Source organism: Dipteris shenzhenensis, chromosome 33 (genome assembly GCF_047967505.1).
Source record: "Dipteris shenzhenensis isolate YYH24624 ecotype China chromosome 33, Dip_SZ_1.0, whole genome shotgun sequence".
In the NCBI taxonomy this organism is placed as follows: domain Eukaryota; kingdom Viridiplantae; phylum Streptophyta; class Polypodiopsida; order Gleicheniales; family Dipteridaceae; genus Dipteris; species Dipteris shenzhenensis.
In genome coordinates, this window is record NC_141628.1 from 1801004 (window position 1) to 1873092 (window position 72089).

At 43.8% G+C, this 72089-nt stretch overlaps 1 protein-coding gene across 8 annotated transcripts; it reads right to left on the reverse strand.

Annotated features, from left to right (window-relative positions):
* Positions 1 to 2256: 2256 nt before the first annotated feature.
* Positions 2257 to 59451, reverse strand: LOC147879531 (ETHYLENE INSENSITIVE 3-like 3 protein). Of its 8 annotated transcripts, XM_087371501.1 has the most exons (6): positions 59062 to 59451; positions 5921 to 6101; positions 5381 to 5470; positions 5116 to 5286; positions 4725 to 4780; positions 2257 to 4617 (listed from the first exon to the last, which is right to left on the reverse strand). In XM_087371501.1, the coding sequence occupies exon 6, from the start codon at positions 4490 to 4492 to the stop codon at positions 2567 to 2569; it is 1926 nt and encodes a 641-aa protein (XP_087227627.1). In that variant the 5' UTR covers positions 4493 to 4617; positions 4725 to 4780; positions 5116 to 5286; positions 5381 to 5470; positions 5921 to 6101; positions 59062 to 59451; the 3' UTR covers positions 2257 to 2566. The 8 variants fall into 8 exon arrangements, with proteins under 8 accessions (XP_087227627.1, XP_087227629.1, XP_087227625.1 ...); XM_087371503.1 differs by lacking the exon at positions 5381 to 5470; XM_087371499.1 differs by having other exon boundaries at positions 5116 to 5470.
* Positions 59452 to 72089: the final 12638 nt, after the last annotated feature.

The window sequence follows — 72089 nt, forward strand, 5'->3', positions numbered from 1 at the left end:
GATATGTACAAAATAAAAATCAAAAATTACGAAATTTCGGGCATACAAGCATATGCACATATGGGAGCTTAGCAGGCCCTTGTCATTGGTGTGCTCTGCGAAGCGAGAGGAGCGAAGAAGAAAAGGAAAGCGGTGCAGGAGAGGAAAAAGGGCTATTTTGGGTGGAGGACAGCGGGGTGAAAGCTGTGGGATGAGGCAGAAGGAAAGGGGGTACCGAGAAGGGAGAGCCGAGGAGGTTGGAGGGCAGGGGGCGGAAGCTGGGGAAGAGGCAAAAGGGAAGGGGTGGCGGAGCAGTCCAACGAGCAGCGAGTAATTTTTTCCCAATTTGACGAGTTTTCCCGTGGAAACCATCTAATCCTTGGGCTTGGGTCTCCACCTCTTCAATGATCTCCAATATTCCACGTGCACCCAGGTGGCTCCGAACCTTGATCTTCAAAACAGAGAATTGGAAAATCCAAATTTACACGCCTCACCAAATTTCAGACCGGTATGCAGGATACCCTGTCACACTAAGCAAATGACTTTGAAGAGAATTCCAATCACAAATAAACCCTGACCTCTTGGGACACTTCACTCATCAAAAGTTGCCATCCTCTTTAAAATTGTCTAGGTCAAACCTTTGATGCTGGGGGCTCTCCAAGGTGTAGCCTCCTTTGGCTATGATCTCACTCCCTTGGGCTCTGATACAATCTTAGAGATAGTGTGGCTAGTCGTACCAAAGTCTAACCTCGTAGTGGAAACTTTTCCCAGGTCAACCGAGACCAAGAAACACTCCAGTATATCTTCCAGGCCCAATCTAAGCCACCCCTCTAAATTCCCTGCTGCAGCACACATGGCTACTGATCAAGCCCAAAACTTAGCAGGTATATATGCTGCCCAGATGGCAGCCATACCTCTAACCATGTTGCAGTCCCCTTTGTCATGATTATGTGCCCATGTGGCACTACGTTCTCGTGCCCACATGACACTCCCCTCACCCATACATTCGATATAGGTGACAAGCCCCTGTGATCTCCTCATATGGGGGCTACATGACACTCCCCTCACCCATACATTCGATATAGGTGACAAGCCCCTCTGATATCCTCATATGGGGGCTTACATAGGGAGTACTCTCCCTTCTACTCCAACAACAAAATATTGCATTTCTGCCACCAAGCTGGATGTCCCTGTAATGGCCCAGGGTTCCCGTTTGCATTTTTAAAATTGTATACTAAATCTTGACGTGTGGTGGTTACACAAGTTAAGACACAACACATCAGACGCGCTTCAGACACGGATGTAAGTGTGTTAAAAATAGGATACTTAAGACGCATCTTTTTATAATTACAAATATTTAATTAAAGATAATATAGAAGTTCACAAATATTCAGATTTTATTACTGGCACAGCCATAGCCACAAGCCGCCAGATATTAGTAATACATCGAATTAAAATTTAACACACGTCACATACTTTTAACTTGAGAGTCTAAGCAACTAGTGCACTAAATGTATACCTTTGTAAGACTAAAATATATCCAATCGTACAAATTCATATTTTTGTTGTTTTAAAGACCAAAATTCTACAACGAAAATATATGAGAAAACGAAAGAGAAGCAAAACGAAATCTTGAATGTATAGTGCACTATCGATTCAAGATTAGAATTAAGGGTTGTAGAGATTAAAGACCCTATTGCAAGTCACAACTCCCAATCGCAATTCCAAAATCTAAATAACAAGAGGGCTAGCCAGCAAGGCAGGTGGCCTCTTCCAAAATGAACATGAAATACTGATAGTCCAAAAAATCTATGATAGACAAATCATCATACGTATCATCACTGAAACATTAAGATGATAATTGAAATGAAAGTCTCAGGGCACATGTCAAGAGTGAGCCGTTTGTTGATTCACTCCTGACACCACCCCAACTCAAAACAAACCACAACTCAACTTTCCCATAATGGGAAACTTGCTAAGGAGAGGCATACATTTGGCGTCTCCCCTATTTTTATCTGGTAAGCCGATTCCGAATTGCACATAAATTCTGCAAGAAGAAAACCGTGAGGCAGAGAAGTTTTAAAGGCCAAAGTAACAACCAATAGTCAGTTAGCAGGCTACACCAAACTCCACACTGGTAATCACAGGTTACATGGAATGTCGTTCTCCCCATCATGCATTTCACCTAGTTGATCAATCCTAGAGATGATACAACAATATCCAGAAAAATATCATATTAAACCAGAAATTCGAATGTGTACAATATGAGCCAATGAGGAGAACCTAATTGTACATCGTTAACACAAAATCTAACATCCAGCCCTCGAATTACGTTTTAGTTGCTTTTAGAGCCTTGGTTACAGTCACTTGAGTGACGTGAAAAGTAACAGAGTTTCACAGACTAGCTATGAGAACCAAAAGTTCAGAGTTACACAAGTATGGTAGTGTACAAAAAAGATGGAACCAAGTACAGAACTACACAAGATAGATGATAGAATGTAGAGAACCGTTAATCTTTATGGCACACTAGGCATAAAACAAGCAGCATGCCACCGCTAGTCACATGGAACTACTATTAACACCTATACTATGCTCCGAAGTACTGAATAAAGTCCTCATCTGCAAAGTCTGGCATACCTCCTAGAGGACTTGAGCTATCCATGCACAAATCAAAGGGAGAGTTGAAGCTATACTCAGTTGGAAGGCCATCTGAATGAGGTTCAAAATGATGCTCAACAATCTTACTACAATCACTACTGAAGCCCTCTCTTTGCCAGACAACTGCATCCACTGTCTCTGCAGTCAGGCCAGTGGCAGCTTGATCTATTAGACCTTGCGCGAAAACAGAATGGCCATCTGGTACAGGCTCTGACACATCTCTGCCAGAGTTCTGTACACTGCGGGTGCCAGAACTTTGACCATCTGTCACACTCAAAGTTCCAACACCCAAGGTGTCAGCTTGCATGTGATTCCCATAGAAACTGGCAAACAGCTCATGCATGGGCTGGTTTCCTCCAACAGTAGTCTGCCCAGAGGTAGGAGTAGAAACACCAGTAGAACCCCTGTGAGAAGTGACTAATGGGTGGCCCCCAACCAATGACTGGAAGTACCCCTTGTCATTCCCAGCACTATACGAAGGTGGTTCAACTACCCCACCATAAGAAGAGACAAATGTACTTTGATCCATCCTTGGAGTTGCAGCTTCTTGTGATCTCAGTCTTAGAGGACAATTCGTCTGATGCATATTTCTATCATCGGATTCTATAGAGCTTTTTCCACCCTTGTGACATTGGCATTGCTCACCTGCCTTTAGTCTTTGCTGTGATATAGAAATATCTTCTACTGCCTTTCTCTTCCTCCAAACCCCAGAAACTTCTCCATCTTGAATCACATTTTCTTTTCTAGCCTTCAAAGCATCTAACTCTCTTTCCGAATGGCTCAGATTGTGAGAAGCATCTCCATTGACCGTTTCCATCTCATCATATTGAGAATCTTCGTCCCTTGGAGAATTGGCATTCGAAGGATCATCGAATACATCAACATCATATTCACTGGCACTGCTTGCAGTAAAGACCCCTGCATTTGCAGTTCCTGGAGTTCCAGCATTTGCTTCTAGATCTAGCTGACTCTGTTGCTGCGCCGCAATTTCTTCTTGATTTAATACTGCCAGCCAGGTTGCACTCTCTTTTGCTGTCATCTTATCTTGTAAACACTTTGACTGTCTCACTAGCTTTCGTATCTTTGCAATGTCCGGAGACATGTGCTTGATCACGGCTGTCAGGACACCAACCTTCCAGGCCTTTTTCAAATCATGAGGCTTTTTGTAAGGAGGAGGGCCCTGCCCCTTTGGTAACCCAACTTGCGGCCACCAGTCCTCATCCCCAGAAGGCCACCAGGGAGGGTGCATTCCCTTTTCTAAGGGATATCGCCTCTGTGGAGGGTCACAATGCTGCATCAAAGCAGACAGAAGGGATCCAAGTGTTGTATCCTGGAGCTCCTGAAGCGTATGAGGCGTTGGAGCCGCCACTGTACTTGCTGGCATTTTTCCTGGAGCCACATGTTCTGCCTGATATTTGGCAATAGCAGCTGGTCCATTCCTGTCAAATCTGACCTTCTCTTTCCACCATGCCCTGATATTATCAGAGGCCCCACTAACGGGCTTCCCTTTCTCAGGGATGATACCATAAACAAAGCCTTGTGCTTGACATACCTCCATCATCTTCAACATGTATTTTAAGATACCATCCTGAGCCCGTGACATCTTCTTCCGTCGTGCCTGCTCTTGTGACTGCTTTTGTTTGGGCTTCTCTATCTGATCCTTGACCTTCTGGCGTTCCTTGAGACGTCTCAACCGAATCCGGTCCTTCCACATCCGCTTCTCAAGCTCATCTGCATCTATCTCTTCGTCACTGACCTGATCTTCAGTCATCCCATCACCATCATTTTCACCCATTATGTCGCCAGCATCCAGATCCAGATGATGAGAGAAATCAGTATCCATCATGTGATCCATTGCCAAAAATGGATGTCAATTTGGTGAGGATGATTCTGGAATCTGCTTGCAAACTCTTCTTCCTTTATTGAGCCAAGTTTATAGAAGATATTAAACTACCATAATATCATTGACAGAGGGCCAACCTGCAACAGGAAAATTTTAAAGATTAGACATATAGACCTGATATTCTCATAACTTCACCAAAGAATCCTTCAGTTTGGAATTACAGGAAACTTTCCAAAGGCCTTACTTGGAAAAAGGAAGCATCTACAATTCAACCCAGCCCCATCTTAAAATAGCATACTGCTGAAGTCCCAGAAGAAGCATCAATAAGTACATTTAAAGCATTCCAGTTAGCAGATCGAAAGAACAAAACAAAGCACTACACTTTAACCTTGAACACACAATATTGAACAAAGTACTGACACCACGACTCCTTACTAAAACTGCACCCGGCCAAACACCACAAGCTAGAACAAAGGGTTGAAATGCTCATTTGATTTTGGAGCATCCCAGAACTATCCACGTATTGACTAAATCAGTTCATTTAGGTTTCATTATTTATCCAAATAGTGAAGTACAACATCTTCCCTTACAAATTTTCAGGAACGTATCAAACAATGTCCACTAGAGCATCTTACCTGTGATAGCAGCTTCCCAAACCATCCTCAAGGATACTTGCTTAACAGAACACGCTTCTCTCTTTTCACATTTCACTTGCGCCACTGGTCAACTCATCTCTTCAGTTGTTTAATAATGGGTTGAGGAGTATGCATTCGATAATACATGGATCCTGGGGAAAATGTTGAGTTCTAAAGCACCAAAAATAGATTATTTAGAAGGCTGCCAAAGAGAATAAATCACAACCATGTGTCACACTTCCGCTTCACAAACGCATGCTCTGACCTGTAATCTGTTTCTCCACCTGTGTGTCTCTCTGATTCAGAATTCACTCATGGGTCTTCAAGACATAATCTCCTCCCAGCCTATGGTGATCTGCTCACACTCACATAGGCATCAAGGAAAAATTGGTACCCACTCTAAGGAGCCTATTTTGATAATCTCCTATCTCCATGTGATGCATCGCCCCCACGATCCCCCAGAAGATTCATTGCTTAACGTGCTTCTTACCATGTGTCTACCACAAGTGTACTAACCTTATTAGCCCTCTTGAGTTCCACATTAAATTCTAGTCACTTCTTTGCCCCCACATGACTATCAAATCACCCCAAACAAAATATGCACGGAGGTCGATTAAACCTTCTAATCGTCTCGGAACCCATCACCAAAGACTTTGTCTTACAAATCCTAACCGTACTTATTCCCACACACATAACAACCCCCCATTTTATATTTATATACATTACAATGGTCTCTCTAAGACTTTGATGTCACCGATCCATCCAAGGTCCTATTACATTCTAACTAGAATGTACCATTCCTTACCTCATGCATCAGCATCCTCGATGATTAAATCTAGGAATGCTCTCGGTATCTGGTAAACGGATCCCCTGTAGCCTCATATAGGGGAAGTACATCAGCACCGTAGGTATCTTCCAATTTCAACCACTCATTTCTCTCCAGCCAAGACTCTTGCTAGCTTGCATGTTGTGTTCTCCTCTAGTACCTGTAATATGACAATTCCACCAATTAAGGAATCAGTCAGCTGCAAAGCATATCTTCAATAGTTCATGACTCAAGATGGTCCCCACTACTCATTCCCAACTTCGTCCTAAGTGTATCAAATATAGCAGTCCAAAAATGACTACTAAACCTCATCTCCCTATCTAATCTTATCAATTTTCGTCATTAGTGTATAGGATAAGGTAGTTTTATTGGAGATGCTCTAGTGTTTTAGCCCTCCATGTCATTTTAGATGTCGTAGTCTATACCCCATTCTTAGCATTGTCAAATTCTTTGTACTTCTAGGTAGTTTGATAGCAAATAAGAGATGACCCTGTATTTCATGGCTCTTTGCATCTCACAAATGACACTAATTTCTTCTTGGTTTGTTGTACTACCATCAAGGCATGTTCACCCTAACAGTCACCATGCCTTAATTCACAGTCGTGGAAGAGAGACCAATCCTCCTCCCAACCTTTTGGCTCAAAATTTTTGTATCATGAATTTGGTAATACGTAGGACTATGCAACATGTAAGTGAGCACATATAATCAGACATACGTCATGCATCAAATAGGAGGCTTCATGTTTTAGTAGGGCAATGGCACTAGTGGCTACCCAAACATCGATGGCATGCTATCTCATGGTCTGCGGGCATATTGTGCTATATCTGATGACATTAGGAATAAGATGTCATTTTATCATTATGTGAGCCTTATGAGGATTGATTCTCAGAGTGTTGGAGGGGATCAATCCAAAAAAAACAAACCCGCTACTTGCAAGGCTATGGCTTATGTGGATGAAAATAGGACTTTTAGAAAATTCAGACATCTTAGTAAGATGGTCAACCACCACAAGGATACAACCATATCCTCCTTATGTCTATTCAGATTAACTATAAAATCCACCCATTCTACCTACTTGATACAAAAGACATCATGTGACAACAAATGCTCTTTCATTTGTTTGATGATATTTCTAATGGCTACAAAAGACCAGGTGACGTCACCCATTCTACCTTCCTTGATACAAAAAACATCATGTGACATACTTATGAATATGTTTTTTCATCTTTGGCCAAAAGAAATCACGTTCTACAAGCTCATATGTCTTCTCGACACCTAGATGTCCCACACAGGGGGAGTGAAACTATCATGGCACTGATGGATGATATTCTACTAGAGATCATTCTCATTAGGTACTACTACCTTGCCATTTTTTAAGCATACCATCATCTATGGTATATCTTGCATATGTATAGCCTCCCCTAGATGCCAAGTCACTATAACCCAATTTTTATTACAACAGCCTTGGCCAAACACTCTAGACATACGAGTCCACTTTTTGAGTTTCTTTAATCTCAGTCATTAGTGCACAATTGTCCAGGATCAGCATCCTTGCAACAGCCGCCGTCAAGTACACACACTCGCGCGCAATACGTCACTGCCATAGCCTGCAGGCCAGCCTCTTGCTCTGATACCATGTTGAAAAGCCACCAGTTGCTGCCACATGGCAGCAACGGAAGTGCCGAGTATGCCTGCAGCCACACATACCCTCTCCAAGTCCAAAAAGAGCTGGCAGGACATTGTAGAGGGGTTTCACCACCATATTATATTCATCTGTCCAAAAACCACCTAATGCTATTTCAAATCTCTCCTTTTCTTAATGTATGTATGTATGGATGGATGGATGGATGTTATGCTCTAGCCGAGATAGCATGACCTCGGATAGATCAGTGGGCATTTTCTCTTAGATGACCAACTTTTGTAATAGTTAATGTGCGTAATTAAATGGTCAAGAGAAGTAACTGCCAAGGTCCTAGGTGAGGGCGTAATGGCATTGACTAGGTAGTTCTAATAGGGCTAGGGCCTAGGTGCATCTAAATGTGCAAATTGCCAAGGGGCAATTGTTTTTAAAGGAACTCCAAGAGAGGGGTGAAAAAGGATGCATCTAAGTAAGGGCCTAAAATGAAGACATGTGGCCAGGAACTATCTAGGGAATTGTGGGTCTCAGGGATAAGGATGAAGGAATTAACGATGGGAATAACGAATAATCACGCATCAGGTCCCTGAGAGTTGGCTGGGAGGAAAATAAAGAAAGCCATCGCCCGTGATAAGAAGCAAGGAAGAGTGAAGTAGAAGTAGCGTAAGTCTAGAGTTTTTCGCATGAGCAGCGATGAGAAGAAGATGTAGCGTTACATTTGGTATCAGAGCAAAGAGTTCGACGGACAGTAGACGACTGGCGTGGGTAAGGTGCTGATCACCGTGAGGCGTTGTGCGGTGGCTTGGAAGAAGAGTCGGTTTCACGATCGATGAAGCAAGTGATCTGCGCCAGGACAGGGTCAGATGTGACGCAGTGTTGGCGACGGGGTTTTTGGGCTTGAAATCGGGATAGTGAGCAGAATTGTGACGTGCCTGATTCAAATTGATGCCCGTAACCCATTGAATCGGTCTGTTCCGCTCCTCAAGTGTGGGCTGGTTGCAAGGCTTCAGCCTTGGTGACTATACCGGTCCATAATTGGCGTTGTGGCCTAGCCTTCGTAAGGCGGTTGGCTGGTCGTGAAAACATGTGCGTAGAGAAACGACGACGAGTAGCAAAGACACAGCAACGCAAAGAAGCACCGAAATGCACAACCACCCCATCACCGGATATACACCACAACCGCAAAGCGACTAGACGAGAAGCGGGAGAGGTGCAACTCCACTACGACCAATTGAGAAGCAAACGCAGCAATGGACGAATGGGAGCAGCAACGGAAGTTTGCAGCAGGAAAGACGTTCCAATCGCGCACCAACGAACAAATGGACCGACGAGCTCAGCACCAATAAACGAATGATACGTAGCATATTCAATGCACCAAAATCGAAGGGCAACCAAATAACGCCATCACTGGTAGTGCAGTTGCATTTCAAACCGGCACGCTGCAGATTCGCAGCCATGCACAAAAGCTCTTTTCAAAGGGAGCGAGTCCCGGGAGATCTTAGCTGAGAGCAGGATAGCGGAGCAGGAGGCGGACTTGAATCCAGGAAGCATCTTGTCTTTCGAAAAATTCTGAGTAGCAGTTAATTCGTTCTTACAGCAGGGACTGTTGTTTATCTTTTTTGTGTATAAGAAAAAGGGGGAAATCCATCATATTTATTATAAAAAAAAAACCCATCTTCCACTGTGAACTTATGGAAGCAGAAGGGCAGGATTCAAGGGTGAATCCTAGTGACTCTAGAGTACAATCTACCCAACAGATGTCACATCAGGCAGCACCTACATTGATTGGTAGGATTTCAATATTAGAGCATAACAATGGATGGATGGATGGATGGATAGGCACAGACAATTATTGCAGTATTCTCAAGAGTAGAAACAGTAAATATATATTGTTCCAAAGATGGGCCAAAACCATGTACAAAGGTGTGCACAGTGTTCCACCATCTCATCGAGGAGCAAGATGCTTCCTAGATGTGGACTCGTCACCACAATATTGCTCTCATGCCTCCTCATGGCACCTTCAAAACACTATCAGCCTGTGCACACTCCTAGAGCTTAACTGGGCTCATAGTGATGCCCTGTATAAATTTTGGGACCTGTTGTAGGTGTTTCTAGACCTCCCTGCTGTGTAGGCAGCACAATCTGAGGCACCAAAATCCCAAAACCTGAATGAATGACCTGCCCCCTGGGCTTCTTTATATAGGGCTGGAATGCCCGCTTTGGTTGTCCTTGCATGGTCTTCCCTACTCCAGGTTCCTGCTGCATCTATCACAGTCTTCGGTAAAGCCTTCTAACAGCATCCTTTGCTGTCCATGCTGCCCACATCACAGCTTGCATGCTACCCATGTGGCAGCCCTGCATGCCATCCCAGATCTGCCCCCGTGGCAGTCACTTTCTTTGCCCATGTGGCATTTGTTGGAAAGATCACCTCCCCATATGAGGAGAGCATGGGGGGGGTGAACCTACAGATTGAGAGATTGACACATGAGCAGCAGCATGGCTACCATATGGGCAAGAATCAAAGAGAGAGATGGCGCAACTGGAGACACCTGCATGACGGGCCAAGTGGAGAGGGTAGTGGGGAGGATCAAAGCCTGCAAACAGGCCCTCAATATGGCGACACATGGCGGGTGACATCAGCGAAGGTACGGCTGCAGTACGGCAGCATGACGGAGCTGTTGGAGCAGGTTTTGAAGGCTGGGAACAGGCCTGAGCAAGGGCAGGACCAGCAGGACAGAAGGGGCAGAGGTGGAGGCTATGGTGAGCCAGCCACCTGGCCATAGATATGCCCAAGAAGAAAACCGACCAGCATTCGGCCATTAGAGGCTGCTGGGTTGGTAGGTTTTCCCAGCCCCTTGGGGGCCTATAAAAGGAGGGCCTCCAGCCCTCATTCATCATCACTTGGAGCAGCCTTTGAGGAGCAGAAAGAAGCAGCACCAGCAGCAGCAGTTGGGCCTCATCTTGGAGGTGAACCTGGCTGGAGACCTGTAGACTTAGCTCACTTAGAGGGCTGCCCACCTAGGCTGGTTTGCAGACAGCAAGGTGGAAGAGATCTGGACGGAAAGTCTACTTACGCTCGAGGTGGAGCACGTGGGCTCGAGTCTAGAGATAGCAGGCAGATAGGAGGACGACCTTGTGGTAAGATCAGAGGACCACACCTTGGTAGGACTCTGGATCAATCTCATTTGTATTGTGTCCATAGCTTTGGACGAAAATATATTATTTTAGTGGTTTCTCTATCTGGCTGGTTCATTGTCTCTATTTGGCTGGTGGTTTCTCTATCTGGCTGGTTCAGTGTACCCTCTGTTGGTCATTTCTAACATGGTATCAAAGCCCAAGTAGGAGGCTCACAGGTGTGGGAGCCTTAAGGCAAGGACCTTGCTGAAGGACGACCCTGATTCAAAAGCTCTTTGGAATCGACTTCCACGCCTAGAGGACAGTGCCCTTGCGAGAAAGAGGGTCACTCAAGTTCAGTCAGGTGCGTTCAGAGTTCTGGTCTACTGAAGGTTGAGTTTGTTCGACTTTGCTGTGTGGTTTAGCATCAAAGATGTCGACCTCTTCAGCCCCTGCTCTCCCTTCCTCCTCCCCCAGATTTCTTTCTTTCACTATCCCTAACTTTGGAGAGTCTGGGAAACTGGATGGGTCAATTTACTCGATCTGGAAGGTGAAGATCCGGAGCCATTTAGTGGCTCGGAAGCTGTGGAAATTGACAATGGGAGTGGAGGCGAAGCCGGAGGATATGGTGGACAGACAGGGGAAGATACTCATGGTAGTAGACGAAGAGGAGCTCGAAGCTTGGAAAGACAGAGATGCCCATGCCCTGGCATTGATCATAGGGACTACGGCGGACTCCGTGCTGCCTCACATCCAGATGGCCGAGACATCAGTAGAGGCGTGGATCACTCTGAAGGATCTGTACGAGATAGACAACACATCCCAGATCTTGCTTCTTCAGTATTAGCTCTACAATCTTGATATGGATGAGGAAGATTCGGTACATGACCACTTGACGAAGGTCAAGGTGGCAAGGAATCAACTGGCATCAGTTACTTAGAAGGTGGAGTTGTGCCCTTTGGCCTTGATGGTACTAAGCAGGCTACCTCGGAGTTTCAAAAGCTTTGTTAAGACTGTGACAAAAGGACAGAGAACAAAACTTCTGACTTTTTGAAGATGCTAAACGAAGAGAGAGAGTGTGTGTGCAGTACAGGACGAGTCGAAGAAGAAGTCACATCAACTTAGATAGATAAGGTTCCTAAACACAAGTACAAAGTACTTGTATCTAGGCCTAGGACTAAGTGTCCTAGGTGTCACATAGGACTAAGTGTCCTACGTGGCATAGTAAGCACTAACACAATAAGTGCCTACACTTATGCCTACAAGGCACATACCATGGCCTATAGGGCATCACTAGAACCACCAATACAAACCCCCCTCCATGGGATGGGCTGAAGTACTCTGGAAACGTCTCAGAATACTTTGTAGTTTCTGGTCATGGTGGCACATGTTCATCCAAAAGGATATAGCCACCTATGAATGTACAAGGAATGTCAGATCATGTAACAAAGGGAACCAAGTGTAAATCCTGTCGGAAGACTTTGAACTTGGGACGAGGAAGTGCCTTTGTAAACATATCTGCGATGTTGTCCTCTGTGGGAAGATAGGACAACTCTATGTCGCCTGCTGACAACCGCTCCCGAACATAATGATAGTGAACTTCAATATGCTTGGTACGCGCATGAAACACTGGGTTACGCGCAATGGCCAAAGCACTCTGGCTGTCAGTGTAGACAATAGTGAAGAATGTCTGGCAAATACCAAGATCTGTAAGTAACTGTCGAAGCCAAACACACTCTACTGTAGCGGTGAAAGCTGCCCTGTACTCAGCCTCACAACTAGACATCGCAACTGTCGGTTGCTTCTTGCTGAGCCAAGAAATACATGAATTGCCAAGCAAAAAACAATTGCCAGTATGTGACACTCTGGTGTCGGAACATCCTGCCCAGTCACTATCCGTGTAAGCATGCATGGTAAGTGAACCCTGATCACCATAGAAGAGGGCTAAATCCTGAGTGCCTCTGAGATATCTGAAGACTCTCTTCACTGCCTGCCAATGCTATGAACTGGGCATGTGCATGAATCTGCTGAGCTGAGATACTGCATACTGCAAGTCAGCTCTGGTGTGACATAAATAAATAAGGCATCCAACAACCTGCTGATAAAGAGTGATATCACATGGTGAGCTCCCATCATGAGCTGAGAATTTGAAGCCAGGGTCCACTGGAGTAGAGATTGGCTTGCAATCCTCAAACTGAAAACGATCAAGGAGCTGTCCAATATACTTGGACTGAGACATCATGATACCCCCCTCAACATGAGCAAACTGAATGCCCAAGCTGTCCCATGTCTGACATGTCAAAAATCTGCTGCAAGTCAGCCTTGAAAGCTGCAATTTGCTGAGTATCTGGGCCCGTGAGAAGCATATCATCCACATATAAAATCAGCACTAAAAAATCAGATCCACTCCCGTTAGCTCTACTTTGCTCTTCTTGCAAAAGCAAAGTAACAAGCTGATCAAAAGAATAGTGGTCTGGATTACCCATGGCCACTAATCGAAGGGTTGTAGCAAACCCTTGATATGTATCTGGTAGTCCATTCAATGTAGTACTGACAAGCTGTGAATTGGGCACCACTTCATCAATGTTGGCAAGCTGTTCCATGAGGTCCTTGACCTTTGTCAAATATGCATCCATTGACTCACCTTCATTCATATTCACTTCCTGTAATTGCCTTCTCAAATATGCAACACGAGCTTCATTGCGAATCTGATATAGAGAAGCCAATTTATCCCAAGCATCCTTTGCTGTCCTGCAAGAACGGATGTGTGGAATAATGATTCTCTTGCATGACAAAGCAATGCATGAATGTGCATTTGCATCTCTTGCATCCCATCTAGACTGTTCTTGAGTTGGAAGAGCAACAGCAGGAGTGCTAGAGGAAGAGGCATAAGGAGAAGTACCACCTGCAGAAGGTGCAGCAGTAGAAACAACCACTGAAGGATTGGCTGGCCTCAGATCAGCCCCAGAAACAATTTTCCACAAATGCTTTGCAACGAGAATATGTTTCATGAGATAAGACCACATCGGATAGTTGGTGCCATCCAACTTATCATCTTCACGAAGAACTCCAAATAAATCTTGATTGTTCCCAGCCATAGCAACTGTGATTAAAAGAAACCAAAAGCCTCAAGGCTATCACTGCAATAAGCTGGCTGTCCCAAAAATGACAGCAAATATCTGCAAATTTCTGACCCAAATCAAAGGGCAAATGCAAATCTGACCCAAATGTGACTGTGACAGGCAATGTTCACTGCAAAAACAGCAAATTTGGCAAAAGCCCCAAATTTATTGAGGGCAAATAAGCCAAAAAGAGGGCAAATTCAGAAAAGCCCCAAATCTTGCTGAAATTTCGCAAATGTGACCCAATGTATGCAAATCTGACTCAATGTCCTGCAAGTGTAACTGAATGTCCTGCAATCTGATTTAATGTACTGCAATCTGATGCAAAAACAGCAAATTTGGCAAAAGCCCCAAATTTATTTAGGGCAAATAGGCCAAAAAGAGGGCAAATGTGTGAAAGCCCCAAATTTTGTAATGTCCTGCAAAAGCCCCAAATTGCAAATGTAGATACCACTGAAAGTAAATTCGCACTTCGAAATTGTACAAAACACTCGGAGCAGGTACAAGCTGTACGGTCAGCTGTTCTCAAAGTACACGTGTACGGAATGCAGGTACAAGTCGTACGACGGCTGATCTGCAGGTGAACGTACGGAGCAGATGAACCTGTACAAAGCAGGTACGGTCCGAGTACACTTGTACGGAGAAGAGCGTACGGCTGTCGCAGATACTTATTCCGTACGGCGATGCGCAGGTATACGGCGACGGGCAGTACGGTGTACGGCGGCGGGCAGTACGGTGACGCGCAGTTATACGACGACGTGCGGTACGGTACGACGATGCACAGTACGTAGCAGAACCGTACGGTTGTACGATGCGAATACCACTGAAGGTACGGTTGTACGGCCGTACGTTGTACGACGATGCAACGTGCAAGTACAACGCAGGTACCACTAAAGGTACGACGGAGCAAATAGCGATGAAGAGCCTCGAACCAGATCTGGGAGAGTGTCGACCAGCAGGGCAGAAAACTCTCCAATGAGCAATGGAGTACTCGGGGCTGAGGAGAGCTGGAAGGCTAGAGCAATACCTGCTCTGATACCACTGAAGATGCTAAACGAAGAGAGAGAGAGAGTGTGTGTGCAGTACAGGACGAGTCGAAGAAGAAGTCACGTCAACTTAGATAAGGTTCCTAAACACAAGTACAAAGTACTTGTATCTAGGCCTAGGACTAAGTGTCCTAGGTGTCACATAGGACTAAGTGTCCTACGTGGCATAGTAAGCACTAACACAATAAGTGCCTACACTTATGCCTACAAGGCACATACCATGGCCTATAGGGCATCACTAGAACCACCAAAAGATGGCCTATACTTTTGAGGAATTGAATCCATTGCTACTACAAGAAGAAGCTAGGGAGAAGCTCTACAACGATAAAGATGACAAGGCATTGTTGGCGAAGGACTACGCTAGCAAAGGAAAGGGCAAGCCTAACGGTGGCAAGTCCAAGAAAGACCAGTGAGGACACTTCCAAGAGGAATCAGAGGAAGAAGTGCTTCTGCTATGACACACCAGGCTATTTTGCGAAGGACTGCAAAAAGAAGAAGGCGGATCAGAAATACAAAAGGAAGGAGTCCGCCGACTCAGATCCAGAGGGTGATACAAAGGCCAACGCAAATGTGGTAATCAAAGAGTTGTTCCTGGTGACATCTCCGTGTGTTACTGAGGTCAGATACGCCAACCTAGAAACCACAGTGATAATGTCTGACATTGAGATGTGGGTCGACGAGGAGTCAGAGACTTTTGTGAAGGTGAAGGACAGCATGGAGTGCTTGGTATCTTCGAGGTGCGTGGCTGTTGATACTGACACGAGGATGGATTCCATGGAGTGCCCTAGGGTCTCATGTTCAGATGGACGATGTAGTTCAGAAGGGGATAGTACAGGATTACACAGGCTATTGGTATGTGCCTCGATGAGGTGCATGGTTTGCTTTCAGAGCAAGCACACATGCAGTACGACGATCTGGTATGTACTTGATGTTCTTCATTTGAACCTTTACACCATGATGTGGAGAGACTCTGCTCTTCATTTGTCTCAGGTAATTCAAGATTGGAAGGAAGTGGCCTTCTTCGAAGGCAGAAGGGGAAGTATGGGTGCTTCTTCAAATCTCGGACACAGATTGATGGAAGGTGATGGACAAGGTGTACTGAAGCCAAAAGAGTACCTGCTTGAGAGCTCAGCGAGAGTTCGTGGTCCAGGTTATCTGGAGATACACATTTGTTACGGACCTTGCCAAAGGAAGGACAGGTTGAGTCAGACTCTCAAAGCATAGTGCCTGGAAGACTCCAAGTTGTTCACTCATTATGAGGAGGAAAACTGGAAGATCGTGGCGATTGGATTGCTCGAGTTCGAAGGCAAGAACGTGACTGAAGGTGGTGCCAGGAGGTGCTACCAGAGATGGACCTGTGTACTAGGATGGTGTGCGGAAGCGGAACCAGACCTGGTGGAGCAGGTGCCACTAGATGAAAAGCCAGGAAAAGATTTCGACATCGAAGTGTTCCAGAGGACTATGACCATGGAGTTACTGGAGCATCGTCATCGACGTGTTGGCATTGGGCCGAGATGTGTCGGTGAGAGGGGGTGTTGGAAAGGTCACCTCCCCATCTATAAGCCCCCATATCAAGAGAGCATGGGGGGGGTGAACCTAGGGTTTGAGAGACTGACACATGAGCAGCAGCATGGCTGCCATGTGGGCAAGAATCAAAGAAAGAGATGGCGCAACTAGAGGCGCCTGCATGACCGACCAAGTGGAGAGGGTAGTGGGCAGGATTATAGCCTGCAAACAGGCCCTGAATATGGCAACACATGGCGACTGACATCAGCGAAGGTACGGCAGCATGACGGAGCTGTCTTGGAGCAGGTTCTGAGGGCTGGAAACAGGCCTGAGCAAGGAAGGACCAGCAGGACAGAAGGGGCAGAGGTGGAGGCTATGGTGGGCCAGCCACCTGGCCATAGATATGCCCAAGGGTAGGGCCCAATGGAGGCTGCCCTTGGGGCCAGGCAGCAGCCCAAAAGAGCCCAGCAACAGCCCTTATATAGGGCGGTAAAGTCAGCCCAGGAGGGGCCAGAAAAGTCAGCCAGGGGGAGGAAGAAAACCGACCAGCAGTCGGCCATTAGAGGCTGCTGGGTCGGTAGGTTTTACCAGCCCCTTGGGGGCCTATAAAAGGAGGGCCTCCAGCCCTCATTCATCATCACTTGGAGCAGCTTTTGAGGAGCAGAAAGCAGTAGCACCAGCAGTAGCAGTTGGGCCTCATCCTGGAGGTGAACCTGGCTGGAGACCTGCAGAATTAGCTCACTCAGAGGGCTGCCCACCTAGGCTGGTTTGCAGACAGCAAGGTGGAAGAGATCTGGATGGAAAGTCTACTTACGCTCGAGGTGGAGCACGCAGGCTCGAGTCTAGAGATAACCGGAAGTAGGAGAAGGACCTTGTGGTAAGATCAGAGGACCACACCTTGGTGGGACTCTGGATCTAGCTCTTTTGTATTTAGCTTTGGACAGAAATATATTATTTTGGTGGTTTCTCTATCTAGCTGGTTCATTGTCTATTGATGACTCTGCACACCTATGCTATGCACATAAGTTTAAGAAATTTGTGATTCCACACCCCACACCACACTGTGTGAGCTCCTGGGCAATTCTATCAGTCTTCCGCTGTGCATACCCTCTGCTGGTCATTTCTAGCAGCATTTCTCCTAGGCTCCTATCTACCTCCCATATGTCCTTATTCGAGGGCTCACAAGTGGGAAAGTGACCCTGATCCAGCTTCTCCACGTAGTCTTGGATGCACAGCTCCAACTATGTGACCCTTTGGTCCCACACCTCCGTTGGACTCCCATCTGCCATCCAAACTGTATAGGTAGGCGTAGTCAGATAGGCTGGCTTTCAACGTCAATCTTTTTACCAGTTTGGGATTGATAACATTGTGGACATTGAGTCGAACAATACGACGATGTTGTGGTTGGCACTTGCCCCTTCATCTTTATTAATTCCACTTCAGTAAAATCTGAATATCCTGTTGCTATAAGTTTCGATAGGATATTATCAATCAAAAACACAAACCTTCTTTCTTTCGTGTGCTCAAGAGTCAAAGAAGATTTCGACCAAGCCTAGCTGCCATAGGGGATACTTTCCTTTTCACCCCTATGGTGGTACTTGGGTGAATCACTATCAATTATCCTAGCTTGCTTGGCTTGATTACTAGTTTGCTATACTGTACCTTTCCTGACAATCTTTCTCTAGAAAGTCGGTTTCTCTAGGAGCTCATACCAAGCTCCAAAACATGCAAAACCAAATAATTCAATGCAATCACTATTGTGTCATCATAATTCATTGCAATTGCTATTGCATCTTGCCCCTTGCATCCTCATAATTTAGTGCAATCGCTATTGCATCATCGAGCGTGTTGATTTTGATTCTATCATTCAAGCCAAATATGTAGTCTTTGATTTGAACAAACACCGGTAAAGTTTCAAGGAACTTCATACCTATCTCTCAAAATTTATCGTACATTCAGATACTAATAAGTTCCTCTGCCTTAGATATCTATATTCGTCCCATGGTCTAGAAGCTTCATCAGGTGGCAAAAAAAGTTTTCATAACTCCAATTTACAATTCTCCCATGTAACAAGAGCTACACCATCCTTTTCTTGTTAAATCCACCATCTATCTGCCGCCTCCATAAACATATGCATGGATTCACGAATCATCATTATATCATTGTGAACTTCACACATGATGAATGCTTCATCCTTGTAATATGTGGAGACTAGCTATGCGGAAATTATAAAGAGCTCAAACATGAAAGACCCTAAAGATCTACCTAACTATAGTACACTGCTTTATTTATACATGATTGCCAAATCGGTATACAAGATGAGACCACTCCCCTAACTGCAACATGCGGGAGAGGGAGCTCTGCTGCAGAACTAGGACACCCAACCTCGCCCTAGAAGCTGGATCCTGAAATGAGGGAGAAACCCCCTTTATATAGGGGCTGGAAGGGCCTCTTTTGGCTGGGCCAACCAGCCCTAATTAGCCGACCAGCCAGTCGGCTGTTGGCTAGGCTGGTCGGACTGTTTGATCAGCCCTAGGGGCCGACCTAGAGGGGGTTGAGACTGCCTATAAAAAGCGCCTCTGTTGGAATGGTCACCTCCCCATCTGTAAGCCCCCATATGAGGAGAGCGTGGGGGAGGGAGATCTAGGGCAGAAGATGCCCAGAGAAGAGAGAGGGAGGGGGCTGCCACATGAGCAGCACCTCACAGCCAATAGAGGAGGATCCCTAAAGGAACAGTAGGGGACAGCAGCATCTCTAAGTATGGGTGATGACGCGTGGCTGTGCGGGAGTGTGCAGATCCTTGGAGGCGTGATGACATCAGCAGGGTGTGCGGACCTGTACGGCTGCATGGCGGGGGTCTGTGGGCAGGTATGAAGCCTGCAAGAGCATCTCCAGCAGCAACAAAAGGGCAGCCTAGCAGTAGCCCAAAAAGGGCCTGGCTAGGGCCCTTATATAGGGTCTGAAGAAAAGCCCCAACCAGGTTGGTTTTACAGACTAGGGGGGGCAGACTGGTCGACCCAAACAGACCAGCCAGTCGTCCCATTTAGGGCTCGCTGGTCCGTTGGTTCAAGGGGGCCTTGAGCCCTATAAAAGGAGAGGCCCTGAGCCTCATTTCACATCCAACTATCCAGCAAGAACAGGAGCAGACAGGAGCAGCCAGAAGCCACTCCCTTGGGCCTCACACTGGGGGTGAAGGAGAGTGGAAGGTGTGCTGCAGACTGAGTTCCCTAGAGGCTAGACCTTGGCTGTCTTCTAGGGCAGTGTTGTGATCATCATATTCTCTGGAGCAGCAGATTTACAGCAGACAAGAGCAGCAAATAGGGCTTCCTTGGGCCTTTTCCCAAGAGGTGAAGGAGACCTAAAGAGGGCTGCAGACTAAGCTAGTAAGTGCTGCCTACCTAGGCTGATCTACAGGCAGTAAGGTAGAGAGAACCATTCTGGACAGAAAGTCTACAGACACCCGAGGTGGAGCACGCGGGCTCGAGTTTAGAGATAGCCAGTAGATAGGAGAAGTACCTTGTAAGATCAGAGGATTACACCATTGGTGGGACTCTAGATCTCTCTCTTTTGTATTGTGTCCATAGCTTTGGATGGAAATATATTATTTTGGTGGTTTCTCTATCTGGCTAGTTCATTGTCTATTGATGAGTCTGCACATCTATTTTATGCGCGTAAGTTAAGAAGTTTGTGATTCCACACCCCACACGCACACTATGTGAGCTCCTGGGCATTACTATCAGTCTTCCGCTGTGCATACCCTCTGTTGGGTCATTTCTAACTGTAGGATCGATAGGCAAAGAGAGAGTGCAGGTAGCAAAGAGTCGATAGAGTCTGTCACATCAAAACTAGGATAATGAAAAATACAAGTACAAGGTACTTGTACCTAGACCTAGGACTAAGTGTCCTAGGTGTCACATAGGACTAAGTGTCCTATGTGGCCTAAAAGGCACTAACACTACAAGTGCCTACATTTATGCCTACAAGGCACATACCATGGCCTATAGGGCATCACTAGAACCACCAGAACATGGCCTACAAACCCCCCTCCATGGGATGAGCTGAAGTACTCTGGAAACGTCTCAGAATACCTGGTATTTTCTGGTCATGGTGGCACATGTTCATCCAAAAGGATATAGCCACCTATGAATGTACAAGGGATGTCAGATCATGTAACAAAGGGAACCAAGTGTAAAGCCTGTCGAAAGACTTCGAACTTGGGACAAGGAAGTGCCTTTGTAAACATATCTGCTATGTTGTCCTATGTGGGAAGATAGGATAACTCTATGTCTCCTGCTGACAACCGCTCCCGAACATAATGATATTGAACTTCAATATGCTTGGTACGCGCATGAAACACTGGGTTACGCGCAATGGCCAGAGCACTCTGGCTTTCAGTGTAGACAATAGTGGAGGATGTCTGGCAAATACCAAGATCTGTAAGTAACTATCGAAGCCAAACACACTCTACTGTAGCGGTGAAAGCTGCCCTGTACTCAGCCTCACAGCTAGACGTGGCAACTGTTGGTTGCTTCTTGCTGAGCCAAGAGATACATGAATTGCCAAGCCAAAAACAATTGCCAGTATGTGACACTCTGGTGTCGGAACATCCTGCCCAATCACTATCCGAGTAAGCATGCATGGTAAGTGAACCCTGATCACCATAGAAGAGGGCTAAATCATGAGTGCCTCTGAGATATCTGAAGACTCTCTTCACTGCCTGCCAATGCTGTGAATTGGGCATGTGCATGAATCTGCTGAGCTGAGATACTGCATACTGCAAGTCAGGTCTGGTGTGACATAAATAAATAAGGCATCCAACAGCCTGCTGATAAAGAGTGATATCACATGGTGGGCTCCCATCATGAGCTGAGAATTTGAAGCCAGGGTCCACTGGAGTAGAGATTGGCTTGCAATCCTCAAACTGAAAACGATCAAGGAGCTGTCCAATATACTTGATTCTCAAGACCTATGGGAACTCGTTCAAGGTACTGAACCACAATCTGATCCTCATGTTTATCCTTATCAGGTAGTTCGCTCGTGGCGACATCGTAATGCCACTGCCATTGTCGAAATCATGCAAGGTCTTTTGCCTCTCAATTACAGCATTTTGACCTTGCCTCTGAGCGATGGGCACATCTCACTGACCGCTATGCAGCTCAAGATCGTACTCGTCGCATCAATCTTGACCATGATCTCCAGCAATTCCAGATCAATGCTGACGATGATCTCAAGGTCAAACTGGCAGACTACCAGCGGTTAGTTGCTGAATTTGCCACAACTGGTCCTCCCAAATCCGAGGATGACCTACTTTCTTTTTGAACAAGCTCCTGCCCAAGTATTTTTGTTTTATGCAGCAAATCCTTTCTCAACCCTCTCTTCCTACTTTTTATGAGTTCGAATGTCAACTTTTTGTTGGAATACTGAAAGGAAAGAGTAGAGTGGACACAAAATCAAAATACTTGCTTATAAAATGAAGAAGAGTGAGGTCCTTAAGTAAGCACCTCATACATGCTCACTGACATCACTGATGACCTCAGAGCTCCACAATCATCTCCTCAATCTGCTCCTAGATTCTCTCAATCATCCTATGTGGCTCTCCACCACCTAACTGTGCTTGTGGGCACCTAACTGTGCCTCTAGCACTCACACATAGAAACATAAGGTGTGCCTGAGGCATACACCTTGAGATATCCCAACAAACCCCCCCTCAAGGAAATGCCTCAGGCTATGTCAAGGATACATCTAGTCTCATAGTTTCTCATGCCATCTCATGGTGGTCAAGGATAAATCTATGGCTAGGTTCTCATGCTAGCAAGGGTTTCCTTGGGTGTAAGGTAAACAAAAAAGGGATACAGACAGAGTACATGCACACAATGTCTGCAGGAGGTACCATGGAGCAAAACATACACATACACATGGCCTACATCATAAGGTGACCAGAGGTGTTTACAAAACACACAAAACACAATAGTTTATTTCATTCATTTTGGAGGACTATCCAGGCTGAGTACCTTGACATAAAAAAGAGAGATCTGGAGCATACATAGAGATGATTAAAATGCATAATCTTCATGGGATGCCTCATCTTGTGGAGGCAAAATATCCATGTCAAGGCAAGGTCTTACCACATGGGCAGTGTCTAGTGCCTTATAAGATGGTACTATGATAGAACAAGTAAATCTGAAAGTCATATCCTTCAAGAGAACAATTATCTTGTCATCTCCATAGTTGTGTAGAGAAGCATATCTTAGGTATCTGACCTTCATCTTTTTCTTGTACTTGGAGTCGAATAAAAGTGCCATGAGAGGGTAGATCTCTGTAGTTGCTTCCTTTTTGGCAACCATTGTTTTGGCAATCTTCAACAAGGAAGTCAGGTTGGCATTTTCATCCTTTGTAGCATAACAAGACATTGCTTTATGTTTTGGCTTTTCACATATTTTGCATAAGCAAGCCATGAGAGGCTCTAACCCAAGTATTGGGTAGTGTCTTCTCTCTTACAGGGCTTAGAATAACAACTGAAATGCTTCAAAATATAAGCATTTAATGTAGCAAAGTCTTGTGACCAAATTTCAAACAATGATGCTTCTTCTTACATGCTTCATAAAAGTGGATGAAATAAACACTTTCCAATCAAAACCAGGTCTAGCAAGTCAAAACAAAACTGAAGCAGCACTTGTAGTGAAGTTATTGAAAACTTCAAAAGACCAGAAATGCTAGAGTAGCATTTTATGTAGCATCATTTTCAAAAGCTTGTCAAAACTGTCAAAACTAGAGAGCTGAACTTGGAGGGCTTATAGCACACTCTTCAAAGCAAAAGAAAGGGGGCTTTCTGAGGCAAAAGAAAGCTGGTATACCACAGTAGAACCTCTGGGAAGAAGAGGCGAAAAAACGCGTCAGGTCGCCTTCTCCTTCTTCAACAAAGTAGACTGGTTTTTCTCTGTTTTCTCCTTCAATATGCAGCCATTGCTGCTCAGATTTCAGCACAAGGTAGCTCTAGGTATGGAGAAGCTTGCCCTGAAAGGAATTAGAGAAAGAACAAGTGTGCTGGGAGAAAACGCAGAAGAGACAGTCGACAACCTTCCTGTAATGGCGACGAGCAGAAGCGAGGATTCGTCAATTCCTTGCAGCCAGAAGTTCGCCCCAACTAGGTGGATCTTCAGCTGGAAGGGCGTGGGAAATGGCTGAGAATCGGAGGAGAACAGGCTTAAGCAAATTTTTGGAAGAAGAGGGAGAGATGGTGAAGAAGAAGAAGAGGAAGAAGATGATGATGTGGCAGAAATGGGCTCAAGGAGGATCAAATGGCTCTGATACCATGTTGGAATACTGAAAGGAAAGAGTAGAGTGGACACAAAATCAGAATACTTGCTTATAGAATGAAGAAGAGTGAGGTCCTTAAGTAGGCACCTCATACATGCTCACTAACATCACTGATGACCTCAGAGCTCCACAATCATCTCCTCAATCTGCTCCTAGATTCTCTCAATCATCCTATGTGGCTCTCCACCACCTAACTGTGCTTGTGGGCACCTAACTGTGCCTCTAGCACTCACACATAGAAACATAAGGTGTGCCTGAGGCATACACCTTGAGATATCCCAACACTTTTGCGTTATGCTCGTCTTTACTCTCAGGTCCACCAAAAACATAGTGTTCTTGCTTCAGAGGGGGCTCTTCTCTCCGGGATTCAAAAAGATCAACTCAGCTCCGGGAAGCCCTCTCCCACTCCTAACTCCAATAACTCCTCTGGTATTAAACCCGCCTGGCACAACCTTCCCAAAAAGAATAGGTTTTGTCAGCATTGCCAGAAAGTTGGGCATGTTGATGATGAATGTCGCTTCAAAGCCAAAGGCATTCTTCCACAGCCCCCCACCACGACTCCTCTGCCACCTCGTTGGCGCCCTAGGAGTGGTCCTCCTCCACCTAACGCTGTTCTTTGGAGACCACAGGGCCATGTCACTAATCATTTCACCCCATCCCCTCCTTTTATAACTCCCGAAGGCCTATCTGACTGGTCCACTGGAGATTCTCTAGACTTCACTTCTCAAGCCTTGATCCATATCACCGAGCTAGACTCCTCCCCATCCATATCTAGATCAGCATTTCATCCTCCTCCATGTGGCTCTAAAGCCCCTTGGATTGTGGATAGTGGAGCTACTCATCATATGACCCCTCATCACGATCTCTTCATTTCTCGCCAACCGGCAACAGGGGAGTCCGTTGTGGCAATAACTCTGTTGCTACTATTCATGGTGTTGGTTCAATCACATTTGATACCGACAAAGGCCCCAATCTTGCTCAATTGGATCAAGTGTTTTATGTCCCCCAATTAGGAGTCAATCTTCTTTCCGTCCATCAACTTTGCCTTCTTGGTCGCACGGTGCTATTTACAAAGATGCATGTCGAAATCATAGATGCGACATCGGGACTCCTTTTAGCTCGGGGCGAAGCCCAACGTCATGGTTTGTACCTCATAACTCAATTTCTTGAGACTCCCTCCAATACCAACTCTGAGTTTCATCGGCTTCATGGTCTTGCTGCCCTGAAAGATCCAACTGACACAGAACGATTATGGCATTATCGTCTGGGACATTTGTCCTATGACTCTTTATATGAAATGTCTCGAGATCATCTGGTTGATGGCCTACCTAAATTATCGCGAGCCAAAGATATTTGCTGTCCATGCCAATTAGGCAAACAAAGCCGAACTCCTTTTCCTTCTCATTCCACTTCTCGAGCCAGTGAGATATTGCGTCTAATCCACCTCGATATTAGTGGCAAATCTCATGTTCCTTCATTGAATGGCTCACAATATTTCTTCTTAATTGTGGATGATTACTCTCGATATCAATGGGTGTTCTTCATGAAAGAGAAATCTGACACTTTTTCCTTCTTTGCTACTTGGGCTCGATTGGTCATGAACCAAACGGGAAAGTCTATTCGGATTGCTCGTAGTGATAACGGTGGTGAATTCATTTCCCATGAATTCACTCACTTCCTTCACAAGCATGGTATCCAACGCCATCTTACATCTCCCAATTCGCCCTCCCAAAATGCTCGTGTCAAACGTCGACAGCACACAGTCATGAAAATGGCCCGTTCCATGCTTTTTGCAGCCGAGTTGCCTGAACGTCTCTGGCCAGAAGCTGTGAATACTTCTGTCTATCTCCTTAATCATTGTCCTACTCAGCCCATCCCGAACATGACGCCTTTTGAGGCCTTCAATGGCTACCGACCCTCTATTTCTCATATCCACATCTTTGGATGCCGCACGTACACTCATACTCCCAATGATACTCGCGGTAAACTAGAACCTCGTGCTGAACTTCTACTTCTAGTTGGCTACTCAGCGGAAGCCAAAGCTTATCGCTTATTTGATCCTCACACAAACAAAGTTTTGGTTCGCCGTGATGTGGTTTTCGATGAAAGAGATGTTCTAAAAAATTCCTCTATTCTCTCTGCTGATGATGTATCTACTGCTGTTCCCTCCGCAATCTCTCCACCCGAAACTTCTTTCTCTCCCCCCGAAATTGCTTTCTCTCCACCCATTGCTTCTCCTCGATCCTCTTCTCACGACCCGCTGCCACGCTGGTATCGACAAACTATGAAGGATTCCGATTATTCCCTTAGAACTTCCTCCTCCCGGTCCTCGACGCTCTACCCGGACAGCTTCTTCCACTACCACCGCCTCCATTTTTACCACAGCCTATATCATACATTCTGAACCTGCCACTTGGCAGGAAGCAGTTCAACATCCTGAGTGGCATCGTGCCATGGAACAGGAGCTTGAGAGCATTGATCGCAATGACACCTGGATTTTGGTCAATCGACCTAGTCACAAAAAGGTCATAGGAACCAAGTGGATCTTCCGAACAAAACTCAAAGCCAATGGAACACTGGACACGTACAAAGCTCGCTTAGTAGTGCAAGGATTTCGCCAAAAACATGGTATCAATTATGAGGAAACACCTACTGCTCGATTAACTTCCTTTCGCCTTCTTCTCGCCCTAGCCGCTCATCACAGCTGGTCTATCTATCACATGGATGTCAAGAGTGCCTTTCTCAATGGCTACCTTGATGAGAAAGTCTATGTGGCTCCCCCGCCTGGTTTTTCTCCTCCTGGCCATGAAAATAAGGTATTCCGTCTCCGCAAAGCTCTTTCTGGGCTTAAACAAGCACCTCGGTCGTGGTTCCACCGAATAGACACCTTCCCCAAAACTAATGGGTTTCATTCCACTCCTTTTGATCCGAATTTATATATACATTAATCTTCAGAGGGGGTCTGCTTTATCTTACTTTACGTAGATTATCTTTTGCTTTTGGGCTCTACCCCCACCACACTTCAATTCATTAAAACTCAACTCAGCACCACATTTGAGATGACCGATCTCGGTCTTCTCTCCTATTTCTTGGGCATGGAAGTTGTTCAGCATTCTAGTGGCATCTTTGTTTCTCAACAGAAATATGCTCTTCAACTCCTTGATCAGATCATTCCCCATGAGCCTAAGCTAGCTGCCACTCCCTTGGATCCCACAGTCAAGCTCTCAAAAGGCTTGGAGTCTCCTCCCTTTGATGAACATCTCTATCGTCAGGTTGTTGGCAAGCTGCTCTGGCTCATTCACACTCGTCTGGATCTTTCTTACTCGGTTTCCATTCTCAATCAATACTTTAATGAACCCAAGCTCACTCATTGGCATGCATGTATTCGTATCTTGCGGTTCATACGTGGTACTTACTCTTATGGTTTACATTTCAGACCAGGACTAACACTATAGGGATACACTGATTCCGACTGGGCTGGCGACCCGGACAATCGCCGTTCTCATGGCGGCTACATTTTCTCGTTCGGCTCGGCACCTGTTTCTTGGTCAAGCCGTAAACAAGAAACTGTTGCTGGCTCTTCTACTGAGGCTGAATACCGGGCCTTGTATGATTGTACCACAGAGGCCATATATCTCCGGCAGTTTCTGGCAGAGCTATTTTCCTTGTACTGAACCAACGATCCTCTACGTCGACAACAAAAGTGCTATCGCTCTCGCCGGCAATCCCATTTTTTCCAACCGCACCAAACATGTTGGTGTACACTTTCATTGGTATATGTTCCAGCTGCCGATAATCATGCTGACATTCTTACCAAGCCAGTTAACTGACCTACTCTTGAGCATCTCAGCCCACGGCTTGGGATTGGTATACCGCCGCCTTCTACTTAGCAGTTTTTGTGTACTTGTGCTTAAGTGAACAAATCCCCTGCGAGGGCACTCCTTAAAGTACTTTTTTGTACTTTCTGATTGTACCATCATCTGGGCATTTAGTGAAGATGAAAACCTACTTTGTAGGCATCTTCATCTAAATGAAAACCCTCTTTATTTTTATTTTTTTTTTTAATTTTTTTTTTAAAGACTGATGAAGAAGATAGATCACCCCTGGAACAACTCTTTGCTTCTCCCTTCTACATTGGACATTGAGAGGGGGTGTTAAGCCAGGCAATCTCCAACTCTAGAGGACAGGATAATCAAAACTGGCGCAAAGCTCAGATAAAATATAGGTAAAAAAGCCACAGGTGAATCTCCGTCAGGACGAAAATCAAAACCAAAACACTGTGTTAAAACCTCGTCAAAAACAAGCCCCAGAAGAGCCCAGAATCGGAGGCCAAAACTGGCCACATTCTAGCCGACCAAAAACTGGCCGACCAAACTGACCAGGTCGGTCAAAATCTGGCCGACCAGACAGGCCAGGTCGGCCAGATCTGGGCCGACCAGCTGGCTGACCAATTGGTTGACCGACTAGCCCTTCCCTATTTAAAGGGGGGGGGCCTAGGTGCTCCACTATTACTTGTGCTCCTGAGATCCCTGCACACCCTAAGCTCCTGCCTCCTTCCTACTTCCTGGCTGCCTCCTCTCTGCCTCTTCTTCCTGCCTCCTCTTCTGCCTCTCCTTCCTGCCTCCTTCCTGCTCCAGATCTGCCCCCCCTTCCTGCTCCAGATCTGCCACTATTTCTGCTTCAGATCTGTCCCCTCCTTCCTGCTCCAGATCTGCCTCTATTTCTGCTCCATCTACTGTTCTTTTTGTTCCAGATCTGTAGCAACCCTTGCATCAGTTTGCTGTCTCAGATCTGGTTCAGTTCCAACTTGTGGAGCTAGTGCAGAAGTCCACTACACTTGGCTTCCCTGAAGGACTGATGTTTGCTCCCTCCAAAGCTTCTCTCTCATACCTTCTCTTGTATTGAGTTCCTTTGGTGATATATATTTCTTCTTCAGCTATCATTAGTCTTCAGTATTGTTTTATTTGTCTCCAAGAACTTTCTTTATATAGTGGGATCATTTTGTGCCGGAAGAGAAACCTGCAAATCAGCATGAGGTTGTGACTGATTATTGCTTAGTGGAGGGCCTGTAGGAGGCTCATGTTGCTGATCAAAATCCTCTTCTGATGATGGCAGAGGTAACCAAGACTCAAAGGCATCAAACATGTCAACATCTGGCTTTGCTTTGCAGTCCACAAGAGGAAAAGCTGAATGTTCAGCAAAGATCACATCTCTACTGACAATAATCTTCCCAGTATTTGGTTGATATAACCGATACCCTCTGCTCTCCTGGCTGTAACCAATAAATATGCATTTGATTGCCTTGTCATCAAGCTTATGTCTCAGCTGAGATGGTACATGAACATATGCAAGAGACCCAAAAACTCCCATGTGTGAAAGTGAAGGCTTCCTGTCTTTCCATGCTTCATAAGGTGTAATATTCTTCAATGCCCACATAGGTGATCTATTCAGCACATAGTTGGCACACATTACTGCATCAAGCCAAAATTTATTGGGCAAAGACCTGGCCTTAAGCATGCATCTGGCCATCTCCATTGTGGACCTGTTTTTCCTTTCGGAAACAAGATTCTGCTGGAAGTGTAAGGAGTAGTGCATGAGTGAATAATGCCCCGTGAAGATAGAAATGCATCAAACTCCTTTGACATATACTCCCCCCCCTATCTGTGTTGAGGGTGACAAGCTTGCATCCTGATTCATTCTCAACCATATTCAGCCATCTCTGAAAGCACAAGAAAACTTCCGATTTGGCCTTTAAAGGATATACCCAGCAATATCTTGTGAAATCATCAATGAGAGTCATGAAATACTTATACCCCCCAATGGCATTTGTCCTCATTGGGCCACAGACATCACTCTGTACTAGCTGCAATTTCCTTTGTGAGAGTTTTGGACAATTTTTTTGAAAAGGAAATCGATGCATCTTACCCAAAAGACAACCCCCACACACATGTTTGGAAACTGTGTGAGTCTGAGGTACATCTTTTGCCATCTGCTGTGAATGTAGCTTTGCAAGAGCTCTATAATTGAGATGGCCCATTCTCTCATGCCAAAGATGACTTTCAGCAAGCTGTGAATCTGAAATAGCCAATGCTTCAATAGAAAGTGCAGCTGAATGATGATCAAGGTGATAAAGCCCTTTTTGCAAAGTGCCAGTAAGAACTATGGCATTGTCATCACGAAGATCATAAACTAGACATCTGTAGCCATCAAAAATCACTCTGAAACCTGAAGTAGCAATTGCTGAAATTGAAATCAAGTTGACTTCAATGTCAGGCACAAAAAGAACATTTGTCAGAGTGACAGGATGGCTGGAAATGGATGTGAGCTGCAAATCTCCAACTTCTTTTACAGCATATGAAGCATTATTAGCACATGTAACAGTCCCCCCTCGAGGTGCATCAGCTAAAGAATGAAACAACTGTATGCAAGAAGTGACATGCTTGGAAGCACCACTATCAAAGTACTAGGACTAAGCATCATTAGCAGTAAAGAATGCATCAGCTTTGGATGAATCAAATGAGCAATGGACAGCCCATGCCCAATCATCCTGAAGAGCATGTGCATGTGAAGCATCTTCTGGCTCATGGGATTCAATAGCATGAGAGGCATTAACTGTCAGTCCTGCTTTCTTTTTCTCCAAAGCAATGTGCTTCCTGCATTCTGAAATGTCCTGTCCAGGCTTGCGACAATAGTTGCATCTTTTCTTCTTTGCCTTATCTGTTGTATTTTTAGATGCATGGGAGGAATTGCAGCTGCTATGCGCAGATTTTGGCTTGCCCATAGGCTTGGAAGCCGTGCCTCTTCCTGTCTGCTGTAAAGCAAATGCATGATCAGGAATAATGGCTTGTCTATTAGCTCTACTTTGCTCTTCCTGCAAAAGCAAAGTAACTAGCTGATCAAAAGAATAGTGGTATGGATTACCCATCGCCACTAATTGAAGGGTTGTAGCAAACCCTTGATATGTATCTGGCAGTCCATTCAATGTGGCACTGACAAGCTGTGAATTTGGCACCACCTCATCAATGTTGGCAAGCTGTTCCATGAGGTCCTTGACCTTTGTTAAGTATGCATCCATTGACTCACCTTCATTCATACTGACTTCCTGTAATTGCCTTCTCAAATATGCAACACGAGCTTCATTGCGAATCTGATAGAGAGAATCCAATTTATCCCAAGCATCCTTTGCTGTCCTGCAAGACCGGATGTGTGGAATAATGATTCTCTTGCATGATAAAGCAATGCACGAATGTGCATTTGCATCTCTTGCATCCCATCTTGACTGTTCTTGAGTTGGAAGAGCAGCGGCAGGAATGCTAGAGAAAGAGGCATCAGGAGGAGTACCCCCTGCAGAAGGACCAGCAGTAGAGGCAACCACTGTAGCATTGGCTGGCCTCAGATCAGCCCCAGAAACAATATTCCACAAATGCTTTGCAACAAGAATATGTTTCATGAGATAAGACCACATCGGATAATTGGTGCCATCCAACTTATCATCTTCACGAAGAACTCCAAATAAATCTTGATTGTTCCCAGCCATAGCAAATGTGATACCCTGAAAAAGACCTAAAAACCCAAAAGCCTCAAGGCTATCACTGCAAAAAGCTGGCTGTCCAAAAATGACAGCAAATATCTGCAAATTTGTGACCCAAATCAAAGGGCAAATGCAAATCTGACCCAAATGTGACTATGACAGGCATACTGCAAAAAATAGCAAATCTGGCAAAAGCCCCAAATTTATTGAGGGCAAATAGGCCAAAAAGAGGGCAAATGCAGAAAAACCCCTAATTTTGCTGAAATTTTTGCAAATGTGACCCAATGTATGCAAATCTGACTCAATGTCCTGCAAAAGTGACTCAATGTCTGAAAATCTGACTCAATGTCTTGCAAATGTGACTCAATGTACTGCAATCAAAAAGAAATTGCAGACCAAATCCCGAATCTCTAGTGTTCTTGCAAGAAGTTGCAACTAGAGGAGATGAAAGGTATTGAAAGCCCCAAATTTTCCAATGTCCTGCAAAAGACTTCACACGTGCCAAACCTGTACGGAACTCTTGGGACAAGAACGAGCTGTACAGACAACTGTTTTGTACGGAACATGTACGGTGTAGATGTACGGATGTACGGAGCAAGTTCAATGTACAGTGTGCGTGCAAACGTACGGATCTAGTACAATGTGCGAATGCAAGTACAATGCACGGATGCATGTACAGTGTACGGATGTAGAGTAGTGTACGGTTGTACGGCGGCGCATGTACGGAGTTATACGGTGGCTGTACGGAACGCAGGTACATAGATGTACGGTGGTTCAAGTACAGAGCTGAGTGTACGTCTGTACGTCGACGCAAGTACGGAATGCAGTACGACGAAGCATGAATCGCACGTACGGAAGGAGTACGGCGAAGTATGAAACACGTGTACGAAAGGCAATACGGCGAATTACGAAACGCAGGTACAGAAGGTAGTACGACGAAGGTACGTTGTACACCAACGCGTGAACAGTAGGTACGACGCTGATCAGGTACGACGCATGTACAACGTAGTATCTCCGTTACGATGCTGAGCAGGTACGAAACCGTATGGTTGTACAATGCTGAGCAATACGGATGAGAGGAGCGGGTGCAGGAGACGAATCTAAACGTGGCTCTGATACCACTGTAGGATCAATAGGCAAAGAGAGAGTGCAGGTAGCAAAGAGTTGATAGAGTCTGTCACGTCAAAACTAGGATAATGAAAAATACAAGTACAAGGTACTTGTACCTAGACCTAGGACTAAGTGTCCTAGGTGTCACATAGGACTAAGTGTCCTATGTGGCCTAAAGGCACTAACACTACAAGTGCCTACATTTATGCCTACAAGGCACATACCATGGCCTATAGGGCATCACTAGAACCACCAGACGATGGCCTACACTAACAACCTCCCCCAACCCACTTAGACTGCATGTTGCTGCCCTCTAGAGGTCCCAAAACCTACCACATATGCTGCGTATGGAGCTGCAATCCGCTGAGAAGGCAGGCAGTTGTCACTGCCACCTAGGCTTTACCTTAGTGCATGTGACATTCCCCTCTTTTGAACTTGCTGCTAGGTGAATACCTCGCAATGCTTTGCCCTGGCGACCCGAACTTCTCCCCAGTGGCTTGTGACTTTGGAAAATAAGAATGGGCCCCCATAGCTTGTGCCTGACTTGTCCCTTGACTAGGGCTCACAACGGGGTCACAGTGTACGACAAATGAGTCAGATTGTGTGTCACAATGCTCCCTAGTGTAGGGGTGCATGTGACATACCCTCCTGCCTAATTCTGGATGTTGATAGCTGCCGAGGGACTGAGTGAATCTACCAAGCGAACTTCATGACCACCAGTTGCTACTCAAAACTTAATTGTCCTCCCAAAGAACTGGGGAAGAACAATCTGGCACTAGGATTGATCTGGTACCGCTCCAAGAGGCTAAGGAGCAAATGCTCTACTATGATAAAACGGCGGCTCAATAAAAACTTTGAGAACCAATACTACCACGAAGACTGGAAACCGAATTGCTAAGGCCAATCATTCCACCACACTACTACGGTCGACAAACTCCTAATCCTCGGGTGGTATGGCACTTTGAAAGGCTCTTGGAAATATGAACTGCATGCTGTCCTCATGCACTCCTGAGGATTGGTTGGGCTGCTTGTGCGGAGGCCACTCCGGAAGGCTAATGGCATGATGTATGCAAAAAATACATTTATATGATTCTCTTATATACTTTTCATGGGTAATCCAATGGTCTGCAATGCCTAGAAAGATGTGATCTACGAGTGGGGACGGACGAGACGGAGGAAGAGGATAAAGTCTTGAGCAGGAAGATGGCTCCGGCAATGAGTAGGGATGGAATCCTAGTTCAATTGAGAAACATTTTTGGGATGAGTAGCATGTAGCTATGATGGTGGAGTCCTTGGGTCTTTTGCTCCTCAAGATGCTACATCATAGTCGATGCCAACTTATCTACACATATATTCGAAAAAAGCAATCTGGTGCAGTAATGTGCATTCATATTAGGATATGACATCAAAGCACACACTGCAATGGAGATTTACACGTAGATACATTACTGTACAACTCTACATACCAATAGTTCAAGTTTATTACTACATACACTAACAATTAGGATCACACTTCACTAGATTATACACAGAAGTACATTGAAACACACACCGATCTTAAGAATCACAAAACCAGTTAGATAGCTAAAATAGATATATTTATCATATACCTAGATGAATCCAGGAACATTCCCAAACTCATCCTCTTAAAACACAACATAGTGCAATTTCAATCTCACAATAGTCACTCATAAGATTGAAAACCATAAAATCCATCACGCATAGCAGGGACTAGCTACTATGACATCCCCACTGACGTCATTAGCGCCCAACAGTGGGTGTAGACCATAGTATAAAAATAAGCTCTCACACAAAATCCACACACCCACACATACTTGAGCATCCATTTATACAAAGTCTTCGTATTGAGTTTCTCTCGGCACTCTGGAGGTGAAGGGCAAACTCAGCCATGACGAAGGCTAGCACTAAAGGAGAAGGCTAGCACTAAATATCTTTATCATGCTTAGAGCTAGTACAAAAGTAACCCTACACCATCTTCCAAATCTTGCTCAAGTCTTACATCAAAATAGATATACCTTTGTAAAACTAGAATATATCCAATTGTACAAATTCATATGTTTGTTATTCTAAAGTCCGAAATTCTGCAATGAAAACAAAAGAGAAAACGAAAGAGAAGAAAAAAGAGCTAACACAATTTTTTGAAAACCAAAGGTAGACACAAAGCAATGCTTATGTCGTCATTAGTAAGCAGTTATACTGGGTTTCTAAGGACTCACGGAGTCTCTTGGGCAAACCAAGTGCTTACTAAAATATGTCAAGTAAACAAAAGGGAAAGAAATAAAGAAGAAAGGAAGAAGGTGACTAAGCAAAAATAAACAAACAAATCAAGAAACAAAGCTACCCAAAAAATAGGAATTACATATATACATATATATACATATATATATGTATATATATATATATCTACATATATATACATGCATACATATTACATATACATACATACATATGTATGTATATGTATATGTATATGTAATATGTATGCATGTATATATATGTAGATATATATATATGCATATGTATATGTATATATATGTATATATACATATACATATACATACATATGTATGTATATGTATATGTATATGTATATGTAGATGTATACATATATATACATATACATATACATATGTAAGTATGTATACATATATATATATATATATATATACACACATATACATATAAAGGGCCTGATGGGGGAATGAGAGCAAGAGGGAGAGAGTGAGAGAGAGAGAGAAGACTCCAATGTGCGGGTGTGAAATGATGAGCCACACCACAAACTCTTTAGTTTTATTAGGATTAGGTTTTACCCTATGACTGTCTTAAGACAGTCATAGGTGTCCTATCTTTAATGAAGGGTTGGCAATGTGCCTTTACCCCAACAACCTCCCACCTAAAGGCCAATGTGCCTAAAGGGGAGAAAAGAATAAAAATTACAGCAATATACAGTTACTGTATACAAGACCATATAATAAGAATGGTCTCATCCTAATCCCATGATGTGGCGGCAATGTGCAAACCGCTCTGTAGGCAAGCTCTTAGTGAGCAAATCTGCAGGATTATCATCAGTATGCACTTTCACAAGCTCAAGTCGCTTGTCTTCCAGTACCTCCCTGATGAAATGATATTTCACTTCTATGTGCTTGGTCTTCTTATGAAAGACCGGATTCTTTGCCAACATGATAGCACTCTGACTATCACAATGCAAAACTGGCATATCTCCTGTAATGCCCAAATCTCCCACCAGCCAAGTAAGCCATATTGCTTCCTTGCAAGCCTCAGTGGCTGCAACATATTCAGCTTCAGTAGTTGACAGTGCAACGCATTTCTGCAACCGAGACACCCATGATATAGCACCTCCTGCAAATGTGAAAATATAACCGGTAGTAGACTTCCGGTTATCTGCATTCCCTGCATAGTCTGAATCTGTAAAACCATGCACCGATGCATCCTGCCTACCATAGCATATGCACAAGTCTTTGGTACCCTTGAGATACCTCAAGACACCTTTCACTGCTTCCCAGTGCCTCTTGCCTGGATTTGCCATATACCTGCTGATGACTCCCACCGCAAAAGCAATATCCGGACGAGTGGCAACCATGGCATACATCAAAGATCCAACTGCAGATGCATACGGAACCTTGGCCATTTCAGCCTTATCATCATCTGATCTGGGGCTGTCCTTACTGCTGAGTTGTAAATGTGGAGGCAACGGGGTACTAATAGACTTCCCCCCCTCCATTTTAAAGCGCTGCAGTACTTTGTCAATGTACTCTTTCTGTGACAGAAACAAAAGTCCCTCGGACCTGTCACGAGTAATCCTCATGCCAAGAATATGATTTGCATCACCCAAGTCTTTCATGTCAAAAGACTTATGCAGTTGTTTCTTTAAAGCACTAATCTCATGCTGAGATTTACTGGCAATAAGCATGTCATCCACATATAGAATGAGTAGCATCAAACTGCCATCCTTTGCCCGTTTGGTGTACAAGCAATGATCGGTCTCACACCTATGATACCCTTGGGACTGCATGAAGGCATCAAACTTCTTATACCATTCTCTTGGCGCCTGCTTGAGTCCATACAAGCTCCTCTTGAGCTTACACACAAGCTGCTCTTTCCCTTTAACAGCATATCCCTCTGGCTGACTCATATAGATCTCATCATGGAGATCTCCGTGAAGAAAAGCTGTCTTCACATCCATCTGACATAAATCCATGTCGTCATGAGCAACAAGAGCTAACACTGCTCTCAAAGTAGTCATCTTGACTACAGGTGAAAAGATCTCATCAAAGTCAATGCCCTTCTCCTGCTTAAATCCCTTGGCAACCAATCTGGCCTTATACCGAGGTAAAGCATTTGAATCCACTTTGACTTTGTAAACCCACTTGCATGGCAAAACCTTTCTGCCTGCAGGTAACTGCACCAAGTCCCATGTTCTTCCCATAGCTTCCTTGAAGCTGGAAGGCTCACCACAATCTGTCAGCATGATAAAATCAGCCACAGTATTGGCTCCTGGAATAAACCTGGCAGGAGGCCGTTGTACACGGGTGCTCCTCCTAACAAAATGTTCTGGATTAGGCTGCTGTCCAGCCTGTTCTTCATGCATGACGGGTGGCTGTACCACCATATCTGGCTGTGCTACAGCTCCATCTGCTGGCATATCCAGTGGTGCATCATTGGCAAAATTATCTGGCTGATTTTCAGCCTGTATACCCTCTTGAACAGGGTGATCTGCAGCAGCCTGCTGCTGCATATAAATGGGCATTCTTTGCTGTCCAACATCATCATAAATAACCCTCCTGTATTCCACAGGTTGCACGGGTTCCTTGTGTACACTATCCTCTTTAAAGATGACATCATTGCTGCGTATAATCTTCTGTTTAACGGGATCCCATAACCTGTACCCCATTTCACCTTCGTCGCCATAACCCATAAAGATGCATCTGATAGACTTTGGATCCAGTTTGGTGCGCAGTTCTTTGCGTACATGAGCAAAGCACTCGCAGCCAAATACACGGAAGTGCTTATATGAAGGTGGCTTGCCAGACCACACCTCCTCTGGCACTTTCAACTCCAAAGCCTTGTTTGGCGACCTGTTAATAATGTGAACTGCTGTTTGCACGGCTTCTGCCCAAAAGCCATGGGGTAATGCAGCATAAGACAACATACATCGAACCTTCTCCTGAATAGTTCGATTCATACGCTCACTTGCACCATTTTGAGATGCATTATGAGGAGCTGTGAGTTCCTGTTTGATGCCCTTAGCTTGGCAAAACTGCACAAAAGCATGTGACACATACTCACCCCCATTATCGGATCTGAGGCATTTCAACCTACGACCTGTCCGATTCTCAACCTGAGCGACAAACTTCTTGAAAGCATCTAAGGCATCGCCCTTATGCTTCAAGAAATAGACCCACACTTTGCGTGTGGCATCATCAATGAAAGTAATAAAATATTTTGCACCCCCTAGTGATAACTGTGGCATCTCACACCAATCAGTGTGCACTAGATCAAGTGGTGCTCTATTCTGGGGAGTTCTCCTCTTATGAGGAGTCACAGAATGCTTGCCAAATATACAATGATCACAAGTAGGCAAATCTGAAAAAGAAAGAGACGGCAGATAACCCAAACGTGACAGTTCTTGCATTCCTTTAACAGACATGTGTCCTAACCGGCTATGCCACAATGAAACCTTTGGCAGCTCGGTTATGGCAACAACATGATTACCAACACTGGAAACATAAAGAGGGTACAAGGTATCACTCTTAAAACCCTCAGCCACTACAGCCTGGCCATCAGTAATCACCCATTTGGAATCCCCAAATGTGGTGTGGTAACCACTGTCATCCAATAAGCCAGTGCTAATCAGATTTTTCTTGATTTGCGGCACATGGCGGACACCATCAAGCATGAATATGCGTCCATCAGGAAATACTATCTGTATACTGCCAATCCCTGCAATCTGACATGCATAGTTGTTCCCAAGATGAACAACTCCATGAGTACCTGTGTAGGAAGTAAACCACTCCCTATGAGGAGTAACATGAAAAGAAGCACCTGAATCCAAGAGCCAGGTGTGCATGTCATGGCCATCAATAACCAAAGCATGTGCTATTACAGCAGAAGAGCATAAAACATCATGTATGTCACTGTCACTGTCCTCTGCTGCAACATTCACTGCATCCAAGTCATCTGCCTTGGCCTTGCCTTTGCCTTTGCTTGCATTTGCTGCATCCTTTGTTTCAACCTTCTTGGCTTTCTGATCCCGTATGAACTTGAAGCACTTAGACTTCACATGTCCCTTCTTGCCACAATAAAAGCATTCAATATCCTTTTTGCCACGGGACTGACTGCGGGATTTGGACTTACTAGCAGATCTCCCCTTCTGCTGAGTCCTGCCTCTATCCTGTACCTGCAAAGCATTTGAAGACTTGCTGCCCGCATTATTCTTCCTGCTCATCTCCTCCATAAGGAGAGAGCTCTCTACATCAGCATAAATAAGAGTGACATTCGAATTTGACAGGGTGGTCTTGAAAGTGTCCCAACTCTCAGGGAGGGTACACAGCAAGAAGGTAGCCTTGAACTCCTCATCAAGGTTCAACCCCTGTGCAATCAGCTGTGTAAAGATGGCATTGAACTCACTCAAGTGTGAGGTCATAGCTGTACCTTCCTTCATGCGAAGATCAACCAGCTTCTTCAGCCAATAAACCTTACTGGCTGAGCTCTTTTGGGCATACAATTCTTCTAGCCTTTGCCATAGACCATAAGAGGTCTTTTCAGCCTAAACATTGAACACAAGAGTGTCTGAAATAGTGAGCATGATAGCTAGTCATCAGCTGCCATGTCAGATGGCTTGACACCTGACACATCCCAGCACTCCTGAAACCCCTGATCTGCAAAATAACCACACACAACATCAGAACTGAGCAGGCTGCTCACCACCCAACCGTGACATCTACGGGATGTGATCCCGAATCAGAAGATGTCCCCCCGAGCCACGAGCTGAGCTACTGGCACGAACTCCCAATCAGATCCCAACCAGCCTGGTGTCCCATACCACCAGGCGGCGCTGTGAAGCCCTGGATCTGCCACTGGGCCTTGGGCTACGCTAAGATGCAGGCGCGCGTCCGCGACACAATCCAGGATCAGACCTAGCACCTGGCAACGAGACTTGCTCCCAACTGCACTCTGAGAACTGAACCCCCTGGGTCTCTTTTATAGACTCGGGCCCCAGCGCCAAAAATAGCGAAGCCCTATAAATAGTTCGTACCCTTGCCACTCAACCCGAGAATCAAGCCTGCCTAGCTCTAAGCCTCCCCAGGCTAACCTGAGCTAGTTCTGTGTAACTAGTACACGTCAGATACCAATCCGTGCACATGACATACTCCCCCTCCTCTAAGAACTCACTCCTGAGTTCGCTAAGAAATCGGGAAATGTTCTTTGGAGGTTTTGTAATGTCTCCCATGTTGCATCCTCCTCAACACGATCCTTCCACTTAATCTTATATTCCGTGATAGTACGATTTCGAATCTGTCTTTCACGGAATTCAAGAATAGATTCAGGTTCGTGAGGAATAAAAGTTAAATCTGTAACTTCTATAATCTCATGAGGAGAAACAATTTGATCATCTGCACCCAATACTTCTTTCAGTCTACTGACATGAAAGACTGGATGTACTTTAACATCAGGAGGCAATTCTAGTCGATATGCAACTGGTCCAATTCTTTTAATGACCTTGAAAGGGCCACAGTATCTGGGGGATAATTTCGGAACCAAACCAGTACTTAGGCTCTTGGATTCCTTAGGAATTCTCAAATATACCATCGTTCCTTCAGAGAACTCTCTAGGTGAACGATGTCTATTAGCATAAAATCTGTCCCGATCTTGGGCACTTCTAATAGACTCCTTGGCAAACTGCAACATTTCCTGCATGTCTTGCAAGAAGTTCTTAGCAGCATCATTTTGAATCCCTTTTAATCCAACCATAACTGGTGACTTAGGTTGAAACCCGTACATAAGCATAAAAGGACTATAACCTGTACTAGAATGCTTTGCACTGTTGTAAGCAAATTCAATCATGGGTAGATAATCTTCCCATGAAGACTGTCTCTTTGATACATATGCCCGAAGCATGTCTTCAACCAACTGGTTGACCTTCTCTGTACTGCCATCGGATTGTGCATGATCCGAGGAACTCATACTTAGAGTAGTTTCTAACTTCTCAAATACAAGTGTCCAAAAGTTACTTGTAAACTTTGAGTCCCTGTCACTGACTATGTCAGATGGCAAACCATACAGCTTGAACAAGTGGTCCACAAACTCGTGAGCCAACTGAACAGCTGAAATAGTTGTTCTTGTAGGTAAAAATCTAGCCATTTTTGTCAAACGGTCAACTATGACCCAAATAGAGTCATGACCCTTGCGCGTTCGAGGTAAACCAGTAATAAAATCCATGGAAATACTCTCCCATTTATTACTTGAAATTTGTAAAGGCTGTAATAAGCCCGCACTCCTAAGGCGTTCAGCCTTAGTAACCTGACAAACTCGGCAACCTACCACATAGTTCTCTACAAATGCACGCATCTTAGGCCAATAAAAGGTATGCTTCACAAGAGACAAAGTCCTATGTATACCTGGATGTCCCGCACTAGGAGCATCATGACACTCCCAGAGAATCTTGGATTTAAGGTCCAGAACATCAGGCACACAAATTTTTTCATTCCGGAACAGCAAGCCGTTCCTAATCATCCACTGACCTCCTGCCGCCTGTATCCTAGGTGGCACAATCCCTGAGTCCTGGTCAACCATGGAGCTCCCATCCTGGACTCTCTGCCAATAAGAACTGAAATGACTATCAGTTGCGTATAGCCCTCTCAAGGATTGAAATAGGTCTGAGGATATTTTCGTAAATGACAAAGCATTTACAAACTTAACTCGGCTTAAGGCATCCGCCACACTATTCAACGAACCCTTATGATAACGTATTTCGAAATCAAAATCCTGCATTAACTCTGCCCATCTGGCTTTCCTTCCTCGCAAGTCTGATCCATCACACACATACTTAATTGACTGGTGATCAGTCAATACAAGGAACTTTGAACCATACAAGTAGTGTCGCCAAACCTTGAGAGCATACACTACTACATAAAGTTCCTTCTCAAGTGTGGGCCAACGATACTGAGTGTCGTCTAGCTTCTTACTCTCAAAAGCTACAGGTCTGCCCTCTTGGAATAGAGCTGCCCCAATCGCATAATCACTCGCATCGGCCTCTAAGACATAAGGCCGGGTAGGATCGAGTAATGCAAGAACGGGTGCTTCCTTGATAGATAACTTCAAGGTTTCAAAAGCCTTGTTCACTGCATCATTCCAAGGGATCGGTTGAGTAGACCTGCGTCCACCACGACCTTTCAATATGTTGGTCAAGGGTGCCGTGATATGTGAATAATCACGCACTGACTTCCGAAGAAATACCGTAAATCCTAGGAAAGAGCGAAGTTGTTTCACAGTCTGAGGGATTGGCCAATCTAAAACCTTCTGGATACGATCCAGATCAATGCTAATACCTTCAGAAGAAATCTTGTGTCCTAAGTAAATGATCTCCTTCATAAAGAAGTCACATTTACTCATCTTGGCATAAAGCTTATGCTGTCTTAGAACAAGTAAGACAACCCGAAGGTGTCCTATATGATCCTCAAGCGTTTTACTATATACCAAGATATCATCTAAGAACACTACAACAAATTTGCCCAGATAATCTCTGAACAAATCGTTCATCATCTGCTGAAAAGTAGCAGGAGCATTGGTCAAACCAAAAGGTAATACGAGGAACTCGTAATGACCATACCTAGTCCGGAATGCGGTCCTATCTATGTGTTTAGCATAGATACGGATTTGATGATAACCCGTACGCAAATCAATCTTAGTGAAATACTTCGCTCCGGCCAAACAGTCTATCAAATCATCAGAACGAGGTAAAGGATAGCGGTTCTTAATTGTAACTTTATTTAGTCGTTTATAATCTATCCAGGAAGAATCCTTCTTCTTTCTTAAGAGGACAGGTGCACCCCAAGGAGATTTACTTGGGCGGATATAGCCCATATTCAGGTAATCCTGAAGCTGGATAGCTAACTCATCCTCCTCTACCTGGCTCATCCTATACGGTGGTACACTGATAGGTTGAGCCCCTGGGACTAAGTCTATGCGATGATCTACTGCCCTTTCTGGAGGTAAACCTTCCGGCAGTTGAGCTGGGAATACGTCCTTAAAATTATCTAACAACGTTCTCAATTCTCGGTGTTCAAACACACTTAATTCATTTTTGTTAATTACCGAAACAATAAATGAAGATAGTGGAATCAAAACACACTAATAGACATCATAATGAGAAGTGTTCAATATATTCCGAAGCTGCATCGCAGATACAATAGGCCCCTGAGAAGGGGTAATCTTATCACACTGAATACAAAATTGGGTGCCCTTGTCTACAAAAGAAAGCGTATGCTCCGTCCATCCGATCTGGATATTGTGGGTTTTAAACCACTCTATCCCGATCAGCAAGTCTACATGCTCTAGATGCATAACGTAACATGTGAGAGCTCCCGTGTAGGCTTGAATCCGGATGGGAAGCGCTTCAACCTTGCGATCCCAAAACTGCTTCCCGGCTGGAAGCTGCACCTCGTAGGTGTGGTCGCTAGGTACTGTGGACAGCCCCATCTTCTGCACAAATTTGTAATTAACAAAATTGTGAGAGCTGCCCGGATCAAAGAGAATGTGAACCTGTTGGTCCCTAACTTCTCCATAAATTCGGAAAAGATCATGGGAACCAAACAACGAAGTATTAAAGGTACAATTACAAGAAAGGGGGCAGGTAATGACATTTACTGAAATACCTGTCATCGTAACCTAGTTGGCTCCCTTGGCTGCGGTACGTGGACCTGCCTGGAGCTTGGGTCCTAGCACCAATTTCTGGTTCTTCCGCTTAGGACACTCATTCTTCGTGTGGCCCCGCTCCTCGCAATAAAAACACAGGCCCTCTTTCTTGAGCCTGAGAGTGCGAAGGAAACGGGCCTTACCATTCTTCGCAGGAGTTAAGCTTTTCCTGGAGGCGTTGTCCGTAGACTTCGTCTCCCCAATGCCAGTCGCATGCTGAAAGAACTTGCGTTTGTTCTTTCCGCTGGTCTCGGTAACTGTGGTTGCCTTGGTACCGACCATGGTATCATCATATATGCGCGCGTATGTCATGGCCTCCTGCAATGTTGTGCACTTGTTATTCTTAATCTGTAACTTATAGGAGTCTGGCAAACCATCCACGAAAAAACCTAACAAGGTTACAGGATCCATTTTAGCGGCCCTGGTTTGCAGATCCCTAAATCTTTGAAGATAAACTTCAAAAGTTAAATTCAATTTTGACATATCGAGGGCCTTGAGCTTGCCGACGATATCGTAGTCATCTTCCTTCTTCAAGAACTCCTTCCTGAAGATACCCTCAAATTCTGTCCAAGTATCAGGCTTAGGCTGAAGTTCTTTCCACCAAAGCAAGGCTTTACCTGACATAAACCCTGCTGCTAGCTGAATCTTTTTCTCATCTGGATAGGGGTGAAATTGGAAGTGTACTTGCCACTTGTGCAACCAAGTGTCAACCACCTCCTTCGTTCTGGATTTCTGGTCACCTGGAAAGGGATCCGGAGTGATATTCGGGCCTAGCACGGAAGCCATGGCATCCACATGCGTGAGTGCCTGAACCGTGCTAGCCAGAAGAGTCAAAGTGGCTTGAATCCCTTGGAGTTGCTGTGTCAACCCCAATTGATTAGCGTTGACCTGCTCAAATTTACCATCCAGAGCAGTCGTGAACTCACTGAAGGCTTTCTTAGTGATCAGGTCGTCATAGAGACCCTGATCATCCTCTCCCACTGGAGTGTAATCTAAGTCCTGCTCTCCCATAGCGAACTCGGGATTCGGAGCATCAGACATGGCTGAATCTGATTTGATTACAAACTGAGAGAAATAACTGGGAGAATCGAAGCTAGAAGGAGAAGAGTAGAGGAAAGAAACCGTCCCTCGAAGATGTGGCGAAATCAGAGAAGCTGGCTGGAAAAGAGATGCCGTAAACTGACGATCAGCTTGCGTAGGTGATGGTTTCCTTCTGCTGGTCCGCTGCAGGCCGTACAGTACGGAAAATCTGCTGCTGTTGCAGCCGTTTCTTGGAGGCGAATCTCAGGCAGAGGCAGGACGCAGAGCTGCTGCTATTGCAGCCGTATCTAGATGGCGGAACTCTGGTAGGGGCAGGCCTTTCTTGCGCTGTCTAGCTTGAGACTATGGCTGGACATGAGATCTCGCCAGGCTTTATAGAAGGTAGCGCAGCTATTCTGGAGGCTATGCTTTCTAGGAAAGCCTAGCCACGCTTTCCAGAAAAGCTTGCTCCCAAAATTGGAGGTTTGAGGCTAAATTTAGCATGCACTCCCTCCAGTCTTGGAGGGTCGATGCTTTTTTCTGCCCCACCTTCCAAACTTGGAAGGTGGTGCTTTTTTCGTACCTCAGCCACCCCTAGCAGCTACTGGCCGTACCCTGTTCAGCCTGGCGCACCCCCTGCCTGGGCCGAATCCTGCACCAACTGATGGCGCACCCCTCGGCCTCACCTACCAGCGACACCTACCTCTGTGCAGCCCTGACCAGCATCCCGATTCCATCTCCTACCTAACAGCCCTGTTTCGCCTCTCTTCCAATTCTCTCCACACTCTCCTAGCTAAAACTTCACTCCCTCTCTCACTTAGACCCTTCAGCAATTTCGAAATCAAGTCTCTCCTTCTTCCTGCCTTTTCCAGATATCTCTTCACCCCTTCTACCCAGGTAGACAGCAAAAAACGCAGCAGGAAATCTCGAATTTTAGGGCATACCTGGAAGAGAAATCCGTCAAATTTCTCGCATCAGAAGTTCCTACCTCAGGAGTTGGCTCTAATACCAACTGACACATCCCAGCACTCCTGAAACCCCTGATCTGCAAAATAACCACACACAACATCAGAACTGAGCAGGCTGCTCACCACCCAACCGTGACATCTACGGGATGTGATCCCGAATCAGAAGATATCCCCCCGAGCCACGAGCTGAGCTACTGGCACGAACTCCCAATCAGATCCCAACCAGCCTGGTGTCCCATACCACCAGGCGGCGCTGTGAAGCCCTGGATCTGCCACTGGGCCTTGGGCTACGCTAAGATGCAAGCGCGCGTCTGCGACACAATCCAGGATCAGACCTAGCACCTGGGAACGAGACTTGCTCCCAACTGCACTCTGAGAACTGAACCCCCTGGGCCTCTTTTATAGACTCGGGCCCCGGCGCCAAAAATAGCGAAGTCCTATAAATAGTTCGTACCCTTGCCACTCAACCCGAGAATCAAGCCTGCCTAGCTCTAAGCCTCCCCAGGCTAACCTGAGCTAGTTCTGCGTAACTAGTACACGTCAGATACCAATCCGTGCACATGACAACACCCTTCACCCTTACTGTGTATGGTTAGACTTGAATACTTAGGATTCATAATTACTCTAGAGGGGGTAGAAATGGATCCAAAGAAAGTGGCTGCGATACTTACTTGGCCAATCCCTCAGAGTCTGACCGCTTTGCGATCATTCTTGGGATTTGTCCAATTTTATCGAAGGCATATCAAAGGATATTCCGAAATAGTATCGCCATTGACTGATCTGACCTCAGATAAAGTATGGCTTAGCAATCTTCTTTAACAGAAGTACATTCAAGCACTGTTCTGCCCATAATGCCTAGTTGTGTGCTCCTTCCAGTTTCTTTATGTTCAGAATTGAAGAATCACTTCCCCCTGATGCCATATCAGATAAGGAAAGTACCTGACTCCCTGGAAGTAAAAAGGACTGAATAAAAATTCTGATTTCTCAGAAAAAACCTGCTCTATTCAAGAGCCAGAAGCACTCTCAATGGTGCTGTTTTTTACTGTCAGGAAAATCTGCAGCAAAACAATAAATGACCCTGCAAATACTGTACCTTCTGACACACTGTACCGTGCTCAAAGAGGCATAAAAACAGTAATTTCAGACTGCTGCAGCTGCTCAACAAGTGCTTAACAGTGCATAATCATCTGACAAAGCACAAACACTGCTGTAAACACTGCTGTACTGACTGTACTGATCACTTCTCCCACCTCAGATGAGGTATTGCACTGAGTTAATATGCATAAACCACTTGGCAAACACCCAAAAAAAAAAATGACACTTCAGCCTGTCACAAAACCTGCAACAGAAAATGGGATAAATCCCAAGCAATCACCCTTATACCAAGAGGAGAAAATGCATCTGAAGATCTCTGTCGGTAACCCAAGTGCTATCAAACAAAGTCTGGGCAAAAGCCCCTTGATTTGACACCTGAATCAAGTGGAGAACACCTCAACACTGAGGTAGCATGCAATATGAAAATCTCTCTGACAAAATCATCCACCAGTGTAATGCATATACTGCCCTGTGTAGAAATGACATACACAGATCCCAACGTACAAACACTCAATGAGGAACCTTTTGAGCACTGTCAACGATGGACAGTTAGGGACCGAGTAAACTCGATGCGCCCTGGCCAAGCGTGGCTCAACTGAGGTTCTCTGAGTGTTGCACAAGAAATGTGACCTGCAAGAAAATGTCACCTCGACACTGCGGAAATCAAGACAAATGTGTGCTCTCTGGCACCACACTGCCTCAAGGCATACAATGCATCACCTGCCGGGCAAAAGCCCTATGATCTGCTCACCTGTAAACTGAGATTCAAACCCAGTAAAAGCATATGTCCTCTTGCAAAATCAAGGCATTACCTTCCCAGAACAAAATAACTGTGCAATCAACCACACACTGTGGTTCTCTTTTCCTCAAGCACGAGGTAAATGAAGGTACTTGCTGTACTTTCAAGAAAACACAGTTCTGTGAACTGAAAAAATGATCCTTAATCAAGAGGAATGAAGAGCAGAGTGCTCTTTCACCTCTCTTTCTTCCCCAAAACAAAAAATGTACCTTTTGTACTTTCGTACTTACTGTACTTGTGCAAAAGCCAGATCCAAGGAGAGAAGTTGCCTCTGACACAGATCCCAAAACAAAACAATACCTCCCTGCTGCAAAAAATCGGAAGCAGCTCCCTGCTGAAAGACCTGTCAACGTACAGTACGGTAATCTATACTGTACGGCACAGGGCCGTCCGTACGGATGTACGGACGTACGGCCATCGTACGGCTGTACGGCCGTACAGATGTACGGCGCGCGAAGGAGGCCTGCGGCATCTCCTGCGCGATGCACCGATGTGCTGCTCCCTTGCTAAGTGGCGCGCTGCTGCGCCGCCCTGACCTGCGCAATGCGTCGCCGCCCTGGTTGCTCGACGCGCTGCCGCCCTGCGCCCAGATCTGCTGCGCCGCCCTGACCTGCGCAATGCGTCGCCGCCCTGGCTGCTCGACGCGAAGCTCGTCCGTACGGATGTACGGACGACGTACGGCGCTGTACGGCGCTGTCACCTGCTCTAGGTAGAGGTCGAGGGTGGTTAGGCTAGGGTAGGGAGTGGAGTAGGAGAGGTGGGCTCTGATACCAGTTAACGGGCCTAATGGGGGAATGAGAGCAAGAGGGAGAGAGTGAGAGAGAGAGAGAAGACTCCAATGTGCGGGTGTGAAATGATGAGCCACACCACAAACTCTTTAGTTTTATTAGGATTAGGTTTTACCCTATGACTGTCTTAAGACAGTCATAGGTGTCCTATCTTTAATGAAGGGTTGGCAATGTGCCTTTACCCCAACAACATATACATACATACATACATACATACATACATACATATATATATATATATATATATATATATGTACATATACATATGTATGTGTATATATATATATCTATATCTATATATATATATGTACATATACATATGTATGTATGTATATATCTATATCTATATATATATATGTACATATACATATGTATGTATGTATATATATATATATATATATATATGTACATATACATATGTATGTGTATATATATATATATATATATATATATATATATATATATATATATATGTACATATACATATACATACATACATACATACATATGTATGTATGTATGTATGTATGTATGTATGTATTGTATGTATACATACATATACATATATACATACGTATATATGCATATACATATATATATATTGGGCATAAGTGCGGTAAAGATTTGCTAAATTGGACTGTGGCCACAAATAAGGCTTTTGAGAACAGAACAGAACACACTAAAGGGAACAAAAACACAACACCTTAGCTCACATCGTCTGATGTAGGAATAGACCCACAAATTATAGTGAACATAGAGTGCTTCGTACATTTACTAAACGAAACCAACACAAACTACTCTAGAACCAGCCATAGTCCAAACGCTGTCTCATATTTCTGTGTGAATCCTAACAACTATGCAAATTATTCCGGATATCAAGCACACATATTATTGCTTTTCCCCCAACTGGCTCAACGTTTTTGCAAGAGGTTTTTAGTGTCTAGAGGCTCCATGCAAAAGTAGCAATGGTTTATGAACATGGCTTGTGAATAAGTATGAAAATAAGTCTGAAATCAAAGTGTTGCACCTTTTGCACACAAGCTGGACAACATGCAGTACGTCGAGCGTAAGGACCCACATAGCCATGTCAAAGGGATGAAAGAGATATATAATCAACGTACATGTGTAGGAGAAGCTTACAAGATCCCCGGGGAGCAACAAAAGTTGAAATTATACTAGCCTCTTCCAAGAACCTGGCATGCATTCCTAAGTACGCTCTACTGAGAAAATGAGAGACAATACAACAGGTGAATTTGCGAGACAAATAACCCCATACTATCCATTCCATGATCCATCGTTCATATACACAGAGCCTCATGGAGAATCAATAGGAATGAACCGACTAACACAATGTGCATGGTTGTAATACAAGGGTGCGGTGCCATTTACGTCTTAACATGCATACACGTGGCATGCATGCAAAGCACTTCACTACAAAGTGATGACCCAATCAATCTTGTTGGGGATGAAGTAAAAGCAGGAACCTTGATTCGTTTATGCAACGCTAGGAGATGGATGTGGTGACAATAAAACAACCACCTATGATAGATCTTCTGGTGGCAATGTTAGTTCCCCAATTAGGAATGCATGAAAGTGGAGAGTCGATTTGTAAGAAGATCAAAATTGAAGGCCAAAATTAGCAGTTCCTTGGAGATAGCCAAGCACTCATTTGAGAAGTTGCCAATGAGCGAGAGAGGGCCTCAACCTATACTGAGAAAAAAGAATCACAGGAACGGCTATATCAGACCAGAATATAGAACAATCACAACCTTCAAAAAATCATAAACTCGTAGATAGAACCCCCTGTAGGATCAGATAGACTTTGCTTGCCAAAGATAAACTGGATGCCTTAGACTTGGACAGAGCCTTGGACTTACATGCAATGACTCCTCTACTTGGGCTTCTGATTTTCGTTACCACTGGTAGGGTAAGGGGGGCCGGTACTATGGAGGGCTAACTTTTTAGCATGAATCCATAGCAGAAATGGCCTTCCTAAAATCAGAATTCAGATTTGAAGCTATCGTAGTCATCGGGTCGTAATAGGGAGCTAATTTTTATTTTCAAACTTTTCAAAAAATTTGTGGAAGATAGAAATCTATGAGTGCCAGTGCTTAGGTCAAGTGAGGGCCAGTACTAAGGCACTGTGTGTCCAAAAGATGGTGAAAGGAGGGCTTGCCACATCATCTTTTTCTATGAAGAGCATTGGGTGGCACCTGCCTCCCTATTGGGGGGTTGATGACATTTTACAGGCACCCGCCTCTTTACTAGCCCCTTTACCCTATTTGAGGCTGTTAGAAACCACCGTCCTTGTAGTCAAATCCTCCTTCCTCACACTTGGCTGACCTTCAAATATGTGCTGTTACAAGCTATGATGGCATGTTTGACCACACAGCAAACCCGAGTGTTGATTGGAGTCGCCTTCTTGGTTAGGAACTCCGTTCTAGAGCTGGAAACCCTGCTCTGATACCATGTTAGAAAGTAGAGGATAGAATCACTCACTCCTCACACTCCCGACCGCAGCTCAAACAACACTCAAAGAGGAGGGGAGAGAAAGAGAGCAAAACTCAAATATATTCTTCCACAACAGTAGGCTGACAAAAGCTCAAGAGGTGAGCATACAAAACAGCAAGGAGATGCTGTACCAAACTCTGAGTCTACTCCTCTCCCTGCGCGCTTGCCGGCACAAGGCTGGTCAGTGCAAGTGATGAGGAAAAGTGTGGGCGGGAGGGGGTTTATATAGGTGGGCAGCGAGCCCCTAGAACTGGCCCACTTTCCAGTAGGTTCTAGTCTGCAGAAACCAACCCCCAGAAGGGCCTAGATGGCTGCCTTCTCGTCGGTTTTCTGGGCCAACCTTTGCCCTCTATAAGGCCCCATATGCAGGGCCTTTTGGGCTGCTGCTGGCTGATGCTCATGTGCTGTAGATGCCCCCGCATGGGCCTGGTGCAATCCTCCACGCAGGCTGCTGGCACAATCCTTCACTCAGCGAGGTACCCTCAGCCCTTTTCCCCATACAGTCTCCTGCCCCCTTGTCCCCTCCAATCAGAGGCTCACAGGTGGGGCAATGACATTTCTAACACCTCCAAGATAAGGTGCACAATTTGGAAACTGAACTACAACAAGTGAAGGATATGAAAGTGAACTCGGACGAGAGCTGCAAAGTCATAGAAGAGATCCGGACAGAAAATGCCAGCCTCAAGAAAGAGATGAACACATTGAATTTGCACAACAACTCACTCAGAGGAAGGAGGAAATGCTCGAATGGGCAGCCGTGATGAAGAAAGGATCAACAGCCCCAAAGAAATAATTCATCTCTGAAGCTTTGGAGGAGCAAAAGAGAAGAGCTAGTAAGGCACTGAATGTTCTAGTAAGAGGCCTAACAGTGGGAGACACCCCAATGGCAGATGCTAAAGCCTTGTTCACCAATATGGGTGTCAATCTCATGTGCGAGACAGCTTGGAGGGTGGGTAAGATAGACACACCAACAAGACTACTAGTCATGAACCTTCGGACTACCATGGACAGATCTACCCTCATGAGTATGAGGGAAACCTTGAAGGGGACCAAAATATACTTGGATGACGACCTCACTCTTTTACAGCAGGAGCACAGAAGGGAGGGTATGATAGGTGTAATGGCAGCAAGAGAAGCAGGAAAATGGGCTGCCTACTGGGATGGTAGAGTGATTATCCGGGAAAGAGCAGACAGGGGGGAGAAAGAAGAAGGGGAATTATGACAATGTTGGCCCCGTGAGATCAGTGCACAAAGCAGGCTGAAAATGGCTGTGTGGAATTGTAATGGCACCCTTTGCATAGTTGCCAGCCGAAACGGAAACAGAAACAGAAGAAATGAAAACGAGAAAAAACCGGGGAAACAGAGTTTCCAACCACGGCCGAAACGAAAAACGGAAGAAACAGCAATATGGTACAATTTATATTTTTTATACATAATACAATTATCAATACAGTGCAAATTATACATAATACAATTATCTATACTTGAAGCATCAGGCATGCTTCTATGATTCTAAATTCCTATGATGATTGATCTATCTAGTATCATCTATTATCCATGAATGATGCTTCAACAATCAACATGTGTCCTGAACTAAGTTCTAACTTCTAACTTCTGGCGAATTTGAAGTTTGAGAGGGAGGATGGAGAGGTCAGGGAGGATGAAGAGGTGAGAAAGGATGGGCAGTAGAAGGAGGATGGGAAGGTGAAAGAGGATGGAGAGGTAGAAGGAGTCAGAGGATGAGAGGTAGGAGGAGGATGGAGAGGTAAGAGAGGAGACGTAGTGGAGGGATGGAGAGCTGAGAGCAGGCTAAGGATGGAGAGCAGCTGCCAGCCTGTAGGATGGAGAGGATGGAGAGCAGGCTGCACCCTGTAGGGTGGAGAGCAGGCTGCAGGATGGAGGGATGGAGAGGAGAGCAGGTTGCGGGTGCCAGGGCCCAGGAATAAAAGAGGGAGAGGCTGGAGAGCAGCACGATCTAGAGCAGCAACACGGGAGGCGGCGAAACGCCGACAAGAGGTGACGAATCAATGAAAAATGGTTTAATCAAAAGAGGGCAAAAAACAGTTTAATCAAAAGAGGGCCACACAAAACACACCCTCCCACAACAACAAAAAAGAGATTACGAAACGGCGTTTCTAGAAGAAACGCCGTTTTCTTTTCTGTGTTTCTAATTCCAAGCTAGAAACGGCCGTTTCTGATTACTATGACCCTTTGATCCGATCTGGACGGCTTCTTGGAGACATACAGAGATAGAGACATTATCTTCTACACCGAGACACATGAGAGCCCAAAGAGAGGCCTGCCCACACTGATGAGATATACATGGGAGTCAGCCTATAGGAAGAAGATGTGGAGATATAGTGGGGTACGAGGTTTTGGAGGTGTAGTTGCCCTATTCAAATCACACCTGAGGCCTTTCATATATGTGGTACGAAGAGAGAAGCATGCATGACACATGTGGATACGAGTCAAGTTATCGGAGGCATGACACATTTTCATAGCAGTGTGCTACTTCCCCCCATATACATCATCTTATGCACATGAGGTCGCTATAGAGCGGAATAGTCAACATGAGACGATAAATGATGACATCACGGAGTTCTCCAGACAAGAGATATCCTCCTCCTCGGCAACTTTAATGCAACACAGGAGACTGGTAGGTGGGTTTGCAAGACTTTGACTCTGACTCCCTCATAGTTCCAGAGCTAGACCCAGCAGAGCTTTGGATTGTGAGACACTCAGCCGATGCACCACGTGACAGGATACTGTCGACATCTATGTGAGCTGGGAGCAGTCCATGACCTGATTATATATAACGGCCTCCAGAGATGGCCGTCATCTGATGGACTTACTTGTTTCCCACATGAAGGGACCAGTACAGTAGATTACCTGATGGGTCCCCTGGCCTTTGCATCACGAATACATGATTTTACTGTGCCTACCCCCCCGCTCGGAGCTGACCACTCATACCTAGCTTTCAGCATCTCGGCTACTATACCAGGAGAGTCCCCACATACCACTCGTGTCCAGATCCACTTTGATCATGCCCTCGACCCAGTCTACGTTAGCCACTTAGATCGTGAGCTCTCATATCTACTTAAAGATGATGCAAACCTCGCCTAGGCCTCAGAGACCCTGGTCACTGTGATGCATGACGCAGCCACTACATCCTTCCCCACGACAAGATCTGCATCACATGCCCTAGTTGGGATGATGCCTTAGAATCCATGGTACGATGATGAGTGCAGAGAAATGAGATCGCACCTCCACGTGAGCGAGCCTTGGGTCATCAGACGACACGAGGCACAATGGATTTCACGACGACTGACACATCATAAGAGGCAAGCTTTCCTCATTTACAGGGTGGAGAAGGTGATCCGCTCTTTCTCAGGGGAGACCATACCATTGGATGGGGGCTTCTATCTGAGGGAAAGCTACCTATTCCCATCACAGACCCAAGGGTTTGGCATGCTTACGCGAGCTCACTCTGCAACGTCCCAAGGCAGGCACCACTTGACATGTCCTCTATTCCCAAGCCCACTACATGCCATTTGTTCATGAATCACTACATAGAATGTACTGGAGCTCTCCACCGGACCAGAGAGCTCAAGACCACAAGGGACTATAGACAAAGCATTTCGCACATGGGCAAGAAGCACAAATATTCAATCAGATATTCAATCGCGCAATATGTCATGGCTTCCCATCCTTTTAGAGCACTACCACCATTGTGCCGATACACAAAGCAGGGGAATCCATGGACACTGGGAACTACTGTACTCTCATGATTGGCCACACTCTGGCTAAGAACTATGGATCAGTACTAGAGAAGGAGATTAGCAATCACACGAAGGCATATGGACAACGGGTCCTCTAACTAGCAAGCTTCCTACGATAGCACTTCACCCTTGATCACATTTTCACTTTGAGAGCCATCATTGAGAAGGCGAGATCGAGGTGCCAGAAAGTCTACGCTTCCTTTGTAGACTTCTGGAAGGCCCACGCTCCCGTCACATAAGGAGGCTTCAGGAGATGCAGATCCCAGAGGTCTTGATCTGGGGGGTTGATGAGCTTACACGAGTCAGTCAAAGGGAGAGTTCGTGCCCCGGGACGCCTATCTGACTGGGTTGAGAACACCATGGGTGTGAAGCAGGAATGTCCTCTATCACCAACTCTCTTTGGGCTCTATATTGATGAGATCACATCTTTCATTGACTATCTGGGAGGCGAGGGATCTGGCGAGGGATCACTACTTGTAGATGATACAGAGTTTGCTATATACTACCGACCAGCGACACGAAGAGTGACCAGGGCACACACCATCGAGGTTCGACCTATCTCGATTCTCCACCCTCCTCAAAGGCGATCACCCGAGACGAGGAGTTAGAGGTCGAGGAGACCACACCCTCCGCCACAGCGTGAGACAGCTCAACAGACCCAAATTCGGGAGTTCTCTACAGCCCACCAAAATGGAATATATCTAGTGCAAAAGTAACCCTCCATGTACCTAAAACCCACAACCAAATCTTGCTCAGGTCCAATACCAACAGGAAACATGTGTGCTGCACACCAACCTGCTGCAAAATCCTACCGTGTGGTATCTATGGGGGCTTCAATGGCTCAAGGGATGCTACTTGTGAATGCTTCTATGATGCCACAACGGGGTTTTATACAATGGAGGATAGGGGCCACTCTGCCCCTTTTCCTTGTTGACCGACCAACTCTCCTGGTTGTTCTAGATGCCAACTCAATCACATAAAAATTGGATCAAAAGGCAATACTACATCTTATGCCACGACAACATGATGTTGCCAAGCAAAAATAGAACTATCTTGAAATGCACCAAGGCTATGTTGAGGGACAAGCCAGCTGTTTACTCCATAGAGCACCCACTAAAGCTTTGAGCTCTCAAGCCAGTACTCTTATGGCTTCAGCACAGTCTTTTCACCTGCAGATGTTCATGTCTTCACCATACACGCTTCAACGGGTTCACCATTTGCAACCTGCATCCGGGCTTCAAAGAAACACCAAGACCTCTCTCTCTGCCTTCCAAGGAGGCTCTTAACCTCCAATCTCTCACAGCCTAATGCATATGATCTGCCCATAGCATGATATTAAGGTTTGGATGATCATACAATGAATGCACGTACTCGCCGATCAACTCACTTGTTTGCTTGCTTTGAAAGCAAGCCATGTACCTCATGGAGGCACTCACAGCTTCCCTGTGTAATCCTATTGTGCTCTCTTCAATGTCCCAGCTCCCATCTAATCTTCAGTCCTGAGGTCCTTCCAAAGAGCCTTCCCTCATGTCAATGATACCAAATTTAATCCGTGTCATATATCTAGATGAATCCAGGAACATGCCCAAACTCATCCTCTAAAAACAAAACATATGTAGTACTCACAATCTCATTGATGCTTCTCTTCTGGAGAAGTTCCACATCTCAACAGTTCCTAAAAGCCACCAACATGTGGTCAATCTTGCACATGGAGCTACAGGAGATGACTTCAAACCTTCAAGTTGAGATACAAGGTTATTAAGGGACAGTCCTTTCATGTGATGAGATTGGACAGGGTAGACATTTTGCTTGGAATGGAGGCTCCTCTTGAAATATTCATTATCGAAACCATACAATTCAGTTTCAATATAGTGAAAAGAAGTTTGCTCTTCATGGAGATCTCCGAGGACCATGGCATCTCTGCCAAAGTATGCAGCGGAACTATGCGTGTGGAGAGATAGAGACGCAGAAATCCAATCAGAGAGAGGAGGTACTACGATTAGAAAGAGAGTACTACTGCACAATAGATTGAAAGAAACATATGCTAGAAAAACTCTGCTCTTTAGTATTGAAAAAAACAACAACTGGAAGATACAACCCAAGCCTAGAACTGCACCTTGGAACACTCCACATAAAGGCTGGAACTGCGCCTTTGAAAGGCTCCAACCAGAGGAAGAACTGCACATCTGCAAGATGTACACAATAGGCAACATAAGCCCATTAGGGGTCTGACCAGACAGGCCGACTGTCTTGGTTGGCTCCCTGGTTGGCTGGTCGGGTTAAACCAACCCAGTCTGGTTGGCTGACCCGACCCTGAATGGATGGCCTAACATGCCCAAACCAGTCACTTGCTGCTGGTCTTTTACTGGCCTCTACCAGCCCTTAACCAGGCCTTTTCCAGCCCTTATCCAGGCCCCATATTCAGCCCTTGACCAAGTCCTTTACCAGCCCTCATACGCTCGCAACATGCCCTTGCATAACTTCCCTCTACCAGTTTATTTTACAGGGAGAACCAGCAACTATCCTTGGGCGGCACACCACAAATCAGCCTATAGTACAGACATGAGATGACCAGAATTCTAACAATCCCATAGTGATGAACATTATTTCTATTCTGCTTAGGAAACGTATCATTATTGCAATCTGAAAGTGTGATGCTTTGACAGATAAGGAACAGGGTTGTTCTAGAGCTGAAGATTATGTAGAAAGATCACTTAGAAGAGGATAGCACTTGGGAAAGTATTGATTGTCTTCGACGCTAATTCCCTTGTGTCTCAATCCTTCTTGATTGAGGGGAGAATTCTATGACATTACATGGCTATGTTATGGAGGCGAGGTTAATCTATGGCTAACCTTGGGACAGGGAAACATGGTACCTTTGGTACAATAAAAGTAGTCCTGGGCTTGAGACACTTGAGACACCATGCATCTGTTTAAGTGAGAGCCATTACTCACTTGGGTCATTCTTGGGAGTGGGGCCTTCCAAGAATTATGGTCAGAGGTTGCCTGGCCTCTAGCTTGGGGGTAATCCTAAGGGATCTATAGTTGGGTGGTGAAGCACTAACCTATACCCAAGCTGCCCCTGTGCTTGTACACTGATACTTGTTGATCTTGCAGGTTAGTTTAGTGTTTGACTAACCTATTAGGGTCTGTTTCAATATCCCCCTGAACTTTCAATAAATCATCCAGAAAAAGCTGGCAAAAGAATGACCAGTTCCAACTCTCCCTAGCGGCATCATCTTGATGGCCAACATTTCATGAGAGAAAATGGGGAAGGTTCAATTGATTGGACATTCTCACATAGAACTCCTGAAGACAGCAGGGATCTGTCCTGGTCTTAATTGTCACCACAGATTTCAGCTGCTACCGTGATCTCTACTTGCTGTTGCTTTGAAAACTCATCTCACTCTTCTAACTTAACATCTACAGAGACCATTTCTCTAGAGTAACACCAGGACTCATTCTCCATGTATTAATAACGTATGCCTTAATAAGACTAGAATAAATACAATCTTACAAATTAAAATTTTTATAAAACAAGCAAAAGGACAAAGGAGAAAAGAGAAATTGTGAACGACTTTAAAAAAGATTAAGAGAAACAAAAATAAAAATAAAGACAACTTAGTAAGCAAAGCTGTGCTTATGTTGCCATCTGGGTTTCGAAAGATTCCACGTGATAATGACAGCCCAATGAAGGGAGAAGCTCATCCCCATTCCAAATCCAGAAACGATCAGACTCTGTCTACTCAGGGCTTTCTGTAAATTTCATCAGAACGCCACTATCAACCCACCTCTTTCAACCCGTACATTACTTTAGTACAGGCTAATCCACGCATCATCATGTACCTAGATGAATCCAGGAACATTCCCAAACCCATCCTCTACTCACACATACAAATCCACACACCCACACATACTTGAGCATCCATTTATACAAGCCTGCATGAAAGGGCTACAATTACAGCCATCTCTGTCATTTACAGCCAAATATTCCAACCCGAGAAGGCAAACGAGGGAACGTCCTCTCTCAGATTCATCATGGAGGAGCAATTGGCTAGCCATAATTCAAAATAGAACAAAAAACCCAATAGAAAATCAGAATCTTAACAGTGTTTCCACGGTAGTACAGACCGTTATGATGGCTCTCATAAAAATACCAATACTGGCTATTTAGCAATGAGGAGACTGAAAGCCTCCAACCTTTCACATAGGCAATTTTGCTCACAGTAACCTTTGTACAGAAACAGTACAGATCCACAAGCAAAGTTCCTCAGGCGTTGTAACTTTGTTTCCGGCCAGCAAGAAAATATAGAGAGAGTTTCAAAGCATGGTTCCCAGCAACTCGAGCACAAAACGACGGGAGTTGTGAATGTCCGTGTAGCAGCTTCCCAAGAGCGTCGGCAGTATTTGATAAATGGCGTTACTTAGTCTTCCAAAATGACAGACTTTCACAATGAAGGGCTTTGTTTATTCTGTGGAAAAGAAACAGCCGCTAAACGGATCACAAGGCCAAACCTTGCACCAGCTACACAAATAGAGGGCCTCCCATCCATGTTTCATAGGCCGGCTATTACAATCCATATGGGACAGCCGACAAGCTGCTGCTTCTAGAGCATCTCATCGCCAGGAACCCAGTTCACCGTACAACGGAGTATCTAGGCCCGTACCCCTATCACTTTCATTCCTGTTTCTGTAACGAATTGCAAGCACTTGCGCAGAATGGGCACCCAAAGGTCCACGGGGACAGTGCGTATCTTGAGTTCCTTGACAGCTTCTACGAGGAAGATAAAAGTGTCAGAAGCAAGCAGTCGGTGGGAATACCTGAAGGCAAGCGCCCTAACAATTCGACACGGCAATAAGGATGGCGTCTCGATTGAGCCGCTTCAACCCGTGCAGCCAAGACATTCGCCAAGATGTTCACCCCGGCACAGGGGTCCAACTCGTCTAAGCGTCGGACGTACCTTTCTCGCGGCCGTACAACAAACTGGCAGAAACGAAGAGGATGGCCGGAGAAACACAGGACCCAAATTGTGCAGAGCAATGCGGAGGACGAGCGAAGGCGCGAGAAGGGACCCGGTTGGGAGCTATGGCGAGGGAGCCGAAATGGTGGCAGAATGGACGAAGGAAGGAAGAGGAGGGAGGGAGAAGGGGAGAACAAATGAGAGATGATAAGGTGTTGGAAGCAAAAAAAAGTACCCCTAGCAGCCCATGGTTTCATAGGGAGTCCCCACGAGTTTGTCGCAAAGATGAGGGATACGGATGCAGCGAGATTCTTCTCTTTGCTATCCCAAAGGACCCAGCTCTTCCCTCTTGTGCACCGACGACTGGACCTACTCGAGAGCCGTCTCCTCTAGCCAAGGATGTAGGAGTAGTTCGATCGTCGGCGTCCATCCAAGTTCCATCCTCTTTCCTCACAGGCACTCACTGGTGTACTCCAATGTAGCTACAAAGCCTCATCACAACCAGTCTCCTCCAAATTTTAAGTCCCCCTTCCTAGTACTTTAGTATGTTACCCCCTTGGAATCCACAAACCTAGGCCTCCTTCCTTTCTACCCACACCTTCCTTCCCCCCCCCTCACTTGCACTCCATCTCTCTCCCTTCCATCACTCACCCAAACTCTGCCAAGGCGTTTCCAAGGCTTGCACGTCAAAAAAAAGTCCACCACAGCCTCGCATGGGTGCACCTCATTAGCCTGCATGCCCACCCACCCATGGGCACCCCCTTTACACACCGCCTACTGCTCTGCTGACGATGATCTTGTAATTAACAGAAACCACCGATGCTCTGTGGGACCTTGCAAACGGAGCTGATTGGCGAACTTGATCGTTGGGCAACCACGCTTGGCTGTCCACGGAAGGACTTGGAGAGAGCAGGACGTGGACTCCATGTAGGACTAGAAGGTCTGATCATGGGTGGTTTGTGTATAATGAGATACCCACCCATCATTAAAAAGCTCGCTCTCTTATTAGCCTTACTCGCCCTTAAGGCAAGATTAACACGTCCTGACAAGTGGAGGGTGAAGGGATGTTGAACATCGTCAGTACAAAATAATTGGATGAAAATTCATGTACGTCGTATTTGCTTTCATCCGACCTTGATAGGCCCCCACGGTGTGGACAACCTAAAAAAGTGAAAGTTTGAGGGGGCCATCTCATGTTGATCCAATCAAATGGGAAGAATATGTGTGAAATACATCAATGCCCTAACACCATTTCCCCCAGCCCATCCACGTGAGAGAACGAGCACGCGCAGTGTGTGTGACACACTATGTGGATAGCAAATAAAATTTTTTTAAAGGCAATCTTAACAAGCAACCAAGCATGGCTACAAGGTTAGAGTAGTAAGTACTCAAATGCCATCATCATTGCATTTTTTGAATGGGCAAGGGATCGGCAAGGGAATGAGGTTGCCCAATTGCATGGACACTCTCCATTTTGCGCAGCGAATCCACACAAGATGTCTGGTAGCCCATGGATGGGTGCTTGGTCTGTAAGGACCACAGGTTTTCCTGTACCCGGAGAGGTTTGGTGTTTGTGAATGTGCACCACCAAGTATTGCTTTCCCCCTCTAGTGAAAGATTACCCTTAATTAATCAAAATCACAACTCCTCCCTACATGGAACTATCTAAGTGAAGAGGGGCCAAATTTGGGCCAATAAATTTAGCATAGCCAAGGAATACTCTTAACCAAAGTCAAAACATGGAACTATAGGAGATGGTACCTCTAGCAATGTCTAGGTAGAGGCCCCTTGGTAATAAGGCGGACATGGAGGAGCTTCTTTTGCTGAAGCTTCGATACCCTCTCTCAAGTTAGTACTTGTCGTTGCGAGGTCCTTGTTCATCCCAAACCTAGTCTTGTTGTGCCTTACGATTAGCTCATATGCTTTACCAATGTTGAGGCCACTTGTTACAATGATGAGATTTTAGCACTGTGAATTACGCATCATTGTGTGCCACCCCAAAGCATCAAATTTGAAATCTCAAAAGACTCCATGGATCATAAACGCCTTAAAAATCGTACGATGCCATGGTAGTGGCCCCTTTTACCCTACTTCCAAATAGGCATTTTTTGTAAGTTGGAATATATTGAACTTATGAACGTGTTCCAACAAGTAGCACCCAAAAAACTCGTGTATGTATCTTTCCCTTAAATAAGCAAGGCCAAGGACTTCTCTTTATGAAACATCTACATGACATTATACAGTGTATGGGCCAAAAACACAAGGACTATAAGTCCTCAAAATGAAGAGGCACCTCCCTACATGGAACTACATATTTCCTAAAAGGCTTTCTCTTCTCCCTATAAAGATGCATAGCTTGTGAATGGATCGCATAAGAAATGGGCTTAACATAAAAAATAACAATCACCATTTGTTGAAACCATAATTCTCACTTTTTGAATGGCCCATCGCATTAAGGAAAAAGTAAACTATAGCAATTCCTACAAACCATGCATTGAGCTACCACATAGGATAGATGCCAAATGGAAGATGCATTATAAGTGCCGAGGAAGAGAGAGCTTGAGGTTTGGAGAATGATGTGCTTATTTTGAAAAAGGAGGGCAAGTCAGACAAATTTTGTAATTAATCTGAAAGGTTACAATAAACAACATGTTGAAAATGTGTATTCAAAACATATTTCGTTAACTCAAAAAAGAAATGGATCTGCTTCTGATAAATAATGGAGAATTTTTAATTAAGTTATCATTGACATAGTTCCCAAATTACCATGTTTGTGAGTGTGAAACCCATGGAGCTCTTTAAAGCCATCCATTTACCTCTATTAGAGCTAGTGGTCCAAAACCATCCATCCCCTTTCCAAAAAGCCTTGCAACATGTGCTTTATGCAAGACAAGACGTTATTTAAAAGATCTAGAAAGAGTGGGAAGCATGTGACTTCTCATGATTTTTAGGTGTGAAAGTGGCATCCTCCCCTCTTATCTTTTTCCTATTCTAGTCAAGGATAACCATATAGGCTCTTCATAACAAGGTGAGCCTACTCACCATGAGATTCTCTTGCTTTCAAATCAATAGCTATAACCATGGTTTCCATTTATCAAATGTATTTTCCTTCATCTTATAGGAGTGAATAAGCCTCTCCACTTTGAGGATATGGCTTTTCATTTACATGTTTGTGCACCTTTGAATTCATTATGTGTGATTGAATGAGTGTGTGATGATAACATGGACCCACATGCATTGTGCTTGTTTCCTTGCATGCTCATATATGCAAGGAAGGGCTTTTATACAATTGTTGCAATCCCAAATTTTAACTTGAGGCTCATTTTAATTTAGCTTGTGATACAACAAAGGACATTTCAACAGCTTCTACATTCACACATTATGTCCAAATCTAATGTCAATAATTGAAGGCAAGTAGATTCATTACTACTTCATGGTAATATAAAATAAGGGGGTTCCAAGCATGCTCTAAAGTAAACCTAAGTACACATGTGCTTTTTTTTTCAACTCATGTATAACCACATGCTTCTACACATAAAGTAAACGAAAACAACAAGTGTTTCAAGTGCAATAGTTTTATTGTATAACCATAGGTTGAATAGATTTCTTTAGGTTGCTTTTTGCACAAAAAGGCTATGCCTTTCCTTTGGAATGTTTTGCACATTTAGGTTGGGTGCCTAAAATGGCAACACACCAAAGCCTTCAAACTCATCATTTTATGTTTGTGAAGTTTCTTTGTGTATTTACATGTTCCTCTTTATTCATTTAGCCATTTGCCTATGAAAGCAAATGTGAGGGTACTGTCAATTTTCATATCATAGTAGGCCTATGGTATGCCAATTCATTAGACATTGCATATATATTATTTCTTATTATATTTTAGGTGCTCAAACTATGTTGATGCTTCAATGTATGAGAAATGGCATACCCATACCATTTATTCTAAAAATATTGATGTTGGAATTAGGTTATCTTCTTTGATTTGTTTACAATTCTCCTTGCCCAAATAGTATTTCCAAGTCCGCATTACTTATTTATGAATGAGCTTGCATTGGCACTTTTCTCTAGTAAGAAGAGGGTCATCCTAAAAACAATTTGTCACGTTTTGAATAACTATATTTTCTTTTCACCACCCCATTCACAATTGCTTGACCCTCTAGCATCCTAGCACTCATTATGTGTGATTTGAATTGTGGAAAAACATAGTCATGAAAACAAAAATCTACCATCATAGCCTATGATGTATGCATTTATACCATGAAATGCATTATATGATGGAACCTATCTCTAAGGGGTTAAAACCATTAACTAGTGCTCCAATTTACATGGAAATAAGTTGTAGAGAAGGCTCTTACATATTTAAGCATCTTATATGCAGCCACTACTCCAACTAGTCAATGGCAAATGGTTTGAAATCATGGAGGCAATGAAAGATAGCATGCATAAATTTATGGAATTGATTGTCTCTTAACTATGGCAACTACATATAATGATGTTAAGATTTATTTTTCATATGTGTCAGTATTTTTTACACGTCGATTACCTATGGCAACTACATATAATGATGTTATGATTGATTTTTTACATGTGTCATTATTTTTTCAGGAATACAAAAGCTTTGGATATGGTTTTCCCCATTACACTCCTCCAAATTATCGAAATAGAAGTTGTCTCTCCAAGCTACCATTCAAACCAAGATCCTACATTGTACAGATGTCAACATTGACATGCACATGTATGCATGGATTCATGGGTGTGCAGATGAACCCCACCCACCCATACACACACACACATGATGCAAAACACTAACTCCCAACCAATCCAAAATCCACCAGAATTTTAGAATTTGACTTTTTTTCCTAGTACATGTCCTTAATGGTTGGTATCTTGTATGTGCAATATTGATCTTTATTGTATGTATATGAAGCTAAATATACTATTGGAATTGTTCAAAAAAGGGATTCATTAATATTGCCAACGTGTTATTTACTACTATAACCTTTTTAAATCAAACTTGCTAGTATTTTGTCCATTTTAAATAATTCCTCAAATCTTTGAGGATGGTCATTCATTCTAAGATTGGATTTTCTCCTATCCAACTTTGCGTGCTCTTTGTAAAGATACTACAGATTTATTTCCTTTAAACATGGAACTAGAATAAACCTTACGTTAGGAAGTCATTTGATTGTTTATGATATCAGTCGATATCACTCTGTTAGACTCCTTTCAAAGTGGGATATATGTTTCATGTATATATAGATTTCGAAGCATAAATTTGGTGCATATACATATTATTACATGCTTATTAAATTTTTTGGAATGAGTGTCTCATTCTTTTATGAAATACGTAAACTTTGACTCCCTATTAAATTTGATTATCTCAAATTTTTATAGAATAGGTTCCTATGAGAGCATTCTTATGTGCATCTTGAATCTAACTACCTCACATTTTTCTTGGGTACATGGTTGTAACTTGACCCCTATTCTTTGTTCACCCATTCGTAGTTTATCCATGCATAAGTCGATCTCTAGCGTTAAACCTAAGCCCATGCTTAACCTAAACCTATGGCATAGCATGGGCTAAAAGGTTAAACCTAAGCCCATGTCTAAAAGAAGCATGATGGATATCGTCTTGCGATAAGGACTAGATGATAAATGATTAGAGAAATAGAAAACACCAATAGATTTTCTTTAGCTTGAATTTTGCTATAATCTTAACTTATGTTGGTCGACCATCCAGACATATGTCACTCTACTTCCAAGAGGAACATTTCAAGTCAAGCAACATGCTTTAGCAACCTTTGACTCCAAATATCCTTGAAAAGCTATAACCAAGCTTTCATTACCCTTTTTAATGTTGTGTGTTTGTTCAAGGAATCTCTGAGCTCTCATCTATGTCTATTGGCATACCCAACATCTCGCCTATGCAAGACCCCAAGAGTACCCTTGAACCACTCATGCAATGGTCTTTTACAAACTTTACTAAAATTTTCAGAGCTCAACCTAGTACAATCAAAAGATACACTAGTATGCATTTGTCCTTTTATAGTTCTTTCTATGGATTCTTTTTTGGAAAATTAAATGGATGTTTAATATAAGCATCAAAATAGAGGTTGGGACAAACGTCAATATAAGCATTAAAAATAGTGTCAAATTTTGCCTATTCTGAATTACACTCTATATGCTTTTATATATTATTTTTTAAGTAGTCTAATTAGCATAGCTTTGAGCCAATTATTATTTTACATTGATACTTTTAGTATTGATACTTTTCTCTACTATTATTATTATTTTTACATTTAATAGTTATAAGGAAATTTCGATTGAAAGTGATGCTACAAAAAAAGAATAATCACATTAGTAATATTGAGATAATTTTGAGGAAGAGACATAAAGATTTCCTCACAAGGAGAAGGCTCTAAAGAAAATCTATGATAAATCTACTACAAGGAACAATATACATTTTTATAATAAATCTCTTACCTATGTGCATATAAAATGGATGTAAACTTAAAAACCACACCCAATTCCTTAAATTTTAATATATTAAAAATGCTTTTACATATTAAAAAATTTCAATTTTAGTTTTAAATCTTTTAAAGTAACACATGGGTCGACCAATACCATCAATGGATGCCTTGCATCTTGCCAATCAATTTCATATGCTCTATGAGCTACTTTTAACTTATAAAATGAAATTTATGGCTGTATAAAGTTTGCTTGTTTTTCAAGCTTGGTTTTAAAATCTAATCTCCGGGTTGCAATTTGGCACATTTGGGCAAATGTCTGACTCTAGGGATTGAAATTGCATGTAGCCTAGCTTCATGCAAATTTGAACCTCAAGATTAGATTTGCATGTATCTTTTATGGAATTGCATGCAGTTTTGATCCACAAGATGGAAGTTGCATGAGGGCTCGATGCGATTCAAATCCTAGGCAAATGAGCCAAATTTCTATGCCAAGGGTCAGATTTTCAAACTAAGCTTGAAAACAAGCAAAATTTAAACAATCATAACTTTCATTTTATAAGTGAGAAGTGTTTCATGTAGCATATCAAATTGATTGGCAAGACACAAGGCCTTTATTAATGCTATTTTTAAAACCCATTTGTTACTTTAAAAACTTGGAAAATATTGAGTTTCTAGATGTAACTTTCCTCTTAACATGCATTTCAAGATGATGTCAAATGACAAACCCTAACCGTGAATCACTACATATCTGCAACTTACCTCTTATCAATACAATTCTATTATGCACACAACTCTATGTAAGATTTTTAAACTCAACCCAACCAAAGCCCAACCAGCTCTTTTGACTCATATCTCCAATGCCAATTCGCTTTACCCCAACTAACGCTCGCCATAGTTGATCCTTTTTCCTTGTAGTTTTTTTTTGCTAATAATTTTTTTGTTTTTTATTTGCCAAAAAAAAAACTAACGTTCTCATTCCACTACCTTGTTCTTCAGACAATGAAGCTGTTGACCAAGAGAAGGCCACAGGTTTCCTCTCCTATGAGGTTCACATGGAGATGTTTCCACCATGCATAGGTGTGGTAGAACAATAAACAAAGCTATCACTTCACAAGACCATTGATTCTGCCATCAACAAACCGCACAATTATCACATACCTACCTAGGCATTGAATCATAACCTTGTGGGTCACCAATATAATCCATTTAGAACCGACTGTGTTTACCTCGTACTATCAAGCACATGAACCACAAGCTACGTCCAAACCACCAGCAAATGTGAGCTCATGTAGATGTTTGTTTATTACCACCTAGTAGCACCTTTCTGCAAGCTCACACTTTTGTTTCACAAATGTAGGCTTTGACCTATAATTTGTACTTCCACCTACGTGTCTCTCTGATTGAGAACTTACTCTCCAAGCCTATGATGACCTACTCACACCTACATAGGCATCAAAAAAACTTTGATACCCATAATAAGGTATCTATTCTCTCTCTCTCGATGGAAAGGAGTTATCCCCTAGAAGGTTCATTGCTTAACATGGCTCTTATATATACATTACAATGGTATCTCTAAGGATTTTTTATCACTGATCCACACAAGGTTCTATTACATTCTAATGTAACACCATGGTGCCATAAGAAGGACTAAAAGTATTCAATTCAAAGTTTAGAAGATCTTATCTTGCTCGAGCAAGAGCACAAGGCTACTCCGTAGAGGGTGGAGAAAGTGGGCCAATCCTAGTGGTTTAAAGCCATAAGCATAAGCAATAAGGATAGGTTCCATGCCTATTTTGTAAATGTGTAAAATTTGATTTTTGTAAAGTAATAATGCTTTGGAACTACATTCATTTGACCTACATTGTGTGTGTTATGCTTTCAGTGCTTAGTAAGCACAACCATTTCAATTCTCTTATATACTTTTCATGACATGTCCTTGCACTCATTATACATCCTTTCTAAGAGAGAGCGCTTACTTGGATTCTATGTTAGATAGGATTTTGGAGGTGATTCGATGCTTGACAATGCCTAAAAAGATGCAATACCAATAACAAAGGTGCTACAAAGAGGCAAAAAAGGACAAAGGTCTTGAGAGAGTTGGCTTTGGCAATGAGTAGGAATGAAATCCTTGTTTAATTGAGAGCAATTTTTGGATGAGTATTATATAGCTATGATGGTAGAGTCCTTGGGCTTTTCCTCCTCAAGCTACTACATCATCAGTCAGTACCAACATATATAAGCATAGATTGGAAAAGCACAATCTGGGTGAATTATGCACTTATATTAAGATATGACAGCAATCAGGTACTGTTGTAGAAATTTACATATAGATCCATCAATGTACAACCTACATGTCAGTATTTCATGTTTATTACTACATGCACTATCACTCGAGATCACACTTACTTTGTTGTACACACAAGCAAATTGGAACACACATCAACCTAGAGAATCACACAACCAATCAGACAACTAATAATCAATGTATTTATCATGCTCCAAAATAGGATAGATCTAGTGCAAAAGTAACCCTTATTGTACCTAACACCAACAACAAAAATCTTACTCAAGTCTAATACCAAAATAGAATAGATCTAGTGCAAAGTAGCCCTCAATGTACTTGACACCACCAACCAAACCTTGCTTTGGTCTAATACCGAAAGGAAACATGGATTCTACCTCTTACTAATGCAAAATTATACCGCATGCCCTATCCATGGGTTTTTGGTGGCGCAAAGGAGGCTACGTTTGTGAATGGTTCAAAAATGCCCCAAGGTTTTTTTAATAAGAGTGAGGATGAGGGCCACTCTACCCCTTTCCACCTTGCTAGCTGACCTAGTCTCCTAGTTAGTCTAGATGCTATCTCAGCCACAATTGGATCAAAAAGTAATCTTACAAAGTTTCAATAAGTCGTGTTAGTCATCACAAACAGTTTCAATCTCATGATAGTCATGGAAGAGTGTATGGCTACAATGTGCACATAGTAGATGTCAAGAGAAAGATGCTTGACTGAAATGCAGGCACATTCATCTTTGTTAGATATGAAAATAACCAAAAGCTTACAGGTTGTATGACATGTAGAAAATGAAGTTCATCATCAACAAAGATGATGTATTTGATGAACTGAACAATGCACAAGAAAAAGGTGAAGAAAAATAACATCCACTTAATATTGACTTAGATGAGTTAGGATAGCCAAGGGAAGAAGCCTAAGGATAATGACAAAGGGAAATAGGTGGTTCAAGAAGAGATGTCACCTAATACTCCAAAGAAAAAGCTTGCAAAGTAACACTTATATTTGATGTGGGAATCTTTGGTAAGAGATCAACAAAGTCTACTATAGATGGACCTAGACAATCATAGTGGGGTTGAAGAAACTAATACAAAAATATTCATGCGTCTCACACATTGCATGCACAAAAGAGATGAATGAGAGGTTTGAGCCTTAATGCTTATAAGATAATTTTGTCAAAAGCCATGAAAGAGAGGGGGCATGTTTAAAACCCATTTGGTGTTGTGAGTCTTTGATTATGCCCTATCTTTCACTTGATCTATGTTTATGCTTCCGTGTAAAACGAGGTTTGTGGCAACTTTGACCATCCAAAGCATATCCGATGGGCACCATCATTTTCACGCACCCCAAAATGCTTTGGATTGACACTCATGCAAAGTATTATGCCTATTGGTTATGACTGTGTTCGAATAACACACCTCAAATAGTATTTTTTGATGGTGTGCAAAACACTCGGTGAAAAACTGGGTTTGTGGCAACTTGGACCATCCAAAGCATATCTGATGGGCATGATACTTTGCACTCACCTCAACATATTTGGGATTCATGCACGTGCAAAGTATCACACCCATCAGGTATGTGCACATTTGAATAACACACATCAAATACTATTTTTTGCCGATTGTGCATAACACGGTGAAAAACTGAGTTTGTGGCGACTTCGACCATCCAAAGCATATCTGATGGGCATGATAATTTGTACACAACTCAACATATGTGTGATTGACATGCATAGAAATATAATATCCATTGGGTATGTGCGTGTTCGAATAACACACCTCAGATACTATTTATTGCCAGTTGTGTGTATTACTTAGTGAAAAACGGGGTTTGTGGTGACTTCGACCATCCGAATCATATCTAATGGACATGACACTTTGTACACACCTCAAAATATATGGTATTGACATGCGTACAAAGTATCATGCCCATCGAATATGTGTGCATTTGAATAACACACATGAGAGACTATTTTTAGGCGGTTGTGCATATTACTTGGTGAAAAACGTGGTTTGTGGCAACTTCGACCACCCAAAGCATATCCAATGGGCACGATACTTTGTACACACCTCAAATTAGGTTGGATTTAAATTTGTGCAAAGTGTAGAACCCATCAGTTATGAGCAAGTTTGAATAACCAACCCAGTGTCCATAACACTTCGGTGAAAAACAAGGTTTTTGGTGACTTTGACCATCCAAAGCATATCCGATGGGCACAATACTTTTCACAAGACTCAAAATATATAGGATTGATGTGTCTATAGATATTGTGCCCATCGGGTATGTGCACATTCGAATAACACAACTCAAATACTATATTTTTTTGATTATGCATAATACTTAGTGAAAAATGGGTTTTGTACCATCCAAAACATATCTGATGGGCAAGATACTTTGCAAACTCCTCAAAATATCTAGGATTGACATGAGTGAAAAGTATCATGCCCATCCAATATGTGCCCATTTGAATAACACACCTCAGATACTATTTTTGAAGGTGTGCATAACACTTGGTGAAACAAGGGGTTTGTGGCGACTTTGACCATGCAAAGCATATTAGACGGGCATGATACTTTGTAAAAATGTCAAAATATGTGGTATTGATGTGAATGCAAAGTATCATGTCAATCGGGTATGTGTGAATTTGAATAACACACCTCAGATACTATTTTTTGTCAGTTGTGCATAACACTTGGTGAAAAACGGAGTTTGTGGCGACTTTGACTATCCAAAGCATATCCAATGGGCATTATACTTTGAATTCTCTTAAAAATATGTGGGATTGATGTGCATGAAGAGTATCATACCCATTGGGTATGTGTGCATTCGAATAACACACCTCAAATATACTAAAATTTTGATGGTGTGCATAACACTTGCTGAAAAACAAGGTTTATGGTGACTTCGACCATTCAAAGCATATCCGATGGGCACAATACTTTTCACATGCCTCAAAATTTTTTTTATTCAAGCACGTGCACAGTATCATGCACATAGAGTATATGCATGTTTGAATAACACACCTCAGATACTATTTTTTACTGGATGTGCATAACACTTGGTGAAAAACAGGGTTTGTGGAGACTTTGACCATCCAATGCATATCTGATGGGCATGATACTTTGTACACACCCCAAAGTAGTTTTGATTGACACTTGTCCAAAATTTTGTGCCCATATTTTATGAATGCGTTCAAATAACACACCTCAGATACTATTTTTTGGTGGTTATGCATAACACTTGGTGTGAAAAATGGGGTTTGGGATGGGTTTAACCATCCAAAGCATATTTGATGGACATGATACTTTTCACACACCTCAAAATAGGTTGTATTGACCCATGTGAAAAGTATTGTGCCCATTGGGTATGTGCGCATTTGAATAACACATCTAAGAGCGTGTTTTTTTTCGGTTGTGCATAACATGGTGAAAAATGACCAATAAAGCATGCAACAACTTAAGAAAAATTTCATATAGCTCCTCCATATTCAGTATGTGTGCACCTTGGGAAACTCTCCATTAGATCTAACTATAGCCAACCATATTTTTACAACTCCTCCATATTCATATAGCTCCCCCATATTCCTTTTCTGAATGGTGTGGGTAATTTTCCATTAGCTCCAATTATAGCCAACCATGGTTGGCAACTATCTTTATTTGTGATTATGTTCGTATAAACATGTCGTTGTTGTGTTCAAGGACCACTTGTTAAAACAAATTGATAAAGAGAAATTGCAAGACTAGGCATGAGAGGTAAGGCAAGACTAGGAGACAAAAGAGGAGCTAGGCATCTGGGGTTTGTGGTGACTTTGACCATCCAAAGCATATTCGACTGGCATGATACTTTGCACGCACATCAAAATGGGTTGTATTGACATGAATGCATAGTAGCATGCCCATTGGATGTGAGTGCAATCGACTAACACACTTCAAATACTATTTTTTGCTGGTTGTGCATATTACTTGGTGAAAAACGAGGTTCAACCTTGACAATCCAAAGCATATATGATGGGCACAATACATTGCATGCACCTCAACATATGTTGGATTGACTCATGTGCAAAGTATCATGTTGATCGGTTATGAGCGCATTCGAGTGACACACGTCAGATACTATTTTTGGATG

Bases quoted from the DNA above. Each gene is read 5' to 3' on its own strand.
- LOC147879531 (XM_087371502.1), bottom strand. From the start codon at position 4,492: ATGGATCACATGATGGATACTGATTTCTCTCATCATCTGGATCTGGAT.